The following is a 72,089-nucleotide window of genomic DNA, read 5'->3' as shown; positions in this document are numbered from 1 at the left end:
TGTGCTTCTGATACAGTGATAGGTAGACTAAGTGCTTGCTTAGTAAATGTTCTACCGTAAGGCTTTTCTTTTTTGGAAAAAAACAACAGAAAAGGAATTAAAATAAGCTATGGAATACATAAATGTGTATAGATTGTTTCAAACGTATACAAAAAACAGAGAATAAAATAATGACCTTTCTTTTTTTTTTTTTTGAGTTGGAGTCTCACTGTCGCCCAGACTGGAGTGCAGTGGCCCCTCCCGGCCACCGCAGCCTCGACCTCCTGGACCCTGGTGATTCTTCCGCCTCAGCCTTCCGAGTAGCTGGAGCTACAGGCGTGCGCTACCACGCCCGGCTGATTTTTTAAAATTTATTTTAGAGATGAGGTCTCACCTGCCCAGGCGGGTCTTGAACCCGCGAACTCAGGCAATCCACCCACCTCAGCTTCCCAAAGGCATGGGATTACAGGCTGAGCCACCGAGTCCGGCAATAATGACCTTTCTTGTACCCATCACCCAACTTCAGCAATGAATGACTCATGGCCCATCCTGCTTCATGATTACCTCCTTCTAACTTGCAAATCCCAGACACAATTTCATCTTTCAATCTTTTAGGAAGTTAAACCTCCCCCCAGAAAAATGCACAGTCAAAAATCTGTGTACCATTTTTCAAAGGTTTGTAGCTTCCCTAAATCTCAGTTTAAGAATCAGTGATCAGCTGGACTCGGTGACTCAGCCTGTAATCCCAGCACTTTGGGAGGCTGAGGCAAGTGGATTGCCTGAGCCTGCGGGTTTGAGACCCGCCCTGGCAACTTGGCGAGACTTTGTCTCTACAATAAATCAAAAATTAACCGGGTGTGATAGCGTGCGCCTGTAGTTCCGGCTACTTGAAAAGCTGAGGCAGAAGGATCACCGGAGCCCAGCAGGGTGAGGCTGTGGTGGCTGGGAGTGTGCCACTGCACTCCAGCCTGGGCACCGGAGTGAGACTCCAACTCAAAAAAAAAAAAAAAAAAGGATCAGTAATGGAACCAGTTCATCTGGACATGGAAGAGAGGAAAGATGTCACAAAGCCTTCTGTGTGAGATGCCTGCCCGCAAGTGTCCCCTGCTCCAAGATTCTTGTTTCTTCCCTTTTGCTCTTACCCTCACTATCCATCTGTAATATTTGATTTACATAAAGAAAAAAATATAAAGGAATGCCTAAAAGGCTATATTCCCTCTTCTCTTTACCCTCTCCTCCTCTTCTTCTAGGTGGCTATACATATATATATAAATTGATGAGCTATGTAATTTAATATTGATTGACTTAAACATGAAAGCAAAAATTCCAAGATTAATAATAATAGAGAGAATATTATTTGTTTATTGAGCATTTGCTATGTGCCAAGTACTTTCTGTAGATTTTCTTACTTATATGTATCAAGGCTCTAGAAACTATTAGGTAGGTAATATGTATGAATCCATTTTGCAAATAGAAAACTGAAGGTGAAAGCTTTGAAGCAACTTGCTCAGGATTGGAACACAAATCTACTGACAATTCCAGCCAGCTATTTAACGATACTAAATTGCCTTTCTCTGTTTCACTCTGATTGTAGTCCATATTCTTAGCTGTGTGTCCCAAGCAAGTATGTGTGGGATATTTTATAGCTGTATGCATTATTTATAATAACTTCTTTATGGTGGTGTGAGACATTTCAGAGCATTATTTAAGTAAATCCTGTAATGTATGTGCTGTTTTGAAATTAGGCTTCATGCAAGCACAGAAGAAACCAGAGGCTTTAAAAAAATATCCATTTCGATCATATCACTTCTGTATTAAAACCTCTGAATGGCTTCTTACAAGTGGCGAGAAGGAAAATCAAATTTCGTTCAAAGGCCTGCAAAGCCCCACCTACTTCTCTCAGGATACTCACTGAACTCGTCACCACTTTGTGCTGGAGTGGTTCTTGTTGGTCTTGTTCTTGTTCCTCCTATGTGCTAAGCTGCTTCCTACCTCAACAAAATGCTGCTGAACTGCTGCTGTAATTGGCGGGGCTAATTCCAATCTGGAATTCCATCATCACATAATCTATAAAGCAAGCCTTAGGAATTGCCCAAAACAATACAGTCCTTAAAAACCAGCAGGACCCCTCAGTCTCATGATACAAACCCTGAAGTCTGTTATTATGAGGCAGCTGCTTTTTGCCAGTTTTTAGCTCGTGTGGACTTGACCTTCAAACCAGCAGGATTCAGCTCTCATCTCTGACTGGGGGCTTTCTGACTGACCTTTTGCTTAGGCCCAAGGCAATGTTTTCATCTCTGACAAACTTGACCACTGCCAGTTTCTTAAGAGTAGCGGTCCTCGGTCCTCATGAGAAGGAGTTGTTCTGCCTGCGCCGTAATCATCTCTAATACCCGATAAACTGCAAACAATGGTGGCATTTGAGGGGGGAAATGCTAAAACAAAAAGACGTCTGCGACTCTGAGGCAGGGCTAAACTGGGGCACGTGGAAAAGTTCTAGCATGTGGAATGCTGCACTTGCAGCTCCCATGAGAAGGAGGGAACTGGACGGGCCTTACAATGGGCTATTATAAGGGCGCTGTTGAACCACGTAATCGTGGCCCTTTACAAAACCATAAAAATGTGGCCTATATTGTACAAACGCAAACTGTCCAGGCTTGACTGTTAGACTAAAAATTACATAAATAACAGAGTCCCTGTAATCTGCTCAAATATTTCAAGAAAAAAGAAAAAGAAAGCCAAGTTCATCATTGTATAACCACTTCATGGGTTTACTTGTTTGCAAAATTTTCAATGGAGGAATTCTGTCTGAATATAATTTTATTTATCTGGCTCTGTAGGCTTTTATTTTCATGAAATTTATAGGTTGTTTTTAAATTACAAAATTAGTGCCATGTGCATGATACAAAATATAGGAAAGAACAAACAAAATAGCAATCACTGATAATTGTATCATTCAGGGATAGTGATTGTTAAGACTTTGCTGAATGGTTTGTCATTAGTGATTTTTTTGCTTATGCATATGTTTAAAAAACATTTTAAAATCAATTGAGGGCTGGGTGCAGTGGCTCATGCCTGTAATCCCAGCACTTTTTTGCGGGGGGGGGGGGGGAGGACGAGGCGGTAGGATTATTTGAGCCCAGGAGTTTGAGACCAGCTGGGGAACATAGTGAGACCTTGCCTCTACAAAAAAAATTTGAAAATTAGTTGGGCATGGTGGTGTGCACCTGTAGTCTCAGCTACTGGGGAGGCTGGGGCTGAAGGATCGCCTGAGCCAAGAAGGTTGAGGCTGCAGTGAGCCATGATCGTGTCACTGCACTCCAGTCTAGACAGCAGAGTGAGACTCTGACTCAATAATTAAATAATTAAATAAATATAAATAAATAAAACCAACTTAGAATAGCAGCATGTGTAATGTTTTAAACCTGCTTTGTGTTTCCTCTTATTAAATATTATGAATGTTCCCTTTCATTAATATTGTTAAATGTAAGCCAGGTTTGGTGGCTCATGCCTATAATCCCAGCACTTTGGAAGGCAGAGGTGAGAGGATTACCTGAGTCTAAGGTTCGAGACCAGCCTGGGCAACTTGACCTAGTCTCTACAATAAATAAAAAAAAATTAGTTGAGTGTGGTGGCGCTCACCTGTAATTATAGCTACTTGGAAGGCTAAGGTGGAAGGATCGCTTGAGCCCAGCGGGCTGAGGCTACAGTGGCTGTGAGCGTGCCACTCCACTCCAGCCTGGGCGACAGGGTGAGACACCTACTCCAAAAGAAAAAAAATTGTTAAATGTAATATGGATTTTAATGACTGCACAGTATCCATCTGCATGTGGCAGTTCTCAACTAAGTGCAGTCCTCCCCCCTTCCCACAGGGGGCATTTAGCAATGTCTAGAGCTATTTTTGATCGTTTCAGCTGGGGTTGAGGGCTGCTGTGCTCCTGGCATCTAATGGGTAGAGGCTAGAGATGCTGCCAGACGTCATACACAAATCATCCCCCATAACAAAGAATTAACTGGCTTCAGTGTCAATAGTGCTGCAGTTGAGAAGCCTGAACTATAAGGGTATCTCATAATTAATTTAATCCATGGCCTCTTATTAGATATTTGTTTCCAATTTTTTGTGATTTGAAATTAATGACTGATAAACTTCTTTTGTTAAGGGGCATATAGTAAATATTTTAGGTTTGGGGGGCCATGAGGTCTATTATTCAACTATGCTTTTAAGTTGTCTTGAAAGCAGTTACAGACTATACATAAATGAATGGGCGTGACTGTGTTCCAATAAAACTTTATTGACAAAAAAAGGTGGCATGTCCTGGGGTAGTAGTCTGCCTACCCCTGTTATAGATTAATGCTCTGATAGGTGTCCTTGTATCTAAATCTTTGCCCTATATCTGTGATCTCCTTAGAAAAGTTTTTTTAAAGTGCTATTGCTAGATGGACATGTATGTACCTTTTAAAAGTTTAGGACAATTTCTTTTATTTTATATGTTACAGTTCTGCCAGTTTATTTATTTTTTATGAGACTGTTCATTTAATGTGGTTTTTTGAACACATTTATGCCACCACTGTTCCATCAGATTTAGAACCATGGCCAGGGACGTGGAGTGTGAAAGGGTAAGGCAGGGTTTACTAACATAAATGTCATCTGGAATCAGATAGGTAAATGAGTGAAACAGGCCAGTTGTCAGTGTCAGAATAATGAATAGAGGAAATGTGGCAGAATGGAGAGTAAGTGCTCATCAAAAAGGAGACGCTGCTCCTCAACCATGTTCTGTTGCTTGCTCACTGGGAGTGTATTTCAGTGTTTCCAGATTTATCAGCCAGAAAAGAGAAATCCAAACTCTGGTATGAAGATCCAGAAATCCAAATTTTGGGTTGAACTCCCAATTTTTAATCATTGGTGACAAATTAATAGGACATTAAACACTAGGTTGGCCAATAATCTATGTCTGTGGACTGTGTCTATGAACTACTAGCTTGGGGACCTTGGGATAACTGTGACTTATCCTAGGGGTCTACACATGAAAACAAATCTCCAGGCTCCTGGCTAAATACTTGAGAACCTCAAGGCCCTACTGGCTCCTAGCATTCCTAGATGAGAGCTAAAGAATTGGCAATGTTTGGGCAGACCCTGATAGAAAGGGAAGTGCTATCTCTTGGAGTAGGGTGGGTAGGTTGTGAATCTACTGCCTGGCCTGGAGTCTTAGCTCTTCCAGAGTTTTCTGACTTAGGAAGAGTGAGGGATGGTCACATCTCCATGACTTCCAAACATTTCCAGAGGCTGTTAGAATCCTAGCTACATCCCCTACATGGGTCTACATTGTCTGGTGCCTCGTTCTTAGCTTCTGTTCTCCCTCTTGTCCATGAACGCCAACCACACTGGCTCCATTTGTTTACTGATTCATCAAATATTTTCTAAGCACCCCCTATGTGCCAGTTCATGTTCTGGACAATGTGGAGCTGGGTAGGGAAGATCAGGAGGTTAGCAGTGTGTGATCTAGGAACTTGTGCACATTCTTAGAATAGTTATGGAAAACAAGGTTAAAGAGATCATGATCTCAGGGTGGGGTGGGGACAGTAAGTGCAGTGGGCAGGGATTCTCAAACTTTGGTGTCCATAAGAACCCACCTGAAGAACTCACAAGAGTGGATTTCTTTACTCCATCCCCAGAGATTCTGATTCACTAGGCCTTGGGTGGGGCCCCAGAATGTGCTTATCTCTCAAGCACTGTGAGTAGCATTGGAATAGAGACTTGTAGGCCATTGTAGTGCTTTGTTTTTTCTCAGAAATAAGGAGGGAACCTTTACAGGGGATTTTGTGTGTTTTTGCAGAGGAGTGACATGGTCTTACAGTATTGCAAAAATATCTTTATTCATTATATTGAAAACACACTGTAAGGGAGCCAAGATGGAAGCAGGTAAAAGAGTCAGGAGACTTTCAATCATCCAAGTGAGAAAAGTTGATAGCTTGGATCAGGTGGTAACAGTAGAGGGTGAAAATCAGTCAAATTCTAGAAAATCAGAAGACAGAATCAGTACTTCTTGTTGGATTGGATATGGGATATGAAAGAAAGAAAGAAGTCAAAGATGACCAAGGTTTTTGGAATGGGCAACTAGGTTGAACCGTAGGAGGACCATTTTTTGACCTACAAAAAGTGGCAATTTCATGTTTCAAACTAATAGGAAAAAATTGAATTGCCAATAATGAAGATGGAGAAGACTGTGGGAAGAACTGATTTGGAGGAGATGATGAACATGTTAAGTTTGAGAGTCTGCAATCCTTCAAATGGTGTTACCATGTAGGCTTGTGGACATGAGTCTGGGTTTCAGAGAACTCTGGACTGGGGTGTCTAAATCATTGAGACTGAGTTTGATCACAAGAGCTATGGGTATAGATGTATATAATCAAACTCTGAGCCTTGAGGCACTCTGACATTTAAGAGGGGGGAAAAGAGGAGAAAACTAAGGAGAGCGAGAAGAAATGAAGGAGGTGACAAGAACACCAGGCAAGTGTGGTTAATTGGAAGCCAAGTAAAAAATGCCTCTTAAGAGCCTGCTTGCTGTTCCTTGAACACGCAAGACTTGTTTACACCTGAGGGCTTGTGTGCTTCACTGGGACACGGTTCTTGCCAATCTGCCTGACTCTTCTCACCAACTGCAGGTGAGAACATATTAAATAACGCCTTGCAACTCAGGGTATGTGCGATGTGTTCCCTGGACCAGCTGGGTCAGCACTTCCTAGGAACTTGTTAGAAAGGCCAGGTCTTGGGCTCCAGCCCTGGCCTATGGAATCACACTCTGCACTTAACAAGATCCCCAAGTGATTTGTATATACGTTAAGATTTGCACCCAGCGCTGTATTTAATGTTCTATGAATGGCAAGAGGACAATTACTCTCTCAAAATAAGAAGTTAAAACTATCAAAATCAAATCTCTTTAATACTTGTTTCTGTATTCAATCTTCTGGTTGAAGTTTAAAAACAAACAAAACTGTGTGTAGAGATTTTCAAGAATATTTTAGTGGTTATCCAAGTGACTTCTTTCTTTTTTTTTTTGAATTGACCAAAGCTAGGATTAAATATAAAATGTATAGTGGCTGGTATGTGGGAGACAAGTTTGAGAGAATGAATATTAATTGTTTTCTATATTTTAAAAATTATTGCTGTGCAATATGCTATATCCATGCATAATGACTGATAGGATTCTCAGAAAAATGGCTTAAGAGAAATGCTTTTCTTTTAAAGTGAGTGATGGGATATGTTTATTGGGTCTTGTTGCTTCTTCTCCCATAGGAACTTGATTCTTAAAGTGATGTTTTTATTCTCAGATTATAAATACTCTGCAGGCAGACGGCTACCACTCCTAAATCTCTCCTGCTTCTATTTGGCTGAGATAAAAACTCGGTGTTCTTTTTCTTCTCATGATCTTTGGCTTATTTTAGTATGAAAGAGAAAACATAATGTATGTATTAAAAGTTTTCTTTTGATAATACCTTTTCTTCTGAGGCCATGAAATACTTTGTCCTAAAACCAAAGCATGCTCTTCTTGTGGTTTATAATAAGCACACCATTTTATAGGTCATTAGCTAAGGATAAAAGGCCTGCAAGGGAATTTTTAGTAGGGCTGGTCTAGTTTATTTCATTCTAACATCAGAATTTCAGAAAAATAGATTTGTTACCCTTTCCTTTTATACACATTTGTAACCCATTTCTCTAAATTCAAAAGCCACTGAATAATAAGACAGGAAGTGGTGTGAATGCTGTATACATTCGCACCAAACATATATATATGAAATTACATTTCATATACACTTATTTGTGCACACCTAGGGTACATGAGTACATCTTTGGATTTATAGTTTTATCTTTCCCTATGTGTTCAGCTAAAGCTCTAGGTAAGAATTTATCAATAGCAAAGGATGTTTCAGTAGTTTGCCACTATGTACAGAATAATGGAGGCCTGGCTATGGTTTCTAACCCTGGCAAGACTTTTAACTTTCTTCTCAGAATTTCTCTTTCTTTATCTTTAACATGGGGATAATCTGACATGAATGCTTGTCCAGTGAAGGTGATATTTGAAAAAACAACTGCAGAATTATATATACATGTGCAATTTTTCTTTATAAAAATCACCTCATTCTTTCCTTCAAACTTTGCTAGAATGTCTAATTAATAGGAAATGGTTTAGGCTTTTTAATAAGAGATGACTAAATTCTAGTCTGGTAAAACTCTCCTTGGGAGCAGGGGTCAGCATTTTCTAGAAAAAGCTGCAGAGTAGATATTTTAGACTTCGGAGGCCATACGGACTCTGTTGCTAATCTTCAACTCTGCAGTTGTAGCAAGCAAACAGCCAGGGACAACATGCTAGCTAATGGAAGTGGCTGTGTTCCAATAAAACTTCTTTATCAACATTGAAATTTGAATTTCATATAAATTACATATGTCATTTCCCCCCCTAATACTTAAAAATGTAAAATTTATTCTTAGTTAGGCCATACAGGTAGCAGGCCAGGTTGGGCTGATGGGCAGACCACAGCCATGGAAAAAAAGCCTTGGGTTTGTCAACTTTAGTCATCTCAACGTTTCCTTTATTTAGTTGCTGTTTAGTTTACTTTTTGTTTGCATCTGACTTTGCTTCTTCTCCCTCAGGTCAGGATTCATGTCCTCGTTGTTCTTATATTTTGTTAGGATACCTTTGTAAAAACTGTACGGGAAACAAATTATGTGTCCAAAGAACATATGTTCTGGGCTTGTGTTTTCTTTTGTAGTAACATTATAACTGTGGGACTGAAAAGAATATTAACACATCAGATGTGACCCTATACAAAACTTTACCCAAGTCTCTGTTTTACCTTTTTTTTGAGGGATTATGACTGTATAACTGACCTTCTCTCTAGATTAGCATTAACAAAAAAAAAAAACAATATGAGAAGAATAGTGTTATGGTGGTGGATAGCAATTGATTAAATGATCATCCCTTTACTTTTATTTAAATGTATTGAACAAAAGAACAAATTCTCTCCCTAAACATAAGTGATAAATCTGAACACTTTGTTGACTTGTGAAAAAATAAAATAAAAATCAGTCAGGCATGCTCTTGTAGCCCCAGCTGCCCGGGAGGCTGAAGCTGGAGGATTGCTTGAACCAAGGAGTTTGAGGCTGTAGTGTGCAATGGTCATACCTATGAATAGCCACTGCACTCAAGACTGGGTGATATAGTGAGATTCCATCTCTAAAAAATATATTATACGTACATGCACATACTACATACATACATACATAAAATAGAATTAAGAGGCTCTTCAATCAATTTGATTCAAATTCTGCTTTAGATGGAATGGAAGAACAGTAGACATCCAGATAGGGATTTTTTTTTTAACCCCAGTGAATTCTGTTGTCTGCCAAGTTGGTAGTATCTATAGCCACCATCTTTCACTAACATGTGATGTGCTCCAGGGTCTCTTTAGAAGGAAACTGGTAGAAAATAACCTGTCAGTGTCACCCAGGAAGTGACGAAGCTAAAGTGTGACAGTTAGGAGGTGATCCATTCCAATTTTCTTGCTGTCAATTCAGGATCTGAATGAAGAAAGGAAAATGGGCAAAAAGATTAGAGCAGTAACAAGGAAGAAAAGTTGCAGAGCCTTTGGATTTTTGTACTTTGAGATAATTGATAAATTATATCAGCAAATCCTGCTTTATGATAATGCATCTCAGCTTCATTTTGTGGTAGCAGTACTCAGTTTTTGCTATCTGAACTTCTGAATGTGAAGGTCAAACCGTGCAAAATTATCAGGAAATCATGACGCTGTTTCTGTCTTCTTTAATGCTTCGTATGTGTTCTCATTTGCATGCTTGTTTGATTGGCTGTTTAAAAATTAATGAAAGCAAAGTCATTAACTAAAAAGCTATGAATTAGGATGGTTGAAGACAGAAAATTATATTTATATGGCTTTTTAAATTGTCAAAGGACTGTAGCACCTTATAAAAATGCTATGAGGGAGTTCGGGCAGGGCTATCATCTTTCTCCAACATCTTCTGGGTGAGGGAAGTGGGACTTACAGGGGCTCTGTCACATATCACCTGTCCACAGTGGGTGATGTCACTGGGTCAGTGATGATGCCAGAGTGCTGACCATGTACTTGATCAGGGGTTCTCAAAGTATGATCAGAGGACCCTGTTGGTCTCCAAGACCCCTTCAAATGTTCTGGGTTAAAAGCATTTAATACTAAGATATTATTTTCCTTTTTTACTCTCCTCTCACAAGTATACAGTAGAGTTTTCCAAAGGCTGCATGATATGTTAAGATGTCATTGTTCTGACATCTAAGAGGATATTTGCTGGTATATAATCTTCTGTTTTCAAATTTCTCAGTTTTAATTCTTAAAACAGTAAATATTGATAGATACAATCCATATCAACACAATAAATTAGAAAAATGTAAAAGGGTTCCAAGACAAAGCATTTGCAAACTGGTGTTATAAATATTTTGCTAAGCCAAGGTTAGAAGCATGATCTCATTTAATGCTGAAAACGACCCGTAGGAGGCAGGCTTTGTTACCAGTCCCCTTGAATATCCCAAGAGATGGAGACCTGGAAAAGTTTATGACCTGCAGAAGGTCACATGAGTAGTAAGCTGCAAAGATGGAAATCAAACCCAGGTTTCGAGTTCTTAACTACTCTTCTCTGCTGACTGTGTGGTTAGGCACATTGTCTCTCAAAGATGCACCAGGAAATACCTAGACTTGTACACTAACTTCTCAGAAGAGGACTTTCTCCTCACAAGCTAGGCCATCCTCCAGGTAATGTAAACATAAAGACTGTCCTCATAGACTGTGTAAAAACCGTATCTAATGGTTTGGGGGCTGAAGTCTATACAATGTGAAACACAAAACAGTTGGGTTTCAAAATTTTAAACTTAGAGGATTTGTCTTAGAAAAGAAAGAAGTTCAGATTGCCAACTAGGCTTGAAAATTTGGAAGATCAAGCTAGATTGGACAAGTCACAATCAGCTGTAGTTTATATCTGCTGTTCCTTTTAGATAAGACACATATCCTCTAGTTTGCCACAGACCACACTACTCCTTAGTACCTTACCTCACAGTTCTCTTCCTATTTGAGGTATTTGGATTGGAAACAGCTGAAGATGTTCTGTCTACTGCATAATATTTGTAGCCTCATCAGCTTTCAACTACATGAAAACTAAAGACCTACTTATAGTAAAAGAGCCAAGTGTATCCCATTCTGCTTACCCAAACCTGAATATAGTAAAGACCTCCCGGACCGTACCAAATAGAGAGAAAGCTGCTTCTTTCTTTACCAAAGCATAATGCTGTGATTCATTAAAGAATTAGGATCTGACAGTGAATTAACATTTGTTTTTAAATGTGCAGCTTTCTTTTTAAGTGTAATAGTGAAATAAGCACATTACACCCATTGCCCTCCTTTTTTGATTATTTTGGTAATGCCTGTTGTCCTTATCATTATCATGTCTGGACCCTTTCTAAAACTTAAAATGTCTCTGTGAACCTGTGTGTACATGTTACATCAGTCATTTGAAACAATTTGAAATTGTCAACCTAAAGGACCTTATTAGCCCGGGTATTTAGACAAAATCATTGAATTTCAAATTTTTAATGCTTAAAATATTATCTCTCCATTTCAGAAGTGACTATTAAGCATTATGGTAATTGTTAGATGTATATTTATTTGCCTCTTTCCTTCTTTTGCCTCACCCAGACTAGAAGTTTATAAAGCTGACACTGTTCACAATGTATATTCTATGATTTGTTTAGTGTTTAGCACAAAATAACAGTAAATAGTGAATGATTATAAATGAATAAATATACAAATTCATCAATTGTGTATATGATTACTCATTCTTCTTAGATCCAAGAATTATATCAAAAGATTCTTGGTAAAAATGTTCATGCTTCCTCATCAGAGAGTTAAATTAAAGAGACATATATTTCTTATTTTTTGCATCGATATGCATTTAGTTCTGTGTGTGTGTGTGTGTGTGTGTGTGTGTGTGTGTGTGTGTGTGTGTGTGTGTATCTCATGTTCTATTTAGGACAGTTCCCCTTCTTCCTTATGTGAGATAAATAGGTAAGTTGTACATCTACCCAGCTAAGAATAAGGTTCATATTCAGACCAGGGTGCAAGAAGAAGCTGTTGATCTTGGATTTTCAGCATAGAGTCTTTTCCTACTAAAAGATGGTCATTCTGCAATCGGAAGTGGCAGGGTTATTCGTCCATTAGAAAAGTCTTGTGTAACAGTAGCTTTTGGGCAGTGTCTCCTCCAAAGGGGGCATCCAGCTATTAACCTATTGCTGAAAGAGAAATACCATTGTCTATTAATACTACTGGAACTAAAGCTGAATAGTGAATTGGCCTTGATCTGACAGTGAGTTTGACTTTGATAGCTCATCACTTAAAAAGGTTCTTTTATATTTATGAAAAAAAGCATGACGTCAAGCCAGGGGGAAAAATTGATATCAATATTTAAGACCAAACTCATAGGGCTTTCCACAAAAAAAAAAAAAAAGCCCCTTGTGTGAATGGTTTTTTTTTACATGCATAACTAATTAGCTTAGGTTATTATAAGCAGGGCTTCTGTGATAAAGTTTCCGGTGGTGTCTCGGGATACCTTGTTTATAGTGCCTTCTCTATGCCAGTCAGTCTTCAAACTGGAATTACAGAAAATAGAGTGAGGAAAGTCTACCGTTTCTCGTTGGATTGGGGCCACCTAAAACGTTGTTATGCTGGAAATGTTAGAATATAATCACTATCAGGTGAGATTTACTCTTATTCATATTCAGCCTTTGAAATATAATGCAGAAGTTGACTAATTCACCTTTTTATGTTATTGTAATAAACACACTGTTTTCAATAAGTACAAATCTACTATTTGAATGCTGTTTATTGTTTGATGCCATAAGCCGTAATTCAATGTAGTTTTGAGCAAAGTAAATATTAGTAGAACTTTTCTTCCCTTCTGTGTAACTGGACTGGCTTCATCAGCTTCTCTTCATAGCTCATACGATTAAATTGTGTTTATCAAGAAAAGGTGACGTTAAATTGATTATTATTATCTGGGGAGAAAGCATTTCTAATTCTGTATTAATGTTTATAGGAAAGGAGAAAACATATCCGGATGACCTGTTAATAATCATGGCTTTAAAAACACATACATTTAAGTGTTATACATTTGAAAGAAACTGCTTAAAGGAAATTGCTTTTTATTTTGGGTTCTTTCTTAATTAAAATGTTGAAAAATCATGTCCAAATGAAAGCAGGAGGAATTAATCCACAACTAGTTAATTTAATCATTAGAATGTTTCTATTTATTTTCTACAACCATTTTACAGGTGGTTCTTAAGGAGTTTTTCTTTTTTTTCTTAAACAATAGCTATCCTATTTGCCAAGAAAAGAGAAATAAACTGAGCTGTGCTCCTTCTTCTAGGTTGTTTTGATCTTAATAAATCCTTTCAAGTGTGTTGGGGAAATTTTTGCCCTACAGATAGTTTCAAACTTTTCATTATTAGATATGAGAAGAAGGGCTCAAGGTTTGAAAGAGATGCATAGTTAATTAGCAGGGAACTAAAATAGGGCAAAGTATTATCCCAAATCCTACAAGTCAGACTTTAAACTTCAGTAATATGAAAATCCGTTAGCACAGTGCCTGGTACATATCAGGGGCTTAATGATCTATTCTGTTGGTGGACTGGTCAGTTTCGTGTTTGTGCCTGGAAGAAGAGCTGTCGGACACTCAAAAATAACAACGCTGTCTTCTTTTCCCTCCATGGCTATGTTCAGGTGCAGACCCACCTCGAAAACCCCACCAAGTACCACATACAGCAAGCCCAAAGGCAGCAGGTAAAGCAGTACCTTTCTACCACTTTAGCAAATAAACATGCCAACCAAGTCCTGAGCTTGCCATGTCCAAACCAGCCTGGCGATCATGTCATGCCACCGGTGCCGGGGAGCAGCGCACCCAACAGCCCCATGGCTATGCTTACGCTTAACTCCAACTGTGAAAAAGAGGTAATTCATGTCTCCTCTCCTCTCCTGTTTTCTTACATTAAGTAACTTACCTGTTGGATATTATTCCTGCACTTAACTATGGACTCTAATTTGTCCGTGTGGCCACATTCACCAGCTTTTGTCTCTGATTCACCAGCGTGGCCGTGTCATTCCAGCCCTTTGTCCCCTTCCCTGGGTGATTGGGTTTACGGGACATGACAGGAGACCTGGCCTGCTCTGAGGGGAACTTGGAGGCGAGGACACTTTCTCCCGCCACTGGCTTCTACTTCATTAGCTGAGTGCTGTCTTCTCTTCCAGGCCTTTCAATTTATGAAGCAGTGAAAATGCAGAGAGAGGAGAAGGGGAGGTGGAGAAGGAAAAGCAAAAATAGAAAAGGTGTGGGACAGGCGGTTTAGAAGTTCCGCTTGTTGTGAATGTCTGGAATATTATTTTTATTTCTCCCTGGGTTAAAAAAAAAAAAGTACTGAATGTGCATGGATGAATTTGGATAATATATCACAAGAGAATTTAACAAAAATGCACAGGTTTTATTGCTGGATACATTCTTTTCATAACAAAATTGCCGCTGCCCATTAAATCTGCTTTTATAAAGGCTGGATTGGAGACAAGACTCAAACATACCTTGAAGCTCATTGTTGCATCAAAATTTGGAGCATCAAAGTACCTGAGAGGAGAGCTGTGATTTAATGCCTGTTAATTCCAAATTATGAGGTGACAAGCTTCATTTTAATGGAGTTTTACTGTACTCTGAAATGTCATGAGTTCAGAGGTGACTTTTCTAAAGTTGGATTGATTTTAACTTCTAGAGGGACTGCGTCTTTTCCCTTATGCCCAAACCATCTGCCTTATTTTTCTGTCCATATTTGTCATCTAGCAAAATGATTTGACACAAGTTCTTACCTCATTATTTCCTCTCTTGGTTAGATTCCATTTTGTTTGAAAGCTTAGTTCATCTTGTTGCTTACCATCAGTCTCGTGTGAACATGTCATTGAAAAGTCATTTGCACATCAAGTCACGGGTTGTTCTTGCTTGTGTTTTTGCAGGGATTTTATAAGTTTGAAGAGCAAAACAGGGCGGAGAACGAGTGCCCAGGCATGAACACGCATTCACGAGCGTCCTGTATGCAGGTACTGAATGACTCGGCAGCCCGAGGATGTAACACTTTGTAATGAGAATCTATATTTGTGGCTGACACACCTTCCTGAGGACTTAAGGGGTTTTTTCACCCCATTATATTTTAATATAAGGAAAGCTATGAATGGGGCCATTTTCTTTATAGTATCTCATGATTAAATAATGACTAGGGAAATTAAACTTAAAATATGCATTTCCCCTAATTTGCTTTAAAGCATTAAAATATAATTAAAGTACATACATTTTAATAAATAAAATATTCAGTTGACATGCCTATATCATTGTAGGTTATATCAGTTTGTAGAGTAGCAATTTTTATAGGATATTAATAAAACAAAGAAGTGTGTGTTTCTTATATATTGTTTTATAAATGGAAACTCATGAAGCCTATATTTTGAAACTTTAATAGTTTGATAATATTTAATAGACATTTTCCCAAGTAATTGAGGGTTTTTCTATAGCATCTTACTTAATAGATACATACATTATGTTGTATCTATTTATATATTTATGCACATATACAGACAGCATTTCATCAACTTGTATTACTTTTGTCATAAGAGAAAAAGGTTATTTTTAAAATGCTGTCATATCAAGTTCACTAATTTTATTTCTCTAAAAATAATAATGACAAAGAAAGATTATTCATAAGTTCCCTGGCCTATTTGCCAACTCAATTAGAAAATCACTTCTTAAAGACAGTAAGTGATGTAGCTAGAGATAGAAGCTAACAAACAGTGTACTAGCAGTAACTCAAAACTGGTCACCAATTATTTCTCTCAGGGGTCACTTTAATAAGCCTAATATTTTGAGTGTTTACTATATTCCTGGCACTGTGACTGCTTTATATGATTTGTCCTGAAGTCTTGTAAGGATCCAATAAGGCAGTGAATACCCCCCATTTTATAGATTGGCAAACTGAGGATCTTACAGATTGGATGCTTTACTCCTAATCTAGAAAGTGGGAGAACTAGGATTCCTATCCTAGCCCCATGATGTTGGAGCCCCCTCCTCTTTACTGGAAGTAGCAAAAGAAGGCAGAGAAGCACCCCTGCAAGTTCTGAGATTTTACATTGTACCTATGAAGCACGATTAAGACCCGAGCAGCTGGGCTCGGTGGCTCAGTCTGTAATCCTGCGCCTTTGGGAGGCTGAGGTGAGTGGATTGCCTAAGCCCGTGGGTTCGAGACCCGCCTGGGCAGCAAGACCTCATCTCTACAATAAATCAAAAAATTAGCCGGGTGTGGTAGTGCGCACCTGTAATTCCAGCTACTCAGAAGGCTGAGGCAGAAGGATTGCCGGAGCCCAGCAGGTCGAGGCTGCGGTAGCCGGGAGCTGCCTCTGCGCTCCAGTCTGGGCGACAGAGTGAGACTCCAATTCAAAAAAAAAGAAAAAAAAAAAGAAAAAGACCCGAGCACAGACAAACCAACAAGCTCAAATACCAAAGGTGTTTATGAAGAAATGTTTTCACAGACTTGTCTTTGCAACTGCTGCAATGCACATGTAATCACTGTTGTTTATTTTCGTGACTGATGTTTTGGTACTTCAGGAATAGAATTGATCTAGTGGGAATGTCAGCTCCACAACTCTAATGATAACCTCTTCTTGGTGTACTCCTTGGGGAGTTCCAAGCATACTGGCAGCAGTATAAGGAGAAACTTATTTTACAAGTCACTGTAAGATCAGTGCAGGGGCTAGGCAGTGACCTGGGCGCCACAGTGTCCATAGGTCCCTATGGCACCAGAGGGCTGAATCACTATCTGTTTCCTTCTTTAAGAGGAGAGTGGATGAGGAGTATAGGGCATAGTCTTCAGGGAAAAAAGGAAGTGGTGGCTATCAAAACTTCGAGATATCATTTTCTGGCTCATCTGTCCTGTTTAGGGAAGGCAGTTTAGCATATTTGTTGAGAGCATGGGTTAAATTGTGGCTCCATCTTTTCTTTGTTGTGTGACTTTGGGCAAACTGCTTCTCATTTGCTTCATCTGGAGAATTGCTATAATAGCCATACCTATCCTGATAGGGTTGCTGTCAAAGTAAATAACTTAGCCTATGAAAATCCTGAACCTAGTGCTTGGCATGTAGTAATCATTCATTAAATGCTGGCTCAAGTATCATTCTCATAATGGTCTTCGATAATATTTTATTTTAGTAGACAGTGAATAGTTTCTTCTTAGAATCTAACTAAAGAAACTTGTTGCTTTGAGTAAAAAAGGACTATGGATTTTTGGGGAGGTTACATTGCATAGTTTTGTTTATTTCTGTCTCTCTTCTGTTGCTCTCTTTCCTACAGATGGATGATGTAATCGATGACATTATTAGTCTAGAATCAAGTTATAATGAAGAAATCCTGGGCTTGATGGATCCTGCCCTGCAAATGGCAAATACGGTATTGATGATCTTTTTTTTTTTTTTTTTTGGTAGTAGAAAATTTTGATATATTTCCAATGTTATCTCCTTTTTTCTTGAACTTTTCGTTTTTCTTTGCAACTGATACATTGAGAAATTTATTAGTAGTAAAATGGCTAATTATCTCAGGATCACAAATGAGTAATTTTGACATCAGAAATGAAGAATTTTTGATGAGTTTATGAGTAACCCTGTGTTAACATTCTATATCCCCTGGAGTTGAAGATCACTCTCAGTAGGACATTAGGCCTTCCAATTCCCCTGACATCTAATTCCCAACTTAGTACACTGCAACCAGGGGAAGCACTGTGGATTATACTATTGACAATGGCATTCAAGTTGGCCTAAAAAAGTTAATACGGTTTTTAAAGAAGGACTTTTACTACTCACAGATGATAGAGGGACATTGGGACTACCCTTCTCCAATAACAAAGTTTATTCCAACTTTAGTTCATAAGCCAGTGATTATATTTGTTCTTGTATGTTACTTGTTTTTCTCCATAATTTGGAGTCTTGCCTAGTTGTTTATTTTCCTTAACTCTTTACATTTTTGTCTTATGTCATTGGTTACTAAAGTCTTATTGCAGCTATTACTTTGTCCTTGCAATAATTCTGTGAGTCGAGCTGGGATGGTGTCATTGCCTTCAGTTCTGGATTATAACTAGGTTAGACAGTCTTGTATAAGATTACATAGATTGGACATGTCAGAGCCAAACCTGCTTGGTAGGTCTTTGAATGCCTACACTAGTCCTTTTCTGTTCTCTCAATACTATGAGGCTGTCAGACTTTTAATAGCTAGTGTTATAAAGACTAATGTCTATTGAGGAGAAGGGAATGAGGAAAGTTGAATCTTAATGGATACCGAGTTTCATTTTGCAAGGTGGAAAATTCTGGAGCTCTGTTTCACAACAATGAATATACATAATATAGTTAACTGTACACTTAAAATAATTAAAATGGTGAATTTTATGATTTTTTTACCACAATAAAAAATTGTTTTAAAATGACCAATTTCCAAAAGTTAAGTCCCTTGGTTAGAGAACAAGGCAGCCCTTAGTTATCTACTCCAAAATCCTCAGTAAATTTGGTCTTATAGTTAGCAAATTCTTTTCTTTTCCATCTTTGTCCAGCTCCTCAAGTTCACTTACTGGAACTCTTGCAGGGTAAGAGCGCCCCTTGAAACTTTAAAGTTTCTTCTAGAATTGTTAGAGTCTGTCTACTTTTTACCCATTTAAACTCACCCCCTGATTTTGGAAGAACCAAAGTTTCCATGCCAGATTCTCACCACCCTTTTTGAATCCTTGGTTGGTTTCCATGAGACCCTTCCGATTTGGTACATCCCATGAGGCTGACTACACATGTCAGCAATCAGAATCTTAGGATGAACACGAGCAAAGCACTTGGGGGAGCTTGCACCAGGGAATGTAAAATATACCCAAAGACATGGGTCTGTTTACAATGTTTCACTGCTCCAGCAACATTACTTAGCAATGGCCTAGTCATCTCAAAAGAACTTGGCTGTGAGGGTGGTCATTTTGCTAGTGATGTCATATGGATACCTGGGCATATTCAGGTGACCTATAGAATTAACATGAGTTTGTAAACCACTTATTTATTTATTTTTGTGGAAATGACAAGGAACTTTGAAGTCATCTGATCTAACATAGTACTCAATACATTAACCTCTTCTTTTTTTTTCAAATTGAGATGGGGGTCTCACTATGCTGCCTAGGCTGGGTCTCCAACTCTTGGGCTCAAGTGATCCCCTTGCCTAAGCTTCGAGTAGTTGGGATGACAGGCACGTGCCACTGAGCTGGGCCTAACCTCCTCTTGTGTATCCTTCACACAAAAATCAGGCATCTGGCTTCTTGGGAGCTTCAAAGAAGGATTTTTACTAGCTCACTAGGGAAGCAGTAAAACACAATGGTTAGGATTTGGAGATTTGTCACCAGACCTGAGTTTAAATCCTAAGGCTACCATCTACTCTGTGACCTTGCATGTCAGTTAGTTTCTTGAAGTCCTACATTTCTCCATCTGTAAGATGGGGCTGTTGAATATTCTTACATCACCCAGTCATCTCGCCTGATAAAATATATATAGCATTTGGCATTAGAAACATAAGTTGTACTCAATAATATTGTCTAAATTGCGAAGTATAATTTATTAATTATAGTATCAGATCATTTTGGTAGTTTGTTTATTCAGCTGATATTCATTGAGTACCTATAATGCATCAAGCTGTATGTTAGAATAATATCATACTTAATAATCAAGATATTCTTCACAGTGAGTTGCTCTATAAATTCCAGCATGGGTCCCAGTTTGCTTCATGGAGAACTTTTCCACACGATAACCTTTCTGAAGACAGTTGTCATGACCCAATATGCTTTTCTCCTTTGAATGAATACCCATGTCTTCTTAGTCTGTCTGCATTAGTGTTGAGGCCTAATTCATTACCTGATTGCTCCTGGACAATATTAAAGGTTGATTTAGCTTTTGTTAAAATTCCTAATAGATGACCAACAGATGACCAACACATGACCAACACCAGGCTAGGTATTATGGGTGCAAAGGTAAGGTACGCTTCCTGTTCTCATGGGCCTTACCAGTTAAGGGGGGGCGGTCCTTTAGTCCTTGAGTGGAAAAAGGTAATTTAGGAGCAGAGAACTCTCTCAAGGGAATTCCCAGATAGGAACAATCCCCTGGGCAGAGTTGAATTAATTCCCAGCTAGGAGAGGAATACCCTGCAGTCACCCTCAGAAGTCACTGACTTTATCCTGTCATCTATTCTCTTCCATATTCCCATGCTGGAAAAGGCTCGGTGTATTCTTACACCAAAACTATATTAGCATTTTGCTATTAGGAGAAAGACAATATGACTTTGAAGTTAGGAACACAAACTCTGAACCAGACATCTGAATGCATCTTCCTGAGTGAGTTATTTGACCTCTCTGCCTCAGTTTTCTTGTCTGTAAAAATGGAATCACAATAGCATCTTCTGCCATACAAGTAATGTGAGAATTATAAGAGGTAATCCACAAAAAGCAGTCAGATTAGTTCAGCCCTGCTAAACTCTCACTAAAGGTTTGTTACTAGCTCTTATTCCTGATAAACTTGGGTCTTCATTGTCAAAGTTAAATAACAAAGTTACCACAACCTGTTCACATTTTAATTTTTTCCCACAGTAAGGTTTATATTTAATGTGTTCTTCATGTTAGGCATTTTTTATTCTTTGAAATGCTTTATTTCAAGTTAACTCCTTTAAAAAAATAAAGTGGAAGGAACACTTAGAGAGGAAACTATCCTAAGGGAATTGAAGTCTAGAAATAACTATTCTGAGTACACAAGGGCCCTCTTGTACCATCACAAACAAAGAATAAAAGTCGCAGTTTACTTGTGTTAACAGTGCTCAATTGATATTCAGAGAAGGGGACCATCCAGAGAGGAAAAAAATAACATTTTATTATTATCTTTTACTTGGAAAAATATTCATTCTGGTGGAGCACAACATTGAAGAACTCAATTCAGATCACGACTGGGGCATAGACACAATCGAGCACAGGCTCTTCTACCTTCTCTTCATTTGCCCTGATTGGATTATGGCTTTCATCTCTCTACTGTGTGGCTTGTGCTGTGGAAGTGAAATCTTGTTGGTCAAGTTACTGTGCTAGATAAAAACCCAGCAAAGATGCAGAGCATCCACATACCCAGAAGATGTCTCTTCCTTTTTCTTAGCCCCAAAGGTGTTATTTTGACCTAATTATAATGTTAACTGTATGCGTGGGGGAATTTTCCTAACATCGGAGAAGAACCACAGAATCCTCTCTTAAAAATGCGTGGCTAGGAGACTAGTTTTTAATTAAAAAGACATTGTTTTAACCACACTTCCTTTTAGTGGCTTCAACAAATAACACCCATCAATTCAAAGAACATACAATACTCTTCAGGGCTCAGTTTCTCAACTTTGGCACTGTTGACATTTGGGTCTTTGTTGTGGGAGGCTGTCCTGTGCATTGCGGGACGTTTAGCCGCATCCCTGACTTCTACCCACTCACTACCCAGCAGCACCCCCTCCCCAGATGTGACAACCAAAAATGTCTTTAGACATTGACCCAGGGTGGGAGGGGGATCAGCACTAATGGAAAAGCCCTGCTTTAGGACAATCAGTGGTCACCTCCACCCTGCAGATTCCCTGATTCCTGTGCTCAGATTTGCATTGCAGTCTGGTAAAATAGATCTAGTGGTCAACAAAATAGTAATTAACATGGCAGGTAATTTTTTTGATTAAAGTGAAAATTTGCTTGACTGTCCAAACTGTAGAGTGGGAATCTAGCACTTTCTAGAAAATTATAGCATTGTATTATTATTATTATTATTATTTGCGTTGAAGTCTCACTCTGTCACCCAGACTGGAGTGCAGTGGCCGCTCCCGGTCACTGCAACCTCGACCTGCTGGGCTCCAGCCATCCTTCCACTCAGCCTTCCAAGAGCTGGAACTACAGGTGCACGCTACCATGCCCAGCTAATTTTTTGATTTGTAGAGATGAGGTCTCGCCAAGTTGCCCAGGTGGGTCTCGAATTCGCGGGCTCAGGCAATCCACTCACCTCAGCCTCCCAAAGCACGGGATTACAAGCTGAGCCACCGAGCCTGGCCGCATTGTATTATTAATCATAGTAGCTGTCACCGCTTGTTGATCACTGAACTAGCAAGCGCTGTGTTTCACCTATGTTATCTCAATTAAATCTTATAAAACCCTGTGAGATGAGTGACTGTCACTTCCAAACAGGAACCCTAAGCCTCAGAAAGGTTAGGAAACTTGCTTAATATCACACAGCAAGTTAATAACTGAGGCAGGATTTTAATTTGAGTCTCTGACTTCTACACAAATCTCTGCCCTATTAATTTGTAGATTGGAGTATCCACATTTGCCTAGAAAGCAACTGGATTTTTATTTCCTCAGGTCCAGTTGCAGATGAATTGCAGTTTCTAATTGGTTAATATCAGCATGTTGATTACCTTCCAGTACTGCTATGAACATGGGACTGAGCATCCTTCCAAAAACTTCTGTTCTGCCACGGCAAGAACCTTGACTTTTCTCTCTATAAAAATCAGTAAGGTAACATACAGAAAGTACCATTCTGATTTGTGCCTGGCCCAAAGTAGGCACCCCCAAAATTAGATGATCGCCAGCAAAATATTCTGGTATATTCTGTGCTGCCCACTCCTGATCAGCAAGTTTTGGAAAAGCAACCAAAGCAGGAATCTTTTAGAGAAGTAGATAGAGAGCTACAAGCTGCTCTTTTGGCTGGATGTAATAATGTCTGACCTCAGTAGATCACCTGATGAAGCATCTTATAGAGATTTTAATTCATCTTCTTTATTGGTGGGCACTGTGTCAATCCATGCTAATCACAGCATCCGTTCTCTATTTTTGCATACCTCCCAATTCATTTCTCTCTGGATGCCCCTCTTCTTGCTCTCTGTCTTCCCTACCGTATCTGTCTGTGGCTGTCTGTGGCAGTCTGTGGCAGAGAGAATGCCCTGTCCCTCTTTCCTCTCTCTCTCTCTCTCTCTCTCTCTCTCTCTCTCTCTCTCTCTCACTCCCTACCCCACCTCCTGCTCTCCATCTCTCCCTGCCTCTCTTTCCCCCCTCCCTCTCCCTCCCCTTGAATATATTAATATATCATTTTCCTTTAGAATATAGTTAAAAAATATGCTTGTTCCAGAGAAGCTTCGAATTAGATGCCTGTTCAATGTAGATCCATTGATGACTTAGAGATATGTCTCACTCGCTATTATTTACCAATAACAAATCATCATCATAACATATTAGCATGTTTTATGTGCAGTTTGCATATGAAAACACAATATATTTGACTTGCATTTCTAAAGTTAGGGGAGGTCTTTTTTTAACTTATTGTTTCGTATTTTCTAGTCACATTCTTGGTTTACTACAACCCAGAAGTTCCTCCCAAATTGAAATTCCAGAAAGCGAGGGGAATAAAGCTTTGGAATCTAAGTAGTTGCCTCGTGTCACAGCAGTTTTACAAGTTTTGTCTTTCTGGTCCTTTAGAGTACTGTGTTGAAACATGTGAATGCCTTTCATTTTGTGTTAAATTGGGCAAGAATAGAACCAAACACACACAGAAAGCAAGGCTGAGCCTGAGAAGGTCACCTGTTTCAAATAAAACCACTTAGTGAAATGACAGCTGATAATCAAAGTCACTTCTTATCAGTTCCTTAGTTAGAAGACCTTGAAACATGATTCAGGGGCATTTTAAATGTCCACAATGTCTATTTTTTTTTTTGCATGTTTAGGGGGGTATGTGTATTAGGTTTTATGCACATGCAGTGCTATAAATGCTGCCTTCAGAAAGGCGCAAAAGAGGAGGGCTGCCGGTATGTCTGTCCTCCCTGCCCTACCCCCAATGCAGTCAGAGCCAGTGTAAGATTAGCCCTTGGAAAAGTATCTTATTCCAAGATTACCATCCCCACCCCGATCTCTTTAGCTAGGGGTTCAAGTTATAAAGTGTATATTTAGAAACCACCAGAGAGATAGATGCAATGGTTACCAATGAGGGGAAACACTTTTAATTCTATTTTTATTTTAAGGTATAGTTTTATCTCTGTGTTAATGGTCATTTGAAAGAATGAAAGGTACAGTCTTGACTAGATACCTCTTGGTCACTAAACACTTTCATCACACTTAAATGCTTTCTTAATTTACTTTTCTCAGATGTAGAATAAAATTCAAAGAGTGTAATCAAGGAAGGGAAAGTCTAAGTGGCATGAAGTCTTACCCAGTAAACATGGTTATAGCAATTGTTTGGATCAATCTGGAAGTGGTAAATGTCTTCACTGGAAGGAGGGAGGGAGGTCACTTAACTCCTTCTCCATAGTTAATATTTAGAACTTTATTTCAGAGCGTGGGAAGAGGGCCCATCTCATACCTCTTTGGCAAATTGGGCATAAAAACTACTGCTGCTAACTGGTTAAAAGGAAATGGGCCAGGCATAGTGGCTCATGCCTGTAATCCCAGCACTTTGGGAGGCTGAGGCGGGAGAACTGCTTGAGGCCAGGAGTTCGAGACCAACCTGGACAACATAGTGAGACCTCATCTCTACAAAAAAAAATAACAAAAATTAGCCAGGCTTGGTGGTGTGCAGCTGTAGTCCCAGTTACTCGAGGTGGTGGTAAAAGGATCTCTTGAGACAACGAAGTCGCCGCTGCAGTGAGCTGTGATCATGCCACTGTACTCTAGCCTGGGCAACAGAATGAGACCCCTACTAAAAAAAAAAAAACAATGTTTGCACAACCAACAAAAGTCAGTGTCTGGAAAAAATGAATTCACTACTTTAAAACATTCAGTTTCGAACTAGAGGAAAAACTCAAGCTAGCTTGAAAAGACTAAATATTTCTTTTATTTATTTATTTATTTATTCATTTTTGGAGTATAAATTTTTGTTCTAAAGTCTGTGGGCTCCCTCTTGTGGCTTTGTGAAAAATTTCAATTTCAAGAATACTAGCCATTTCTTTTTAGTAATAAGGAAATACCGTATCTTCCTTTTTCAACAAGAAAACATTTTAAATTGAGTTTTCTTATAAACGGAAGAGAGAAAAAGAGTGAAGAAGAGAGGGAAGGAAGAAAACCGACTTTGTTGAAAAACCTGATTTCATGAAATAAGGTCATCCCATACAGAATCTTATTTTACAATAATTGCCAACATTTACTGAACATCCACTATGTGCTACTAGTTGTACTAGATAATGCACTCACATCATTATCCATTGTCTCCATGCTTAAAACAAACCCATCAGCTGGGTAATAGAACCACTTTATGGGTTGGAGACTGTCTTTTCCTCCTTCAAAGAGAACTAGCTAAGGAGACCATGTACCTCTGTTTCAATATCTGTGAGTGAATGAAAAGGTAAATATTTCATGTTTTCCTACTTTTAAAAAGTAACTTTTTGTCTCGAACCACTTTTCTTAAATAAATCTTGGAATAGGATGTGAGTCTTATCTGAAAAACTTAGAATTTGTTCAACAATTCATTTCTGTTATTTTTTCTCTCTTACTCTAGTTACCTGTGTCAGGAAACTTGATCGACCTTTACGGAAACCAAGGCCTGCCACCCCCTGGCCTTACCATCAGCAACTCCTGTCCAGCCAACCTTCCCAACATAAAAAGGGAGCTCACAGGTAAATACTTAGCAAATGTAGAAATTGTAGATTTCCGTCCACTTTCTGATAAGACACAGTGATCAGTGCAGTGGTGTCTAGACTATGTAATTCACAAACAAACTTTTTTAGTCTCTGCATTGATTAAAACATCATGCAGTATTTTAAGCTGAAGGATTTATACTTGAAAACTGCTGGTTTCCAGTGACTCCTGAGATACTGCATATCACCAATCACTGTGTCTGACTAATGTCCCCTTTGGGCTGGGGAGTGGCAGGCAACATAACCTGTAAATGTCTCCCCACCTTATTTTTATGTTTCTTGTCAAGCCTCTAGAGGCTTTTGAGTTAGAGAACCATTCCTGAGACACACAACTTGGATAGGGTAAGAAAAGTTTTTTTTCTTTTTTGAGTTGGAATCTCACTCCATCGCCCAGGCTGGAGTGCAGTAGCACGCTCATGGTCACCCTAGCGTCGACCTGCTGGGCTCCAACGATCCTTCCACCTCAGCCTTCCAAGTAGCCGGAACTACAGGCGTGCACTACCATGCCCAGCTAATTTTTGATTTATTGTAGAGACAAGGTCTCCCCAAGTTGTCAGGGCTGGTCTCAAACCCTCGGGCTCAGGCAATCCACTCGCCTCGGCCTCCCAAAGTGCTGGGATTACAGGCTGAGCCAATGAGCCCAGCCAAGAAAATATTTCTTACATTTTTAGATGCCTCCTGTTATTTTTGCTATATCGTGTACAAAGGATTTATTACACAGAGGAAAAAAGTGAATTATAAAATAGAGCAAGGGGTATTGTTTGTTCTTAAGGCAAGTGTGAAATTATCTATTTCTCTACTTTGCTTTAGAGAAGGCATTTGGTCATTAACACATAATGGCAACTATGTGAGAACTGGCATTCTACCATGGTGAATTTTATGGCCCTTACCCCAACCCCATTTTATTATTTGGTCCTTGCATCCTACAGGATTGTAGGCACAGACTGAGAATAGAAATATGAATTCGGTACCAAAAATTCCTATTCTATTCAAAGGTGTCTTTTTTTAAAGAGTATTTAGAAAATGTGTAGCAGGAGAAAGACATTTTTTTAAAAACCATTGATTTGGGTTTTAAAAAGTAATTAACAAATATAAATCATTCAAAACCAAAAACTAGTAGCTATCCTACCAGAAAATTACCATAAGACAACAACAAAAACTTGAGAATCATTTGAATGTTGGGTGTGTAAGTCAAAGGTGCCTGTCATGCTTCTATGTGAGAAAAAAAAATTGGAAATGATTTGGATTGACCATCAAAAATGAAAGCATTCAGCTTCTGAATTTTATATGTGTGTATATATATATGCATATATATGCATATATACATGTATGTATGCATATATATATGCATATATGCATATATAACACTCATATAATAAATATATATGTGTATATATATGCTTCAGTGGCTATAAGTTATGCTAAAAAGATTTCTATTTTGAGATAAAATTTTAAATTATGATAGTGTAACGCCTCAGATATCACTTCTGAAAAGAAAATAACAGAGCTTTCTGAATCCCAGGATTGGTCAAACAACAGTTTTTTCAAAAATTTGTTTTGTTTTGCTCTTTGTAAGGCAAAAAGTAATCTCTTATCACAGAGAGCTGAGAAGAGTCGCTATGCAAACAGAACTTTCCAAATGGAGTTGCTACCAAATGCCTCTCTACATGATTCCCATTTTTATTTTTATAAACTCAAACTAGTAAATAGTTGCTCCTAAGACTCATTAAATGATTTCATTCCAGCAGGTTCTACAGAATCTGGCACTAACTTCTGAACAAATGAGTTCATTTTTATGAACCAGTCAGAGGATATAGAGATCCAATTTGGGAGCTTTTCTTCTCAGTTTGCATGTCAGTGTGTTACAAAGGCATTAAAAAAAAAAAAAAAAAAGACTGAAAAGCTCTATGGTCGAAAGAGAAAATCTGACTCCAAATAATAGAGTCTCAGCAGCAAATGTCCGTAGTTGTCTAGATATCGAATATCTTCTTGACAGTACCTCTGTGTGTCCACAGAGTGTCATGGATTCCTGTTACTGGTCCTTTACCTTTTTGTGGAAGCTGAGTTTTAGCAGATTGTATCTTTGATATATATTGCGTTCAAAAAAGAGCAAGATTTGTAAAAGTCATCAATTTAAAAAGCATATTTTTACCTCGCGTCAAGTCAGATAAGCTTCCATATGCTTAGGAAATGAAATGTTTCATAGTTTACATTGTGTGCCCCTTGAACAGTTCCAGTTTCTAATGACTTCATTCACGTGCACAGCGTGTATTTTTCCCACAGAGTCTGAAGCAAGAGCTTTGGCTAAAGAGAGGCAAAAAAAGGACAATCACAACTTGAGTAAGTTGACTTTATTTATGCTCATGACATTTGATATTGGAGTTAATGTTCCTCCATCTGCCAAGAATGTTTTTAGAAATCTTGTGGAGGAAAATTGATTTCTAGAACTGTAAAAGATACCTTTTATGGAAGAAAATTATATTTCAGGGAAACCAAGGTATATATTTCCCCCCTTTTTTATATCAGATCAAATTGAATTTTGTGTATATGCTTGTTTTCAGTTTCTGAAGAGTTTTTATTTTTCTTGTTTATAATAGTGGGGGTTTTTTGGTTGGTTTTTTTTGCGTGTAAGAGGGAGACTTGATCCCCAACTACCCAATTATAAGTGTTGCTCACACTGGAACTTATTAACAAAAGGGGATTATGGGATCACCTTCTCCAGTGAGATTTGAAAGAGAAAAAAAAATGATCTGAGGGGAAGTCAGTGGATACGGTAGCCTCCTAAACTTCTGATTTTATCTTTGACTTTTCAAAAAAGTCCTATAACGTTTTAAAAAATTTTATGTGTTTAATTTATTTTTCATCAGATCTTTAAGCAAGTAAGGCTGCTTTTTCTTAAAAAGAAAAAAATTAACCTTGGAGGTAGGAAATTGTTGTAAATTTCTTATCTCAGTCTCATGTCCTCTTTTTCCTAAATTGATTTTTAAGACTACAAGTCATGTGTAAACACTTTCTTTTTATAAAAATGATATAATAAGGCCAGAGTTCTCCTTTAATCCCCAGATAGACACATGTTTGTTTCAGTTTGGGGTTGTGCTTCCCGACCTTTTTCTGTGTATTCAAGTATACACACATATACTCAGGCCCATAGAAAATAAATAGCATGGTTTTACATGTGCTTTAACACAAACTGTCATATTGTCCATATCCTATCGCTGCTTTTTTTTTCACTGAGCAGTATGTTTTGAAGACCATTTGCTGTTAGAAATCTAGATCTGTCTACTATTTAAAAACGATTGCCACCGTATTTCACAGTGTGACTGTGATGTTTAGTAATTCCCCTACTGTTGTGTGTTTATGTTGTTTCTAGATTTTTTTTTCTGTTATGGGCCATACCACATTAAACATTTTTATACATGCCTCTTTGTGTACAGTAGAGTTTGTTTCTCTAGGTGAGGTACTGAGAAATGGAACTGCTGGGTCCTGGAGGGTGTTGGTTTTTACTTTTATTAGCCACTGCTCTTTCCAGTTTTCATGTCAAGTATGAGAGGCTTTTTCATTTTTTAACCAAAAGATGTGGACTAGTATCTCCAAGGCCTCCTCCAGCTTACAAGTAATTTTACTCTTAGATATTTCTTCTTAATTAGGTATTATCTAAAACTTCACTTTACTAAGATGTGGAAAACTAATTTGGATCTTGTAAAAATAATATACCTTTAATTAGGCATGTGAACTCTCAAGTTCAGGGTTATCAATAAAGTGCAAACATGATTAGTGCAAACTCTGAGAGCTATAAAACAATCTTAAAGTCTCATCTAACCTTTGGAAATTAATACTCAAAGTTAGATTGCCCCTTGGCCTAGTTCTTCCTCTTCTAGGAATTTATTTTGTAAGAATACTTGCCATAGTATACAAAAGGATAAGTTCATTCATTTGTTCATTCATTTAGCCATTACTATTTGTAGTCCTCATTTTGTGTAAGACACTTTTCTACAAACATGAACCAGGCAAATGGGTTTCCCACTGTTGGGAGCTTACTTTTGGGTCAGGGTTGTCTACCATATATTAATAAGTGAGACAAACAAGTGGCAGAATGTTATGTATACTATCCTACTATACAAAAAGAAGACACCAGAGAAGGATGTGTCTGTGAGTGTGTGTTTATATGTGTATGTGCATGCAAGAAAATCTAGGTATCATCCTTATCAGTGATAATTTCCTCAGGCATATAGATGTTGGATGGCATACAGATGGCTTTTTCTTTTTCTTTTGTACACCTTTGTATTTTTTGAAATTGTTTACCATCTCATACCACCTTTATTTATTAATTGAGGAGGGAAAATCACTGAACTAAGAATAAAATGTAGTACATCTAAATGTTGACAGTGAAATATGTCAATAATATGCTGTTGAGTGAATTAAAGATATATACAGGATCTTTTTTTTCATGTAATTTCACTTTAAATGTATCATTGTAATTTTAACATATATTTTTTGAGTGCCTCTTATATGCCAGGCACACATGGTTGCTTGGAATGTAACAGTGAATAGTTGTAATAAATAAATAAAGTATGTGAATATTAGATGATATAAAGAGCTATGAGAAGTCAAGGGCAGGCAAGGGTATATAGTGTCTGCATGGGCATGGGAGGTGGTGGATCCATTTCAAACAGGGTGACCAGTGAAGTGTTATAGGTACATTTGATTTACTACTTCAGGGAGGCGAAGGCTGAGCCATTCAGATATCTGGAGGCAGCATGTTCCAGGCAAAGGGATCAGCTTTGTGAAGTTCTCAGATAGAGAATGTGTCTGTCTTGGTTGAGGAATAGCAAGGATCCAGAAGGGCTAGAAGGCAAGAGCACAGGTGAATCATGATAGGAGGTATGATCAGAGTCGGAGAGGAGTAGAAAATGAGGTCAGGGGGTGAAAGCCCACCAGACTCTTGCAGGATGCCTCAAGTACTTGGCTTTTCTCTAGGTAAAGTGGGAAGAGATCGGAGGGTTTTGAGCAAAGGGCTGATTTGCCTTGCTTTTGTTTATCAGGATCCTTCTAGATGCTGTGTGCTAGATAGATCAAAGGTGATAGAGAGCATTGGGTATGGGTGAAGCAGAGATACACGTTAGGAGGATTAAAATGATCTATTGGGTAGCAGTGGAGGTTGGGAACGGACAGGTTGTGGAAATATTTTTAAGGTAGAGTCAACAGATTTGATGGTGGATCCTATGTGGGATATGAGAAGGATTAAGGTACAGTATTGATTCCAGGGTTCTGGTCCAAGCAATTGGAAGGATACGGTTACCATTAAATTAACTGAGTTACCATTAATCCTGTAGATGGAGCAGATATGAACTGTACAGATCAGAAGCTTTTGTTTGGACAGTTTGGGCTATCCATTAGACCTCCATGTGGAGACATCTAATAGTCAGTCATATGTATGAGTCTGGAGATTCAGGGAAATGTCTGGTCTAGAAATACAAGTATAGAAGCCGTCAGTGTATTCGTGGTATTCAACACCACGAGGCTGAATGAGATCACCAGGAAGAAGTGAACGTAGATCAGAAGAGTTTTCAGGCTGCGTCCTGGGTGTGTACCTGCACTACATGTGTGTTTATTTTTAGATCATAAAAATAATTACAAGGAATATGTAAGAAACTTAATGGTAGATCATAAGGTACTTTTATTTCACTTTATATATTCCAGTAGTATTTGAATGTTTGTGATTATTGTATGCTTGGAAAAAAATAAGAAAATGTCATGCTTTAGCGTTTTGGAGGAGGTTAACTAGTGGATCAAGGATCCCAAAATTCCTTCTTCAGAATGATCGGCCATCACTTAGGGTTCAGTTTCATAGAAATCTAATGATAAGACTTAGTATTATAGGAAACCAATTTACTCACTCAACCAAGGCAAATGGTGACTTTTGTTGAAAAAGCAGTGAATAACATTATCAAGTATATAGACTATTAGTAGGTCAAATATAAGCATACATATATATTGTGTATTAGGGTATTCATTTTAATCCAATTTATTAGACCTTAAATTATTTAGAGATTATTTGATAGATTACATACATTAGAAACCTTTATTATTTCATATGTTTTACTACGTCATCCTTCCCTAATAAGATGATAATTTACTTAAACTTGCAGCTGGATTTATAAAACAGGAATGCTGGGAAGATGTATGGTTGTAGACTTAAGTTCTGGGGCCGTACTATCCACTATGATAGCCACTCACCACTCATGTCAGTTGGGCCCTTGAAATATGACTAGTCCAAATTGTGCTGTAAAATTGTAAGTGTAAAATGTGCCCTGGATTTCAAAAATCTTAGTATGGAGAAAAGAATAAATGTGTAATTTATAAATTTGTCTGTTGATTACCTGTTGAAATAGCAATATTTTGGATATAATGAGTTTAATAAAATGTTACTCTTACCTCTTTCCTTTTATTTTTTTAATATGACTACTAGAAAATGTAAACCTATATATGTAACTTTATATCTATTGGGCAGTGCTGAGCTAGAGTGGGAGTTTTTTGTGGCCTATGAGCTAAAAATGTTTTCTGTATTTTTAAATGGTTAAAAAAATCAAAAGGAAAATATTTTGTGATATGAAAGTTATATAAAATGCAAATTTCAACATCACAAGTAAATTCTAATCACCTTTCCCTTTTTATTTTATTTATTTATTTTTTTAAGAGACAGAGTCTAGTTCTGTTGCCCAGGCTGGAGTATAGTGGCACAATCATAGCTCACCACAGCCTTGAACTCTAGGGCTCAAGCAATCCTCCCACATCAGTCTTCCAAGTATCTGGGACTATAGGCATGCACTATCATACCTAGCTAATATTTTAATTTTTCGTAGAGATAGGGGTCTTGCTATGCTGCCCAGGCTAGTCTTGAACTCTTGGCCTCAAGTGATCCTCCTACCTCAGATTCTCAAACTACTGGGACCCTAATGCTTTCCATGAGTAGACTTGCCTTGCAAAAAATTGTACTCAGTTATTATTATATTGTGAGTTTTGTCAGTAAAAAATTCGTGGAAATTTGTTTTCTCTTTGGTTATGTAAACACCTACATAATATTCTCAATTTTGCTTCCGGGCCCACAAAGCCAGAAGCACTTACTAACTGGTCCTTTGCAGAAAATCTGTCAACTCCTCTGCCATAGGGTTAGGTTTGAGTTTGGGCGATTCACCACTTATTGCTGGGTGTCCTTGCCAAGTTTCTAGTACCTATATCTCCAAGGCAATTTCATCATTTGTAACTATCCTCAGATTTCGTGGTTATTATAGGAGCAAATGAGAAACTGTACATTTAAGGGCTTTGTAAATGATAAAGTTCTGAACAAAGATATCTCATTTTTCAGTGCTTAATGTCAGTACCAAAAGCATGGTAAAAACAGGGAAAAGGTAAGTTCAGATTTCCATTGTGCTGACCTGATAAAGTTAATATGCACATACCTTTAATGATATCTGCATACATGGCACTGTTACTAATAGCTCTTTCCTGTGCTCTTTTCTTGAAGTTGAACGAAGGAGAAGATTTAACATAAATGATCGCATTAAAGAACTAGGTACTTTGATTCCCAAGTCAAATGATCCGTGAGTACAATTGCATGTTAATCAGCATCATATATTTTTCATACCTTAATGTTTTTTCATATGTTGCAAAAAATGCAGTTATAAAAAAACAGAGTAAAGAAGTACCCCCCTCTCCCTTTGTTTCTAAATACTTCTTACACCTGACTTTTGGTTGGTCTCATCAAACTAAAATTTCAAGAGAGACTCACTGAATTGTACAAAAGGATTGTTGGATATGAGATGGCTATCTTTGGGTGTGAGAAAATGACTTTATGACATCTGATAATTTGTGGCAAACAAATACTAAGCTACAAAAAAAATTATTTTAACAGTTCATGCAGCACAGAGATTTCAATGGCTGTTAAAGCAAAATTTGTTTACTATTTGCTCTTTGACTTGTATGGCATCTCTAAATAGGCACCAGTGAGCAGATCCTGGAGGCTTTCAAGTTTAATGATACTCAACAGACAAAAGGGTCAATTTTTTAAAAATGAAAACCTGTGTACTCTGTATGTTTTACCAATCTAGGGGTAGAAAAGCAATGTTTAATCCTCTTCTTAAGTACAGGTCAGCTCATTTGGATTTCAGCTTTTGGTCGCCCTCCATACCCTCCTCCTTCTGGAAATAACAGTTGTAAAGATAATTTTCTCAAGTTTTTCCTGCCAGCTTTGTAGTTACCTGTAATTTCAGCAAATAGGACAACAAATACACACTTTTTATCCATTAGAAATTGGCCCATTTGAAGTAAGGGGCTAGAGAATGTATACATTTTAATGGCCCCCACAGGCATTCTATGAAATTAGCCTTTGAATATGATCTTTTAGCTACCTAATAAATTGTAAAGATGAAATCAAGCATGATTCACGCAAGGCTTATTAAATTTGCTATTCACATCATTGTTAAAAAATTTGTAACAAAATAAAACCATTGCCTATTGTGAGGTGTTTTTGATGAATATACAAGCACAATTCCATCTTCAACATTTTGCTTTCCCAGGTTTCAAGAAAAATCATTTTCAAACTCGAAACATTCAAATTCTCAGTTCTGCAGCACAAATTTATCCTACTAAAGGGCTGTGACCTTCATTTCCTATAGTCAGTCTTGCATGATAGTTGAAATTGAATTCCCATTTTCCTGTTCTTTATCAGCTTTCACTTTTTAGCATATTCTTTTAAACTGTAGCATGTGAATCTCTTTAGTAACATATTATGAAATTATGGGGCTGCAGTGAAAGCTTCTATTTGCATATCTTCTTTCTCCATTGTACTAGAATACTTATGTGTTTATAATCTGAACTGATAATGATCTTTAATTGTAGGCATTGTTTTAAGATAACACAGACTATGAGCTATATGGTGGTTTTCTCACACCAGATTTCTAGAATGTGCCTTGGGGCTGCTACAGAGACAGTCTTACTGATTAGGGTCTCAGTCCCCTGCCTTTGCTTCCCCCAGAGCAAGTCTGCTTTTGTTGATTATTGGAGTTCTAGGTACACTTCTATATGTAAAAAGGATCCCTCTCATTATCAAAAAAAAAAAAAAAAAAGTTTGGAAATCCTTCTTTAAACCCAGCAGTATAATTGATTGGATCTCAAAAGAAAGCAAATCCCAAGGTAATTGTTTGAAATAATAACTTCTTTAAAACTGAGTGTCTGCTTGAATATTCCAGTACTGGTTTCTCATCTTGCTGGCCTAGGTAAAGAATCCCTCATTATAATTACAGTTCTCTCTGGCTGCTGAAGTTACTGTTACTTTGACTTTAGCTCTGAACATTGAGTCTTTGTGTTCACTCTGGGTATCTCAGGACACTTCCCTGGGTTAACATCTTTGGTGCTCAGACCCCAGGGATCAACCCCGGGAATTCTCTGGAGGCTGTCCATCTCATGGGAGAACTTCTGTTTTGTTCTTCATCTAACCCATATGAGGATCAATTACTTGGCGTCTTGTTTAATGGGCCTTCATTCACAGGTTCTACCTGATACTTCCTATCTGCTTTCAGCATCTGTAGATTATGGGTTAGATGGTTCTCCATATATCAAATAGTTTTTGTTTTCATTAATATATTATCAATGTAGTGAATATTATTTATAAAAGGGTTCAAATTGATTTAAAGCAGTATAGAAGCATTACTTATGTAATTATAGCTCACTTTTTATTATTTTCCTGGAGCGCTCTATATTTTTAAAAAATACTTTCACTTACATTTTAATGGTGTCCTGAACCAGGCGTCTGACCTTGGGGAAGATACTTTCATTCTTGTGCCTCATTTTCCCCAACTATTAAAATAGAGAGCTTCAGTATCTTCCTACCAAGTCTAGTTGTTTTGAGGACTCAATTGCATAACAGGAAGTATAGTTCAGTTGTTTAGAGCAGGGAGTCTAAACCCAGATTCTCTAGGCTTCCTGGCTGTGCCATGTTCTAACTCTGTGACCTTGTGCAAATTGTTTAACCTCACTGTGCCTCAGTTTCCAATCAGTAAAATGGGAGTCATATTAGTACCTGCCTGTTGAGGTTGTTATGGGTTGTAAAATACTTAAAAAATTACCTGGGCTGGGCATGGTGGCTCACATCTATCATCCCAGCACTTCAGGAGGTTGAGGAGGTGAGAGGATTGCTGAGTCCAGGAGTTCAAGACCAGCCTAGGTAACATCGTGAGACCTCATCTCTGCCCGCCTTCTCCCCCGCCATCCCCCTGCAAAAAAAAGTACCTGGCATATAGTAAATGCTATGGAAAAATAGCTATTATAATTACTGTACTGAACCTTTAAACACAGTGCCTGTTCCATTATTTGCATTGTGTTCTAAACTTTTCACAGCACATTTGTATAAAGTATCTCTTTTGATTCTAATAACATGCCCATGAGACTGTTTGTACAAGTGTGGTGTCATCATTTTATACATGAAGAAGCAGATACAGAGAGAGGTTAAATAACCTGCCTGTGATAATTCATGATTTAAAAAAAAAATCTAAGTATGCCACAAACAATCAAGTAGTAAGATCTCACAGAATTTTTTTTTACCATAACTTGTTTTGTCTGAGTGAGTAAATTTTTATTGCCTTAGAAACCTGTAGCTATTTCATACAGTGTTTAAGAATACCAACTTTGTAATTGAAAGATTTTATACATTTAAAACCCTGACTCCACCGTTTAGTAGTTCTGTAATCTAGGAAAAGTTTAATTGTCTCTGATTCAAAGTATGCACAAAGTCTCTACCTTCCAAGGTCCTTGTCTTGATTAAGTAAGATAATGTGTACAATATGGTGGACAGTGTTTGGCTCGTGGCAAGCCCTCAATAAATGATAGCTATTGTGAATGTGTAATTATTATTACACCTTCAGAAATGGAATGCTTTGGATATTGAACTTTCATTGAACCTCAAATCCTAAAAATGTATGTTTCCCTCCATTTTCATAACAGAGACATGCGCTGGAACAAAGGAACCATTTTAAAAGCATCTGTGGACTATATCCGAAAGTTGCAACGAGAACAGCAACGCGCCAAAGAACTTGAAAACCGACAGAAGAAACTGGAGCATGCCAACCGGCATTTGTTACTCAGAATACAGGTACATGGCATGTGCTGCAAAAAGTTTCCTACCTGTTACTGACTTCAGGTGGGGAGAAAAAGGATTATAATGAGCCATGAGGGAGTTGATTTACATGATCCTAATGCAGTCAATCCTTATTATTTATAGATTCTGTATTTGTGAATTTGCCTATGTGTTATCACAAAATCAATATTTGTGGCACTTTCACAGTCATCCTCAGGCATGTGCTAAGTGGCAAATGTGAGTTGCCCAATTTGCTCATTTCCAGTTAGGATCAAAACTCCCTACCCAAGGTTGACCCTCTGCCCTCTTGTTTCTGCTCTCAAGCTGTAAACAAGTGTTTCTTTTCTGTTTCATGGTTTGTTAACTGTCATGTTTTCTACTTTTTTGTGTGGTGATTTTGCTGTTTAAAATGATCTCCAAGCATAGTGCTAAAGTGCTGTCTGGTGTTCCTAAGGGCAAGAAGGCTCTGATATGTGCCTTACAGAGAAAAATACAGATGTTTGATAAACTTTGTCAGGCAAGAGTTATAGTGCTGTTGGCTGTGAGTTCAACATTAATGAATCAACAATATGTATTAAATAAGGTGACTTTATACAGAAATATATATAAAGCAAGGTTAAGTGTTGGAACCCGAGGTCCTCAGGAACTTAACCCTGTATTTCCTCTAGGAACAAATGCTGTAGTATTCACTGATTCAGTGTTCATGGTGACTTTTTAGAACTTTACATAACCAGCACTGACAACACATGTTAAATAATGATGACTTAGTATTTGCAGAATGGGGGAAACAGTCAATGGCCATGTCAATAGGGAACTTGGGGATACCCAGAGGATCTTATATTAAGGGTATAATTCTTGGAAAATAGTTATAGATAGCAGAATTGTACATGTATCTTTAATTTATACTATGTACCCCTCAAAGAAGACATTAATTTTACTGATATGTGCAATTTGTTCATCATCCTGTTCTGTGAGTATATGTATCAGTGTAAGCAGGAGACGGGGGATCCCTCTTCGGCATCAGCTCCTGGTAACACTCCTCTCAGGCATTTAGCCTCTCATTCTGAGGGTAAGGACACACATTTCTCTGGAACGAACCTTAAAAAGGACTCTGTTATTGATCAAAGGGATTTGCAAGGGTGATTTTAACTTACTTGCTGACTTTCAACACAACTTATCTATCTGTAAGAGTCAATGACACTGTATCACCTTCTTGAGTAGCAGGACCCACCTTTTGCTAGATTTTGCCATAGAGCAAGTGGTGTCTTCCATTTTTCCAGTAGAACTATGCATGGAGTGATGTTTAAGGAACAGCAGTGCAAGTATGACACCTTAGTGCTGAAGTGCTGTCTGGTATTTCATCATTTTTCACCTTGTGTTTATCTTGGATGTTGAACTTATTGAACACAGCAATTCATTTATAGTAATGGTCTCCAGTCTTCTGAATGCTGCACAGCACTTACACTTGGAGATGCCACAACTCTTATTGAGCACAGCGATCCTCAGGTATGAGGCAGTGAGGCTGAAGAGCTCCTCCCTAGGGGTGCATTTTAGAACCAGGGTAGTGAAGAAGAAGTTATATGTAATTTGAAAATTCCCCTTTCACCTTCTCCTCTCATTTGGCTTTTGTTATTTGTTTTATGTTCCATTTCTAAAATAAGTAGCCATAGGTATTTAATCTCTTGAACATAGTATATCCATTTATAAAAGCAGCTTGTACTAATGTGTCATTTCCTTATACAAATATTAAAATGTAATAACTATTTTGAAAGAGAAGCTAGGTTTTGTTTTATTTTAAGGTTCCAACAAACATGTATATTCATGTGAAATACGAATATTGTGAAATATATGCATTGGAAATTCCATGGTGACGATGTCTTGGTTTTCTTCCAGTGACGGTGTGAGGCAGTCTTTAGAACTTTTGCATATCATAGAAAACATTATTAATTAGGAAAGCTCTGTGATGCAAAGAAGCCAGAGTTCTCTAGATGAGATTTATCATCTTAGTTAGAAATCTAAGTAGCACTTTAATCAGCTGATAAATGTTTTGATTAAACAACAAAGGATTAGAGTAAGATGTTTGACTCTCTTAATCCAACTTTACTATTATTATTTTTTGAAAAGACAAACTACATGTGTAGAGGTGGTGTTCTTATTAGCATGTTGCTGTAGATTTACAAGAGTTCGTGTTTTCAGAATGGGCCTAAGGCCTTCCTTTCATTTTCACTCTAAGTGATACTTGGAGAAATTTTTACAGAAGAAGGAACGTGAATCCTTGATATCAGTGAAACTATCATTTTATTAAACAGTCTAGGGCTTTAAAATGATTCCTGAAGAAACTTGTGTTTCTGGAGATTGTGTAAAGGAACTTGCAGGTGCTTGTGTGACATGTCAAACTCCCAAGCTCCTCCTTGCCTTTCATCCAGAGAAGGATCTTGCAGGTCTAACAGCCTTGAGCATAGCCTGGATGTGACTTTTCAGACACAGGTATTTCTAGGCTTGTGGGCAAGGGTTAAGAGGCCATGTCACTCGCAGAGGATTTTCCCTCTCTGATATAGCAAGGTGACTTGCTTCCAATTTACATTCTATTATTATATTTTATTGCATCACAAACATAGAAAGGACAGCATTGGAATCTAGAAGCAGAATGCTTATCAGGGATTTGTTGGGGTCTCTGGTTTATCTCAGGAATATCAAGGGATGCTTGGAAAGGAAAAAGGGAAAGAGCTTGCTTGGAAAACATTTTGAAATGATGCACTGGGAGAGTCACTAACATTTAGGAAGTATATTAGTCAATGCTATAACAAAGAACCACCGACTGGGTGGTATAAACAACAAAAAATTATTTTCTTACACTTCTGGCAGACAGCAGTCCATGATCAAGGTGGCAGCAGGGTTAGTTCCTTCTGAGGGCTCTCTCCTTGACTTGGAAATGGCCATCTTCTCCTTATATCTTTACATGGTCTTCCCTGTCTGTGTGTCTGTATCATAATCTCCTCCTCATATAAGGATGCCAGTCCTATTGGGTTTAGGCCCATGCGTATGACCTCATTTTAACTTAATCACCTTTTTAAAGGTCCTATCTCCAAATACGGTCACATTCCAAGGCACTGCACTAGGATTTCAACAAAGGAGTTTTGCAGGGACACAATTCAGCCCATAATAGGAAGGTATGTAAAGAAAGTAAAGGAAAAAGATTAGTCTTATAGATGAGAACTTGTTGAAAAAATTCCCTTTATCATGCTGAGATGGGTTAAATCATGCTTCTCAAACTTTAGTTACTTGTGTGTAACCTTCACAGCTTTTGCCATCACTACCCAAGCTTTCTTAGTTCACGGCACTCTTAGTTTTTTAGCAACCTTACCAGTACCCCCTTAGATCAAAATAAATACTTACCTTTTTCCTTAGGTCCAAAAAACTGATTAAATATTTAGGTTCTAACAACTTAGAAGCCATTTGAAAAAATAAAACATCTCCGTTAAGAGAAAAATAGCGTTTAAGTTTTATTTTTCTATAACCACATTACTGACTGACAGAATATGTATGCCTGTTGGACACTACACAACTTCTAAGTTCGAGAGTCTTGAGATCAAATTGGACCCACCATTCTCATTTCCCATTCCATGTTGTTATGCGGCACTTGCTTTTTTTGTCTTTGTTTTGGTTTTTCAATTGCAACAACCTCCAACAGCCCATCTTTGCAATGATATGTTGTGATTGAAAAGTATGTAGCACAATCTAATACTGAAATAAGAACTGTCTTGAGCTTAGTAGTTCTCAAGGTAGGATTACCATTTCCTTGAAATTTTAAAGTGTTCCCGGTGCCCTGTGTGTTCGTTGTAGCATCCCTGGGTATAGGAGTGCATAGTTTAGGCACCATCCAACTATATCTCTGTTTATGTAATATTTTCCTTTAATCAGCTCACATTTTTATTTTCATATTTTAAAACTTATCCTCATTGTGCATATTAATACCTATGAGAGACTGCCTTACTCTACTTTTATTTTGTAATAAGGTCTGTGAAACATCTAAAAATGTATTTCTTATACACCAGTGATATCTCTATTGTACCTTAGGCAATACTGGATTTATTAAAAGAGCAAAAAGCTTTTATGTTGAGAATGTATTGTTTTCTCTGTATCTGGTTTTTTTAAAAATAGATTTTATGTTTTAGAAAAGTTTTCGGTTCATAGTGAAACTAAGAGGAGGCTACAGCTGCTTCCCGTATACCTCTGACACCACACATGCACAGCCTCCCTGAATACTGAGATTCACCACCAGAGCAGGACATGTGTTAGAATCCATGAGCCTCCATTGACATTCATATGACTCCCAAGTCCACAGTTTACATTCACTTTTGATGTTGTACATTTTATGGATTTGGACAAAGGTGTAATGACATGTATCCCCACCCCATCATACAGAGTAGTTTCATTGCCCTAGAAATCCTCTATACTCCACTGATTTCAATGTCTGATTTTTACTTTTATTGTAGGAACTTGAAATGCAGGCTCGAGCTCATGGACTTTCCCTTATTCCATCCACGGGTCTCTGCTCCCCAGATCTGGTGAATCGGATCATCAAGCAAGAACCTGTTCTCGAGAACTGCAACCAAGACCTCCTTCAGCATCACACAGACCTAACTTGTACAACAACTCTTGATCTTACGGATGGCACCATCACCTTCAACAACAACCTCGGAACTGGCAGTGAGGCCAGCCAAGCCTACAGTGTCCCCGCGAAGATGGGGTCCAAACTGGAAGACATCCTGATGGACGATACTCTCTCTCCTGTTGGCGTAACTGATCCACTCCTTTCGTCAGTGTCCCCTGGAGCTTCCAAAACCAGCAGCCGGAGGAGCAGTATGAGCATGGAAGAGACCGAGCATGCTTGTTAGCAAATCCTCCCTGCCTGCGTTCTCACAGACTGCTTCCTTTCTTGATGAGTAGATGTAATAATTTACCTGAAGGGGTTTTCTTGGTAATTTTCCTTTAATATGAATTTTTTTTTCACGCTTTATCAATAGCCCAGGATATATTTTATTTTTAGAATTTTGTGAAACAGACTTGTATATTCTATTTTACAACTACAAATGCCTCTAAAGTATTGTACAATAAGTGTGCAGTATCTGTGAACTGAATTCATCGCAGACTAGTTTTCTGAGCAAGAAGATTTTGTGTCAGAGAAATGTCTGTCCATTTTTATTCAGGGGAAACTTGAGCTGAGATTTGTATGCCTGTGACTTCCTTGGAAATTAAATGTAAAGCTTAATTGAAAGAATGTAAAGCATCCAAAAAAACAAAAAACAAAAAAAAGGAGAGAGGGAGAAAGAAAGAAAAAGAAATCCATATTAACCCTTTTCCATTTTATAAATGTATGATTCATTGGTACTGCCTTAAAGATACAGTACCTTTCTAGCATTGTTTAGTCTTTATACTGCAAACTATTTAAAGAAATATTATATTCTGTAAAAGACAAAAAAAAAAAAAATGCAGCTTTTTCGTGAGGGTTGTCTGGTTAGAAAACTTAACTGATACCAACCGAAATTGAAGGGAGTTAAACTAAGGCTCTGAAATAGAGTTTAATCTTGCTCTCGTTGTTGACTCTGTGCTGTTACAGTTTTCTTCATCAATGAGTGTGATTCTGTTTTTCATAAGATATATTTTATTTTGAAATGGAAAGGAATGTCCTCTCAGAGTAAAATATTGAGGAGCACTGAAAGTTTGTTTTACCTTTTTTTTTTCATTTTTTCTTTTGATAAGAAAACCAAACTGGGCATATTTCTAATTGGCTTTACTATTTTTATTTTTTAAATTATGTTTTACTATTCATTTGATGTGTACAGATTCTTTATTATCATCGTTCTTTTCAATGTTTGTATTCATTTGTAAGAATATGCATCTTAAAATGGCAAGTTTTCAATATTTTTACAACTCACTGGTGGTTTTCCGTATCCTTTGTACACTCACAAAAGAAAACTTTTATGCAAGGTCTTGTGTTTAAAGAGAGCTTTGCGAATATTTTGTATATTGCAGTCTCACTCGGAGCTGTTTTTCGACACACTTAAGGTGTAGTATTAATAGGTTAAACCAGGCTTTCTAGAAAGAAACTTACATATTTATTTTTAGGATATAAAAATAGCAATATTCTTGGAGACTGATAACCATAGCATTAATACGCCCATTATGGTCATTTAAATTGGGATTTGTTTCAGCAAACTTGCTGAATTTTTTTTTTAAAGAAAGAAATACTGTATTGGCAAATTACTGTTACTTGCTAACAATGTTTTAACAAGCAGCAATGTTGTAAAGTTAGTTTCAGTGCATTATCTACTTGTGTAGTCCTATGCAATAACAGTAGTGTTACATGTATCAAGCCTAGATGTTTTATACAGATGCCATATAGTGTTATGAGCCAGGCTGTTGAATGGAATTTCTCAGTAGCAGCCTACAATTGAATAGCAAGTGGCATAAAGCATATCCATTCAGAATGAAGTGCCTTAAATATAGCAGTAGTCTTTTTTGGACTAGCACTGACTGAACTATAATGTAGGAGAACGTTTCAAGATGGTATCTATAGTCAAGAGGAACTTGTAGCATGGTGCCTATGTAGACAATATAAGAGCTTCCAATTTTCCTTCAGATATTTTTAATATGAAATATATTTTAGTGACAGAGTGCCAACTTCTTTCATCAGGAAACCTTTTTCAGGAGGGTTTTTTTAAAAAAAGTGTTTAAATGTCAAATGTGAATTGGTGATGGGTGATGGAGGATTCAGAGAGCAGTAATTGTCAGATGTGTGAATGGATGGTTTAGGTGAAAATAATCAACTGCATAGTTCCCATGCACGTTGGGCAATGAGAATCCTTGGAAACATTGATGATGCTATCAGTTTTATAGCTTTATTACTTAAGGGGGTAGGGGAAATTCATTCCCATTCTTTCAACCCCCTGGACTGTATAGCTCTTTTCCTAGAATAGTGATGCAAATCTGCATGAACAGCTAATTGTACCATAGTGTTCATTGATACAATCATAGCATTGTCTATTCTTCTCTTCATATTTATATGGGGGAGAGGGGGCTGGATGTGAAAGCTGAAGATCACGATGCTATGATGCTAGTTTTCCTTAGCTGATTTTGAAAGTTTTAAAAAATAAAGCAAGGTTGGCTAGCCTACGGCCAAGGGAAGATGGCCACGGTTAAGCAACCTCATAGGAAGCTTTGTTGAGAGAAAGTATGGCATCTTGTACCACTGCCCTGACCGTTGCCATTCCTGACCTTGCCGTTGCCTGCTTCCCCGTCCCCTTCTTTTTAAGAGGCGCTTTCTGAAAGTGGCAGGTAAGCACCCCCAGGAGAATGCTACAACGTTGGCTGTGGCTTTATTTATTTCTTTTTTGCCAAATAGAGTGTGGACTCGTTTTAGGGACTGGTTAAGCCAAGAGGCAGTGGTTTGGGCTCGTCGTTGGTAACAAGAAAATGGTCCACACCACTCCCCCCATCCCTGGGTGTAGAATTGTGACCCTGGGGTTGGGCCTCCAATATGGAGTGGCCAAAATGCCAAAATTGTCCATCTACCTGTGGGTAGGGCAATGGAAATACCAAACCTTCTGACTTTGCCAAAAAACATGCAAGCAACCTGGTCATACGTAGGATGACAAAGTTCTTTCTGGTTGTTTTTAAACAATAAAGCAATAAGAACAAATAAAATACATAGGAAATTAAAAGACATAAAATAAAGCACAAAAGAATGCACTTATTAATATTTTTGAAAAATGCACTGGGAAAAAGTTGATGTTGATAGCAGTATAAAAACCCTATTTCTTGATAAAATGACAAATGACTGTCTCTTGCGGACGCTTGGTACTGTAATGTTAATAATAGTCACCTGCTGTTGGATGCAGCAATAATTTCTGTATGGTCCATAGCACTGTATATTATGGATCGATATTAATGTATCCAATGAAATAATTGAACTGTTGTTCTTGATAGCCTCATTAAAGCATTTGGTTTTTCACATAGTGGTGGCCAATTGTGTTTAGTTAATGCCAATTTTGAATGTTATTTGCCTTATCAAAAAACTAGTAGTGCACATTTTCTTCTGATTTAATGAATAACAAATTGCAGGAAAATTTTAAAAATGCCAGTAAGTGCTTTTTTGTTTTAAATGCCACTAGAAGATGTTACTTTTTGGTTTTCAACATTTTTGATTACTTTATGACTTGCACTCAGATGAACTATAATTATGCAGCGTTTTTCCCCTCTGAATTTGGGGAGATTTTAAACTTCCAAATGCCAAGACTTCATTTTAGATATAGGAGTTTTATTTAAATGTTGCAGTAAGAGGTAGCTTTACAAAAAGGGAAATTTTCCGAGAAAACTTTGCATATTTACAGAAAAGATACTGGGTTTTAAAAATACAAATTTACAATAATGAAAGCTTAACATACCCAGGCTGCCAGATCCTGGCTTTTTTTTTTTTTAATACAGTACTTAAGAATCATTTCATAAATGTTGGATTTGAATTGAGAAGTGTCAGACAAAACATGTCTTTATTCCCTAGCTAGACCTTCAACTTCTGCCCTTTCAAAAAAAAAAAAAATGCTCTGGTTTAACCTCTGGGGAAAACAAGGAAGAAACTTCCTGTAAGACTTCTGATCACCTGTCAGCTTTTTTTCATAAGTTTAATTTTTTTCTTAAATTGTAATATATAATAATTGAGGCCTTTCTTTTTCAGAGTTATTTGAATTATTTATATTTCTCCTAGAGATATGACTGTGTGATATCTTTACAATGTGTAAAAGCAGGAAGATTCCTTTTAGAACAAAATACTTTTCTGGGAGAAATCAAAATCAGGTAAGTTGAAAATCGGAACTTTTCCTCTCCAGAGGGGTCTGCAGCGGTACCTTCACCCAAGTTTCTGTCCTGGTATTTGCTTAGTAACTAACACTTCACAACCCAGGAGGATCCTTTGTATAGAGTCCCCTGTCCATACATACACACATATGCACACACACTTGTGTTATGTGTTACAGCAGTGTTACCTGAACATCAGACATTCATCTTCAACTTGAATGAATTTATTAAGCCAATTCTCTTTCAAAAAAAAAATTCAATCTATACAATGACAAAGCTTGGTCTCTAAGTTAAACTTTCTAGTCTGAATCTTAGCTATACCAATTTCCAGCTGTGTGATTTTGAGCAAGTTACTTAGCTGCCCTGTGTCTCAAAAGTGGCTACCACATAGTAGTCCTGTGAAGACCACGCAAGTTAATATACGAGAGCTTTTACTTGGCAGCACATAGTAAATGCTCAGTAAATGGTGGCTAGTTTTATATAAGCATCATAATCACCTTCATTATTAAAATATAAAATACCTTCTAGGCCATCTAAAAATTATTATATGTCTCAGCAGTGATATGCACTTCTCATTTGGCAAAACATTACATTATAACAGAGGTCTAAGATTTGTGTGAACTGGACAGGTGACAGCAGCTACAGGCTGCACTGGAGAAAGAGGTCTTGCTCTCTGTAAGTGTATTTTAGAAGGCCAGGCCCGGTAGCACATCTGTAATGCCAGTACTTTAGGAGGCAATGTAAGAGGTTTAGTTGAGCCCAGGAGTTCAAGACCAGCCTAGGCCACATAACAAGACCTTGTCTCTACAAAAAGTGAAAAAAAATTTTCAAGTGTGATGACATGTGCCTATAGTCCCAGATACTTGGTAGGCTGAGGTGGAAGGATTGCCTGAGCCCAGGAGGTTGAGGCTGTGGTAAACCATGGTCGTGCTACTACACTCCAGCTAAGCCACAGAGTGAGACCCTGTCTCCAAAAAAAAAAAGAAAATTAATAATAAACACGATTTATCACATTTAAAAATACCATAAGCACAAGTTACTTAAACTTTAAATTGTTTTAAACCTGTGCATTCTGCTTGTGTGCTTCTGCCATGAGGATAATTATATTATTTTCACAAACTATGACTTGCTGAACCTAAGATCTCTTTTATATTCCCTAGAAAATTAAACTTTTTAATCCTTTGTGATATACACTGATGTTATGTAGCTAAGAGTGATGTCTTGACTGTATTCTGTCTTCAGTTTCCTATCAATATTGAAATGTTTTTCAGGGTTTTATTTTCAATTGTACTTATATTTGATGACTTCTTTGGAACACCATCTGAGAAGTTAATCTTCGTAATCCAGCCAGCATAAATGAATCGTTAGAATTACCCTGTTTTTATTTTTTTGTGTATGCCAAGATTTAATGCATAGCCAAGTAGCATGAGGAAACCTCGTTTAAGAAGAGTGTTGTAAGTTAGATTTTCATTATATTTAGAGAGAAGTGGTGATGATCTCTTAATTCTTTTCTGCCACATCTAAGGCTCAATAGCGATGGCTTCATGTCTTCTCCCATAATTTACATGAATCCATAATATATATCTTATAGAGTGTGAAGAAGCTTCCATTATCCCAGTTTTCCCAAAAGGCATGTATCCCCCCAAAAAATGTACAGAGTAAATCTGCCATATTAAAATTGTCAAGGCCCTGTATATACATATAATTTAGACATGTTTAATTGTATTTGTGTTCAATATTCATAGATATTTTGAGCCTATTACCTCTACCAGATATACTGGAAAGTAATATAAGTACTGTATACATAAAACCAAATAAATCTCAGTGACACATCGAAATGGTAAAGACAGTTTGCTTTTGAAAAATTTGCATTTTAAATTTCTAATTATAGAATCAGTTGAAGATATATCCAAATGGGTGCAATTGTCACTCAAAATTCCTTACACATTATTCAGAGAGCAAAATCTGTATAGAGGGAAACCACAAAATTAGTGTTTCCCAAACTTTGCTTTATAGAACTATTTCCACAAGCTCTGGCTAAAGGGTTGCTTTGAGGAATGGGGATTTGGAGGTAGGGCTGGGGTGGAGGAATGCTATAGTGTAATTAATTTTGAAAAAGTTAGCTTTGGGAAATGCTGGGCTAAACAATTTTGAACAGGTATCTCTACCACCACAAGTCTTCTCACAATTTTAATTATGTTAATGTGCCTTGAGAGTTTTCAGGACTAGGAATCATATGTAGTGTTTTCCAGTCTTGTTTGGCTACAGAATTGTGTATGTGTATTAATGGTTCCAAAGAACATAGTTTGGGAAACACTGGAGATTTTACAGAAATTATTTAAAGCTGAGGAGAATTGCTTTTGTTCTCCTAAATAAGTATGCTTACATTCATTTATGATCCTTCAAGTAGAAGTCATTGCCATTAAAAAATCATTACTTCTGAAAAAACAAGTTATCTTCTGTTTTCATCTCCAACGAAAATAGAAAATTCTGGTTAAGAAAGCAATTGCCATTAAAAATTATTATTCTTGAATGGAAAAAGTAATATCTTCTCATTTTCAATGAAAAGATAAATTCTGGTTATGCACACGTTCAATGTAACTTTTCCATGAAAGGTAAAATAAAAGGTCTTTTATAGCGAATGTCTCCCACTCCTTTAAGTATGGATAACCTATTGTTTAGGAAATATTTGGTTCATAATTTTAGGTACTGCTCACCGGTTTATGGTAGAAGAGCACTGGGAAGAAAGGCATTCAGAATTTGTGTACATTTGTCAACGACTTCTTTTTTAATGCAGGCAAGTCCTAACAGATGGACGTGGTTATATCTCACAAGTTCAGCTGTTAATTGATTGTAGGCCAACCCATAAAAGCTACATGAATCACTATATACCTGCAGTATATTATTGTACTGGCTAAAATTGTTCTAGAATTTAAACACCCTGTATTACGAAACTCAAGGGAAAAACATCTTTTCTACTCCTCACAGATAAGATCAAAGATTTTTCTTTTATTCAATGTCTTTTAAAATATATATATATTTAAAAAAAAAAAAAAATATGTATATATATATATATATATATATATATATATACATTTTTAGTCCCCACTCTTTGCCTGAGAATAGTGAACAAAATAATTTTACTTTAGTGGAACGGAGGAATTTACTGGTTCATATTACCATAAAGATCAAATGGAACTTCGTGTATGTCTGGGCTTAAGGGTTCAAACAAGGCATTTGATCTGCCTGATCTCTAATTTTCTTGGCTCTGCCCTCCTTTGTGCAGGTAGATCTTCTCCATGAGGGCCCTTCTGGCAGTTTGGAAGTCCAGAAAGTCAGCACCTCTTTCCCAGATAATATGGCAAAGTTCCTGTATTCGTTCTGATCAGATCTACCTGGGTATGATCACCATGGCCCAGAGATGGAAAACACCAATTGGTCAGGTCTGGGTCGTATGTTCACTTGGTAGATTCACTCAGCAGCAGCTAAACCTTAAGGACCAAGGGAAAAGGAGGCGGGATTCACCTAGGCTTCACATGCAGTCCCACTCCTCAAAGGGGGAGAAGAGGATTCTGGGTAGGCAAAACAACAGATACTCATTGGTGTAGATTTCAAGAGTACTGGACAAACTACCTTTACAAATCCCTTGCCCTGTCCAGATCTCTCCTCTACCCTTAATCCTCGAGTGATGGAAAGGGAGGTATGAAGCTGTTAAATCCCTATAGGCGTATCTCCCTCCTTCTCATTATTCTTGGCTAGTTTTTCACAAACAGCTCTCTAGCTCTCAGTCCCTACTTAATCCTCTACCAGAGGGATTGCAAAGACCTGCATTTGCAATGAAATCCAGTCAACTGTCACATAGTGACATTTCAGTCAACAACAGACAGCATATATGACAGTGGTCCCGTAAGACTCTAATGAAGAGGAAAAATTCCTATCTCCTAGTGACATCATAGCTGTCCTAACGTGGTGCAATCATTACTCACATGTTGGTGGTGATGCTGATGAAAATAAATCCGCAGCACTGCCATTTGTATACAAGTATACTACATACAATTGTGCATGGCACATGATTCTTGATAATAACCAACTACATTATGTACAGAGGGTGGCAAAAATGTATACACATTTTAAGAAATGAAAAAAACTATTAAAATTATATATGATGATAACAAAAGATTAATACAAGATATGTTTGACTTTTGCAACTTCAAGAGGTGCTCAAAGTAGTTACTATCAGCGTCCAAACACTTCTGATACATAGATATCATCTCTTAAAATGTGTATACATTTTTTGGCACTCCTGGTATTTATTACACTATACTATTTTATCATTATTTAGAGTGTACTCCTACTTACTGAAAAAATGTTAACTGTAAAACAGTCTTAGGCAGGTTTTTCAAGAGGTATTCCAGAAGAAGGCATTGTTATCATAGAAGATGACAGCTCCCTGCATGTTCTTACCCCTGAAGACATTCAGGTGGGACAAGATGTGGAGGTGGAAGACAGTGGCATTAATGATCCTGACCTCTGTCTTAGTATTTACCAAAAAAGTTTAAAAAGTTGAAAAAAAATAGAAAAAAGCTTATAGAACAAGAATATGAAGAAAGAAAATATTTTTGAACAGCATTTTATGCTAAGGGTTGTAACCAGAGTCAAAAAGTTAAAAAACAAAGACTATAAAGTAGAAAAATTATATATTTTAAGTAAGGTTAATTTGTTATTGAAGAACACTTTTTAAAATTTGGTATAGACTATGTATGAAGTGTACGGTGTTTATCAAGTCTCCAGTAGTGTACAGTCATGTCCTTGGTCTTCACATTTGCTTACCACTCACTCACTGACTCACCCAGAGTGACATTCAGTCCTGCAAGCTCCAGTCATGGTAAGTGCTCTAAACAGGTGTACCCTTTCTAATCTTTTACACTGTGTTTTTACTGTACCTTGTCTATATTTAGAATAGTTCAGATACACAAATACTTAACATTGTGTTGCAGTTGCCTACAATATTCAGTATAGTAACATACTGTACAGGTGTAGCCTAGGAGCAATAAGCTTTCAGCTTTCAGCTTTCGTGTGTAGTATGCTAGACCATCTAGGTTTGTGTAAGTGCACCCTGTGATGTTCACGCAACAGCAAAATTGCCCAACACATTTCTCAACAGATTTTCATCAAGTGTTGCATGACTGTATTCAGAGGGCTCACTGAGCACGTGTTCCTTTAAATACCAGTGAATTCTTCCTTCTGTCATGCCCAAAGTCCACTTTTTTTTCAGTCAGGGTATTTGCAGTTGCCCATGGCAGAAACCAAACTTTATTCAGCTTAAGCCAAAAAAGGGAATTTATTGGTTTACATAGCAAAACTCCAAGAATGAAACACAGTATGGCGATCTCAGACACTTGAATGACAAGTTCATGCATCCCTTGCTCTCTCCTACTGCCCTTGGTGCTGACTTCAGTTTCAGGTAGACTCTCCCTATGAGGTGGCAAAATGGCTGATGATCCCAAACACACCCTTGTAGTTTCTCCACCAGCCTGGAAAGAGCACTTGTCTCCTCCCAGAGCCTTGTAGGTCCAAATAGGCCAGTATGTTTAATCCTGGACCAATCAGTATTGCCAGAGGGATGGAATACACTGACAGGTTATGCCTAGTCATATTTCCACCTGTTGAGCTAGGGTGGACTTGGCCTCTTTAGTGAGAAAAAAGACGGCCCTGAAAACTGCAAAGCCCTTGTTCAACTTGTCCTTTCTGCCCATGAGTGTCTACTTGCTTTTCCAACAGTTATCTCCTTATTGTTCAAGTTTCAAACTAAATGTCACCTTCTCAGAGAAGAAGGCACTGACCAAAATAAAAGGGAGACTCTACTTGCATTTTTTTTAACATACCATCTTGTTTATTTCCTTTATAGCTTTGTTTGCTTCCTTCTTTTTTCCTTAAACCTATTTGAGCTGGTTTCCCGTGCTTTGCATATAAAATATTCATATTCATGAACAGTAGACAAGGGCTGGCAAGTTTTGCCACCATAAGAATACAGTCTTTTTTTTTTTTCTTTTTAAGCATAGATGAAAGTACTAGGTTAAGAGAATCTGTTTGCTAGGCCTGTGGAAATATTTGTTTCCAAGCAACACATCATCACATATCGTTTACATGAGCCCTTGGGAGAATAAAACTTTCATATGAATTAACTTACAAATAGCTGAACTTATCTCTTTAAATGGCCAAAATTTTATCCTGTTTTTGATGATAGGCTTCCTCAAGTGTATCATTCTCTCCTCTTGAAATAGAATATAATGAATATAATTTTACCTGTGCTTGATGGTACAGGGTCATCTTTAACATCATTATTACATTGAGCTGTAACACAGTGGTGTCCTTGGGGGCTTCCGAGATGTAATGAAGGTTTTGGTCCCTGCATTAAGAGGCCCTAGAGAGCAGCACTTTTATTCTGTCTCCTTTCCTCCTAAACCCGTTCCAATTTACCATTACAGCTCTGGTGTGGGCTTGGGAGAACTGCTAATCCTGTCAGGTCATTAACAGTTAACAGAATTGTGTCTTGTATGAGGGAAGTACGCCTCATGTAAATGTCTGAACATCTTCCTGTATGCACAATGCATACACTTTAGTGATTTGATTTTGGCTATGCAGAAACTTTTTTCTGGCCTAGTTTCCTGTTTTTCCACTAATAGAAGGTTAATAGAAGTTGCTGGATATGTGACCTAGTTAAAGAAGTTTTACTGTATTTAGAAACACAGGTCAGACTCCTTAGGGTCATGAGATTCTGTTTTGTTAAGCCACTTAACCATTTTTTCTACACTTTGTAGAAATTCTACTAGGTTAGTCCAACTCAGACTACAGGATCAAAAAGTAAATGCTTTACGCTTTTAGAACTGAGAAGCAAAGTTAAAGATATTATATTGGTGCTGCCTGGGTGTGGTGGCTCATGCCTGTAACCCCAGAGGTTTGGGAAGCTGAGGCAGAAGGATTACTTGAGGTTTGGAGTTGGAGAGCAGCCCATGCAGCATAGCGAGACCAATCTCTACAAAAAATAAAAAATTAGCTGGATATGGTGACACATGCCTGTAGTCCCAGCTACCCAGGCTTATATGTGGTTATATAACAAAAGAGAAAACAAATTTCCATACATTTTTTCACTGATGAAATTTAAAGTACAATAATGACAGTTGAGTATAGTTTTTGTAATACAAATCTACTATTTTTTTTAAAAAACCTACCAATAAGAAGAATAGAATTCTTTGGGGCTGGGAAATAACATTTTGATTAATTGGAATTCAAAGTTGGTGTTCCCTAGCCTCAAACTCATTGTAAATGCTCATCTGTAAAAGTCACTCTTAGCTCACAGACTATTCAAAAACAGGTAGCAGACCAGATTTGGCTTGCAAATCAGAGTTTTCCAACTCCTGGACTGTGACAGAGGTCAATGGCCCTGCCCCTGATGTCTGTTTTCTCTTCATTCTAGCAAGAGAGTATGCCCCGAATTTAGCTCAGTGCATAGCCACCTTGCTGGGTTCCGTATTTTCCAGTCTCTCTTGCCGCTAGTTGTAACCATGTCATTAAATGCTTCATAATGAGATGTGAGCCGTCCTCCACTTCTTTCTTTGTTTTTTTTTCTTTTGAGTTGAGGTCTCACTTTGTTGCCCAAGCTGGAGTGCAGAGGCACAATCACAGCTCATGACAACCTCAGCTTCCTGGGCTCAGACAATCCTTCTGCCTCAGCCCCCTGAATAACTGGGTCACGCCACCTTGCCTGGCTTAGGTATGTATTTATGTATTTATTTTTTGTAGAGATAGCATCTTGCTATGTTGCCTAGGCTGGTCTTGAACTCCTGGGCTCAAGCAATCCTCTTGCCTCAGCCTCCCAAAGTGCTGGGATTCCAAGCATGAGCCACTGCACCCAGCAATGTCCATTTCTTACTTCCTTCTGTGTAGGAGAGAATGAGAGCTAAAGCAGCCTCCTTGGTTCCATACATAGATGTCCTGTGTTGAATACGGCAGAGCTGTTCCATCTCGCATCTCTTTTGAGTGAAAAAGAAAATGGCTACTCAATTAAGACCACATTTTGAAACTTTTGTTATAATAGCTTAGCTATGCCAACAAATATATTATACTCATTTCAATTATAAGTAAGAAATGTTTTCTCCTTCCCTTTCTTCTCCTTTTCCTGCTCCTCCTTTTTGTCCTTTTCTTCAGTGATACTAATTCAGAATTTTTGCTATTTCCTACTAGCCTTCCAACTCAGATCATCTAAATTAATGAGGTTTTCTCTGCTTAGGCAAAAACAAATTAAGTTCCCCTTTGTAGCTTGGATAAGAATAGTTGAATTTGAATTTAAAAGCTATCTAAGGATATTGTAAGTTTCCTAAACAAAGCTAATGAGATGTAGTTGTTCTTTTGTAATATGGGAAGCAAGAAAAAAAAAAAAACATGGCAAGAATATCTCACTTTCCAGTGAAACCTGCAGGCAGATTTCATCTGTTTATTAAGATTATTATAATAGGCTGGATAATAGTATTTCATATTTCTTTCTTTTGTTGTCAGATGAACTTTTTCTTTAATCATATCTAGTTTGAGATGAGGAACCGCTGACTATGGAGTGTTATCCATATATACATTGTATAAAATTGAAAACTATACAAGAAACAACAAAACCACACATATGCTGTTGTCTGTGCTGTGATTCACGGTAGAAAAAGATAGTTTTAACTGTTTTATTCAGCTATGGGATATGTGATAACTTGCTAAGATCAGATCCTTCCTACTCCCACCGAAGGTTGACATCGTCCCAGAATTATAATGTGTAAGAAGCATCCTGCTCTAGTAAGTGTCTAACAGCACCATAGGTATCCACTTTTTTTCTCTCATACCCAATTTCTATTAGTGTTTCTGAGTAGTAAATGACATGAACAATCATTCTCTGATATTGAGCCTCTAGCTCAAGGGTGGTAAAAATCATGGTTCCCCCATCACCACTTCCTGACACTACTTCCTTGACTGGCATTACTAGTCAGGGCCATAGTATCTCTCTCTGAGTCTGGACATGGCTTCCCAATTCTTGGTGGCTATAGCTGCTTGATCACAGTTGTTTCTGAAAGCAAAACCTGTTTTCCAGCTCCAATCTACTTGGTGAAAAAGGCATGCATTTGGGAGGATGCATCTGGTTCACAAACTTGCTTACCAAGTAAGATGCTAGTAAGGCCCAGTTTCAAGATCATAGGTAGGTAGCTTCTACCCTTATGCCCCACCCCCCAGAAATGTGTGCCACATTTTAAAACTTCATCTATCCTGAGTAGCATTCCTACATTAAAACTATAAATACAGGAGGGCAGAGGTTGCTTTTTAAATCTGGATCCAGAATATGTTGATACTAGTTATTCATATACTTTTCATATTTATATCCCTAGTATTTAACCAAGAACCTGACACATAATAGCATCTCAATAAATATTTGAATGAATGAGTGATTGCCCATGTGTAATGACTCACGTAATAGTTCTTGACAAGACAGGGTGCACAGATTTTTTTTTTTTAAGTGTGGTAAATAGCATGACATTTTTTTAGCTGAAAAAAGCAAAAATAACTGTTCAATAATGTTTCTTGTTATTGGGGAAGTGTCGGGGACCACTTCTTAAATGTAAAGACTCATATGCATAGGAGGAGAATCAAGGCATATGATTCTTCTATTCATAAAAGTGGGATATGTGTTATAAAATGTTAAGAAATGCTCATCATTGTACAGATAAAGAAATGGACCCAGAGAGGTTAACTGACATCTCTAAGGTCACACATCTGCTCTGTTGCCGAGCTTGGGCTAGTACCTTGTTTCCCGACTTTGTGTTGAGTGAGGCCAGCAGGAAAGATAGTAACAGAGTGTAATACAATAGAGTGTATTAGATGTTTTGAGATAGGGTAAGACCAACAGATCAGGAGACAATTGCCATTGGAAAGATAATTTATTACAATCTCAAGTGGTGGGGGCACTTCATGTCATGGGAGCCATGTGGGGAAACACAGGGGTCAGTTACAAGAGAGAGCAGAGCAGGGAATTTTGGGCAAGAGTCTTTATTGTGATTTATACAGGAAGGAATGGGAGAGGCAGGGAAAGCAGGTTTAGAACTGATCAGTTCGGATCATTTCAGTGGGCTCTGGAGCATTCAGGCTCTCCCTACTTGTCTAGTCCTGGCCTTTGGGTGGTTGGGACAGGTGGACAAGCGAGGTGATTGGAGGTGTAGAGTCTAGATTGGTTGGAGGTAGAGAGTCTGGATTGGTTTGAATTTGAAAGTGCAACCAAAAGCCGGGCTCGGTGGCTCAGCCTGTAATCCCGCGCCTTTGGGAGGCTGAGGTGAGTGGATTGCCTGAGCCCGCGGGTTCGAGACCTGCCTGGGCAGCGAGACCTCATCTCTACAATAAATAAAAAAATCAGCCAGGCATGGTAGCACATGCCTGTAATTCTGGCTACTTGGAAGGCTGAGGCGGAAGGATCGCCGGAGCCCAGCAGGTCGAGGCTGCGGTGACCGGGAGCGGCCACTGCACTCCAGTCTGGGCAACAGGGTGAGACTCCAACAGAAAGAAAGAGAGAGAGAGAGAGAGAGAGAGAGAGAGAAAGGGCAACCATGGGAGAAGGATTCCTCCCAAAGAGCATGGATTGGTGAGAAGGGAGGCAGGGGGAGCCAAGGAAGAGTGATTCAGGCAAAGTATTAGGTCGTCCAGGACAAAGTATGTCCAACATATGCATGTAGGACAGATGTTTAAACATCAAGTTTACAGAAGCTAGAAACGGGGTTAATACACCAGGATGCAGAGTTCAGAGAGCTGTTAGTTGAGGCGAGAAGACAGGGAGAAGCACTGGGGGAAGGGAAAATGGGAAGTACCTGCTTAATGGATACAGGTTTCTTTTGAGTACAGAAGAGAATGTTCTGGAATTAGATAGTGGCTATTGTTGCACTATAGTGGCTATAGTTATTAGAGAGAAGATTATTCCACAAACTTCTAGCTGGAAAGGGATACAGCAGGGTGCAGTCCAAATAGAAAACTGGGTTAAAAACAAATGCTGGAAAGGAAGAAGGTGAAGCAGAAGGGAAATCAGGCCTTGAGTAGAGACTGTGGGGATTAAGCTTGTTCCTGAGTTATGGCTGTGAGGGCTGGGCATGAAACAAAGCTTAAGTTAGGAAGCAGAAGGGAAGGACATTTTCAACTTTATCAAACTTGTAATGTCACCAGAATCAGGGATAAATGATGTTTTCATTCATGTTTCCTCAAGAACAACTCTTGGATAATGCAGGCTGTTTCTTCATTTGTCAAAATCCAAGTAAACTTTGAGGATGAAATACATTATGATACTATAATGTTATTCTATTTCATACACACTGATTGTGTTAGTGTTTGTTGGGGGTTTCTTTGTCATGAGATCATACTAAAATTTGATCACTATATGTTGGTTTCATTGAATGTTTAGGCCCTTGCATTTAACTTAAAAAGTTAGGCTAAACTTGTTTAGTTATTTTGTTAGATGGTGGTCAGTGATGGCTTGTCATGAGCCACCCGTCAAAATATAAAGTAGCCAGCAATATTGATATATTTTTTCTGTTCGGGCAACACACTGACGTGCCCATGCATGCACAAGTATTCGTGTGTGCACGTACACACATACACACACACATGCGCTTGCATGTGTGCACATGCACCAAAATCAAACAAAAAACATTTGTTGAGCTGGGCTTAGTGGCTTAGCCTGTAATCCCACACCTTGGGAGGCTGAGGTGAGTGGATTGCCTGAGCCTGCGGGTTCGAGACCCGCCCGGACAACTTGACAAGACCTCATCTCTACAGTAAATCAAAAAATTAGCCGGGCGTGGTAGTGCGCGCCTGTAGTTCCAGCTGCTTGGAAGGCTGAGGCGGAAGGATCACCGGAGCCCAGCAGGTCGAGGCTGCGGTGACTGGGAGCGTGCCACTGCCCTCCAGTCTGGACGACAGAGTGAGACTCCAACTCAAAAAAAGAAAACATTTGTTGAAGTCAACAAAAACATTGATTCGCAAGTAGCATTCCAAACAAAATAATACTTGTCCAGAGCATGACATTCACAGATGGGTATTTATGGTAAAGCAAGAAAAACCAGGAAAATTGTTTGAGTTTTCCATAAACCTAAATGTACTTTGTTTAAATAACTACCCTTTATTCTGAAACAATATACTTTTATCATTTTTCTTAAAATGATCTTTGTTTTATGCATTTAAATAATGGGACCCCAGTATTGTTGTTCAAATTTTGTGGAAAGATTATTGCCTTATGAAATTTTCAAATTTCAAACCCTTATAACTACTTTGTAATTTCAGATAGAGCCCATGGGTTATCCTGTAGGGAAAAACCAACAAAAAAAAAACACACAAAGCCATGTGAGAAGAACTTTGGGATTTTATATTGGTAGTTTGCTTGCTTTTTTGGTTTAAGACATCAAACATAGAACACAGGGTTTTGAGTTAGAAGTGTCTGTCTCTTACCAAGTAACCTTAGAGAAATAATTTAAACTTTCTGAGTCTCAGTTTCCCTATCTAGAAAAGAGAAGTAAAAATACCCATATCAGAAGGTTGGTGTGACGATTAATGAGAAAATATAGAAAACCCTTATTTCCACACTTGGCAACACATGGTGACAATTGTTCTTTTCAGTTGTGTTTATACCGTGGTGTTTTCTTTCAAACAATAGTTGTCTTTTGTCTGTTAATAAAAACTCTACTATTATCCAAATATCTCAGTTGTTAGAAATTGTAAAGCCCAAACAGCATTTGGTCATAGTGTTTAAAAGGTATAAAATGTTAAACTTCATTTTTCAATGATAAAATGATAAAACTTTCAAATAGAGCTTCAAAATGAGAAAACTAATTGTTGTTTTTCTTTCGTCAAATATGCTAATAAAAAATTCTCTAAGCCTGCAGATTTTTTGTCAGGACCCATGCAAGTTCTGGACCACACCAAGTTGTAGAATGTTGTGGTAAAAAATGTGGATGCTGAAGGGAGATTAGGTTTGAATTCTGTGCTCCCACTCACTACCTTATAACCTTGATCAAGATATCTACCTTTTCTTCCCCTCTTTTTTCCTAATCTGTAAAATGGCACTAAATAATATCCCTTGTCTCAGTGTGAGGCACTAATACATATCAAAGGACCCATGTCTCTCACAGACTAACATTCAATAAATGTTACCTCTTACTGTGTCACAGAGACTGATTTTCGGGGGGGGGTTGGACTGGTCTTCTACCCAGCAATGTGTAACTCTAGCCCACTAGTTTTCCAGTGTTTTTCTTGTTTGTTTCCTGACTGTTCCACTTATCAATTGCTGTATAACAAACCATCTCAACATGGTGGCACAAAACAGAAGACATTTTATTATGCCCCCAGATTCTGTAGGTCAAGAAGTGAACAGGGCACAGAGGGATGACTTTCCTCATCTCTGTTCCATGCTATCTGGGGCCTCAGCTGAGAAGACTCCAACAGCGGGTGTGGTGACTCAACGGATGAGGGCTAGAATCATCTGGAGGCTCCTTCACTCACAAGTCTGGCGCCTGGGCTGGAATGACTCAAAGTCTTGGCTCAGCTGGAACAGTTGACCAAATTGCCTACACGTGGGCTTTCCATGTGGCTTGGGTTTCTCTCAGCATGGTGGCTGGTTGCAAAGAGGGAGCGACCCCAGAATGAGTGTTCCAAAAACCCAGACAGAAGCTGCATGGCCTTTTATGCCCTGACCTTTTATGACCTGATCTCAGAGATCACGAAGCATTCCACCATACTCTGCTGATGCAAGCCATCACAAGCCTTCTCTGATTCAAGAAGAGGGAAGTAAACTCCACACTGGATGGGGAACATGTCAAAGATTTCAGGTCTTTTTTCATTCTTTTTAAAAACTTTCTTCTTATATTGTTGTCTCCCTTTCATCTCTAGCACTTGTTACCCTAGCACATGTTACCCTAGTTACCCTAGGTTACTGGTTCCTGGTCTTTCTTGATTGCTGTGTAACTTGGACAGATCCTGCCTCCTAGGACCTAGACCCTAGATCATTCCTCTGTTAACTTTTGTTGCTCTTTCCCTGCCACGGCCCACGCGGCTGACTTAAGTGTCCCGAGAGAAAGCAATGAGAGATCAAGAAAGACACAGACACAAAGGCATAAAGAAAAGCTGGGGCCAGGTGGGACACTTTCCTCTAATGGAGGAGAAGTGACCCCGAACTAGCTCAGCATGTTTATTTTATAATTAAGCACAAAGACATTTGGAAGGGATTCAAGGTCTGTGAGGGAGCCATAACGGAATCTGTTGCCACCGAAAGGCGAGTTGTTTCGCAGATATCTTGTTGTGGTTAAGGTTTTATTTATGCTATGTACACCTGGATGTGTGGGCATCTGAGACACCATTTCGGGTAGAAGGCTACATCCCTTACAGCCTTTCTTTGGCTAGGTGCAGAGCTTCCAAGAGAGAACTTGCCTACGAGTTTGGGACCATTAAGCGAGACCTTGCCTTTGCTTAGGCCTTTACTCAAGACCTGCTACAGTGACAGTGCTCGTCTGCTCCCCACATTACATCCACTCCCGACATCTCCCCAGCCCAGACAGCGTTTCCTGTCCACTCCCCAGTCTCTGCCTCACACCTCTTAAGTAGAATAATATTTTGTAATATAACCCAACATTTCCTCAGTATTATAACTTCCTCCTTGGTCTGTCTAAAACTTTTTGACACTCAAATTATTCTGTGCTTATGAACTTAGAGGGGCTGTACTTTCAGAATGTGGAGGCAGCTTTTCCTAGGAAAATAGAACAAATCTCAAATACTTGAAAGCAAAGTTTCCCTTAACAGAGTCCAAAAAAAAAGTCTCCAGTTGGGGGGAAGAAAGGTTAGAGAGAGAATAAGGAGAACAAAGATATTGGTGAGTACCAGAGTGATGGACTCTGTGCACTATTAGACCAAAGCTTAGGGAAATGCAAAAATCCAAATAATGTTATGGGATCTGAGAGCAGAGAGGACCTGATACTGTTCCCAGATAAGTTCCTGGAGAGGCAGTAATATGTCAGAGAGAGAGAAAAAAAAATGACTGTATTTAAGGAGGTTAGAGTCTTAGATAGTCTAACCACCCACTTAGACGTGGAATTAAAGAAGAAAACAACCAATTAAAAAGGACCTTGCAGAGAGAGATGATTTCTGTGGTAACCCTCTCCCGTGGGTTGGTCAACAGACTAAAGAGAAAGCTTTTAAACACAGACATGTATCCATGCACACCATCTCTGGATTCTGTAGTGAGGTATGTTGCCATTGCATGATATGTTTAGACAAAAAGCACTTACTTTATAGTGATTTTTGTTCACATTAAATCTTCAGAAATAAATAGTATTACCGATTTCTTCTTTTGCTTGATGTCAATGTAGACTATTCATTTGGAAAATGCACTGGATAGAACGTCACCTTAATTATGGTATGGGAAGGTTTAGTGAAGGCAAATTTCTCTTTAGAGCTTGAGACTTTAATGCCACTAGGCTGTTCTGTTTATTCCAATGAATTACATTCTGGCACCCACAAAAATCACGTAACAAATGCATAACTAATGTGACATTCACACAAAACATCACATTAGTTCCATACGATCGGCTCTATTCCAGTGAACACCAAACCAAATCACGTTATTGTAATGTGAGTTGTGATTTAATATCCTAATTTGTAAGTAGTTTTGTCTGAATCTGGCATGTTATTTACACCACTCATGGTAGTTTCAAAGACATACTACATGCACACTTTATCTGTCTTGGTTACTTACCTCTCTCTACCTTCACCTAAATAATATATCATAGATACATCCCTAAGAAATATATAAAATAGTATTTTAATACTCAATATATTCTCGACCATCTTCCAACCAGGTTCAAAATTATAAGATGACAACAGTTGATTTCTTTCATAACTCAAAAATTCCCATAATGTAATATGCTTTGAGGGTTGGAGAACTAAAAATTAGGAAGAAAACATTATCACCCCAGCCCAGAAAAACTCAATTGTTGCATAATATTATAAAGTAGGTCAAAATCATTCTGTGAGCAGAAGTCCAATCTATTTTGAAGTAAGACATTCTTTCTGCCTAGAGCTGTCTTCTCACAGTTCACATGGCAAGCTCACTGGCATCCTTTGGGCCCTAGCCTTAGCTGCAACTTCCTGAGAAGGCCTCTGACTACCCTACTTAAAGCAGCCCCCTCTGTATCAGTTACTCTATCACATCACCCTGTGCAGCAATGTCAACTACCTCCCTTATTTTTAAGTAATAGAATTACTGCCTAATATGACCACTCAGGATGAAGAATGAGGAAGCTTCCTGTTCCAACTTCCCCTGCAGCCATGGACTACATTTTGATTATTGGGAAAACACTTAATTATCCTTAAGAGGAGAAAGTATAGCCCACTTCTCACCTTCGTTTTCCATGCATCTATAATGGCTGGAGCCCAAGCAACCATCTTGGTCTATGAGGTGGAAATCATATGTTGAGAATGATGAACAAATCTGGACCCTTGGTAAATTTGTGAAGTTGCCTTATGCATTCTGAAGACCCCACCTCTGACCTTCTTTAGTGTTAAAGAAAGAGAGAAATATACTTTTAAAGCCATAATCAATATTAAACATAAATAGCAACTGGTCCAGCATATAAACCTGATCCAACCAAATAAAATAGGGCCCTGATCAATCAGAGTAGATGCCAGAGTTAAAAATTTGTTATAGCAACCCTGTTACATACTGGCTAAATCACAGGTGTGGTTAAAGCCCAATGACTTAGAATCTTGTGCTACTTGCAGTTAAGCCTAATCCTCCTAGCATGCTCTGTTTCTTTTATGACCCTTGTTATAGTTTGTGATTATCTTTTCATTGTCTGGCCTGGTTATTAGCTTTCCCTCCCCTTAAAATCTAATCTGTATGAGGGCAGAGAACTCCTCTGGGGTTTGCTACTGGAACATTGCTCTGTTGAATGTTAAAAGAATGAATGAACTATTTCTTTAATTTTTTATTGCGAGATATAATATTTTGGGAATTGCAGATCTGGAGGAGTGAAAAGAATTCTATTTGGAGAACTAGGGTTGGCAGTAGAATTGACAAAAGTTTTTTTTTTTTTTTTTCCCCAGACTTAAAAAAAAAGCCCTGATGAAATTAGTGGTAGATAAAAATTCATTTCTAGCTTCTCACAAGGAATCACAAACAATGGAGGACATATAAATAGAGTAGCAGCTTTATTAATAATACTTTCCTACTCCATCCGTGATCTTTTGATGACAACCCTACCGGAGGCACTCTTTATCAGGCACTAAAGCAATTTAAATGCTGTCACATGCCTTTCTTGATATATACGTATTAGACATAAAGCAGTTTTCTGTTCTTTAGCTTATTTTAGTATATAATTAAAACTCTGACTGTCTGCTACTAAGCAACGGAGCATGGCAGAGGTTGATCACATCCTATCACAAAGATAGTAAGAGGAAAAATAATAAAAATAATCATACACATTCCTGTAATCAGCCTTCAGATCTTAATTATGTTTTAACTCCTTTGTTATGCCAAAGGCAATGCCTATTGGCATTTAAAGGACACTCTCACTTTTTCTGCCTAAATTCAATCTAGTTCTTTAATTTGGATCCTAGTGTATTTATGGAATTCTTCAGGGGGCATTTAAGGTTACAAGGGCGCGATAGAAAGCCAAGAGAGGAGTTAGGAGGTTTAGGATCCATTCAGCCCTCGAACTGGCTAGGTACATCCAGGGATACAGCCAAATTTTAAACTCTGGGGAACAGAGGCTGTGGTGGAGGTTCATGCAAGTCTGGAGGAGGATGGGGGAAGATGGTGCAGGGTCTGCACCATCAGTACATCAAAAGGCTTTTGCCATCTTTCTACCTGTCTCAAAGTCTGACCCCTGAAGTTTCAATCGTGTATTTCACTCTGCCTCCAAAGATGGCTTTTCATCAGAGTGGTAACTTTCACTTCAATGGTATTTCTTTAAAATTGTTGAAAATAAGCTGGGCTCGGTGGCTCAGCCTGTAATCCCGCACCTTTGGGAGGCTGAGGTGAGTGGATTGCCTGAGCCCGCGGGTTCGAGACCCGCCTGGGCAGCGAGACCTCATCTCTACAATAAATCAAAAAATCAGCCGGGCGTGGTAGCGCATGCCTGTAATTCCGGATACTTGGAAGACTGAGGCGGAAGGATCGCCAGAGCCCAGCAGGTCGAGGCTGCGGTGGCCGGGAGTGGCCACTGCACTCCAGTCTAGGTGACAGAGTGAGACTCCAACTCAAAAAAAAAAATTGTTGAAAATGCACTAGTTTGGGGCAGTATGCTCGGGGGAATAGCTAATGCTTCTGTTCTGGCTCCCTCATCCCTCAGTTACCCAAAATTTTCTAAATATGAGCCTCATTCATTCATTCATTTCCTCAACGAATAATTCTGAGCCCCTATTTTGTACCAGGCAGTATTCTGAGTTCTAGGCTCTCATGGTGGCAAATCTATCCCTCTGCCTCATGGAGCTTCCATTCTGTAGTGCAAGACAGATAACATTTAAGAAGGGATCTTTACAAATAGAAATGAATGTTTACTATGTATTGAACTCTCACTGTGCTAGAGTTAGGATCTTTTCACAATGCTATTTACTCTTCTCAGCAACCAATAAGCAGAGGATGTATGACTATAGTGCATGAATATGAGAGACATTGCCTGGGCTTGAATCCCACCCCTGCCACTTACTAGATGTCTGATCTTAAGCAAGTTATGTAATCTTTACTCGCTTCAGTTTCTTTAAAATGGGAGTCCTGGCCATTGTTTTGCTAAACTTTGGTCTGGCCACGTGGTTCTTTGAGCTATGGTCACCATGTTACCTAGCTTTGGTTCCCTCCCCTACTTTGCAGAGATGAATCTCCTTTCTGTTCTCTCTCTCTCTCTCTCTCTCTCTAATTTACTTTCTAAATAAACTATATTTTCCAATCTATAAATAAATAAATAAAATGGAGGTCCTACCTTACATAGGGTTGTAGAGAGAAAATGACAATGTATTTGTAGCTTTTACAGCAGCTCAGCACTTGGTTCAATTTTACAAATGAATAAATTAAGCACAGACAAATTCAACAATGTGTCCCAGTCCACTCAGCTAGTAAAAGGTGGGAACCAAAATTCCAACCTATGTCTCTGTCTTTACAGTGTGTGCCCTTACCCACAATTCTGCTTTGTTCTTCCAGCTAAGTCTCTTCACCTCTTGGGGGATCAGTTCCTTTATCTGCAATCTGGGTATGATAATACCAAACTGCCTCCTCTCAGTCTTTTGTGAGAATTAACCATTACAAGGTATTTAAAGGTACTTTGAAAACTGAAAAGCACCATGGAAAAATATAAGTTGCCACTATGGTTGATTTGTGTCTTTATAATCACCACTTTAATTTCCCTGTGGACTCATGTTTGCGTATTTGTCAGATAAGGCTTTCTGTTTAATCTGTCATGCTTCTTATAGGACTTGCTTACCTCTAGTCCTTTATTGGTCAATCCACTCTTGGAATATGACCCTCTGACAGTTTCCTTCTAAGTGGAAGAGGAAATACATAAGATAGAAACTTGAAGCCATCCACAGTTTTGGGATGCTTACTGGATATTCTGTGAAAGTTTTAACCATTTGGGCAGATGGTTAAAAATACTCAGAAAGTCTGCAAACAGAAGTCAACATGAGAGGCTAAGTGAAAGGTAGTTCATTGAAATGATAGAGGGGCCTCTCATCAAATCTGAACAGCCAAGCGTAAGCATGCCTTAATGAAACCAAGTTATGGCCCCAGAACCCTTTCTCCTTGCTAACAGGGGTGACCTCTTGTGAGTTTCAGATAACCTGAAAGTGGCCCATCCTGTCATGTAACTTGGGGATATATTTCATCTTGGAGAAGTCATGTGACTCCACCCAAGGAAAAATTGTGACTTCTCTAACTCAATTTAAGAGATTCTATTTTGACTCAGATTTACATGGATCAACACAAGTCCTCATCAGTGCACAGCATGAAGGGAAGTATCTGATGTCCTTCTTTCTTCAGAGTCACCCATTCTCTGACATTTGTACTACTCAAAGATTTCTGACCATGATAGATTTTTGAGAGCCCAAACCCATATAACTTTCGTTAGGGGGATCTATTGGAGGGATGGTGATTGGTCCCTATTAATGTTATACAAGGAAATAGAAAAGATCTGGAATTAGGGAGGACAGGAAAGCTGTCCTAAAACAACTAGCTACTTTAGAAAAAGCCCCAAAATACATTTATCTGCATATGTCTCTGCATTTAAACTTCATGTGTGTGTATGGAGGGTGACCCCCAAATCAGAGTTTGTTTATAAAAAATTGCGTATTTATTCTTACATGTTTAAACTTCACTCACCTTCAAAGTACTCTTCACTTGATGCAATACACCTATCGAGATGCTTTTTTCACTGCACAAAACAGTTTTTGAACTCATCAATTTTGATGCCTTTTAGTGCTTCTGCCGTTTTTTATTTCACCTCTTCCACATTGGCAAGATATTTCCCTTTGAGAACTTTTTTCATCTGGGGAAACAACAACAAAAAAGTCCCTTAGGATGAAGCCGAATAAATAGGGAGGGTAAGGCACAGGGGTCATGCTGTTCTGGGTCAAAAACTGCTGAACATTCAGCACGGTGTGGGCAGGTGCGTTGTCATGGTGGAAGAACCATTCACCTGTTTGCCGCAATTTGGGACGTTTCTTCCGCAAATCATGATGCAACTTTCTCAAAACTTCCGAATAAAAACTGGTGGGTTTCCAGAACACTTACCTAGCGAGGGAAGCTTGTACACAAGAGGCCCATCCTCCAAAAGATAACTCCAGTTTCTCTTGGGTTCCCCCCGCCATATAGTTTCTTTTTAAGGTATTTATTAGTCTTTTTGTGAGTGGAATGGCCCAGAATCTTACACACCCAAAAGTTTTCTCTTATCTGCAGTCAGTCATGAGCAAACTGAGGCTAACATTTGAAAAGCAGGTTTAGGTTGGCCTCAGTGGCTCAGCCTGTAATCCCAGCACCTTGGGAGGCCGAGGCGAGTGAATTGCCTGAGCCCGCGGGTTCAAGAGCAGCCCAGGCAACTTGGCGAGACTTGTTTTTACAATAAATCAAAAATTAGCCTGGCGTGGTAGTGCACTCCTATAGTTCCAGCTACTTGGAAGGCTGAGGCCAAAGGATGGCTGGAGCCCAGCAGGTTGAGACTGTGGTGGCCGGGAGCGTGCCACTGCACTCCAGTCTGGGCAACAAAGTGAGACTCCAACTCAAAAAAAAAAAAAGAAAGAAGAACAGATTTACATCTGGATCAGTGTTTTATACTTCTAGTCAACTACCAAACCCGTAGGCCCACTATACTTAAGGTACTGTAAGGAAAAAACATAATCTATGCTCTTAGCGAGTTTGAATCTAGAGTGGATCATGACATATACAAGATTTTTACATTTTCTCCAAATCCTGCTATTAAATGAATAACTAAACTGGCTTCTTGAGACAAACAAAAAAAAAAAAAGAAAAAAGAAAAAGAAAAAATTCCTTTAAGAACATCTTCTACTACCATTGCCTGTGAAAGTTTTAACTACTCTTCCTAACTTTCTTTTCTGGCGAGGTTGTGTCTTAGCCTCTACCACTTAGGAAAGCATTATAATTGTAGCCAAAAGGCCGTGTTTTTGCTTTAGGGTAAACTTGTTAAAATTGGGAACTCAGCCAGGGTCATCCATCTAAGAACATTGTGAAAGCATTTTAGGGTTGTTCATCTGGCTACGGTCTAATTAATTTTCAAATGGACAAAGTAGTTTCTTGGGCCATATAACAAGCATTTTCATTCATTTAAGCGAAGCTGGATTTGGCTCAGAGCAGAGTCACGAGAAATTCTAATGGCTCCTTCTCTTCTTTGTGTGTCCTCAGGAGAGCTTGCGTTGATGTCAACAAAGCGAGATTTGTGCTCTGGGCAATTGGAGTGGAATCAGTTTCCAGAGAGCCAAGTTCTTTGACTTCCCCTAGAAGGAAGGGGTATGGAACCGAGCATATGGGAAGGCTCTCTAGGCCCTTTTACATTATTGGATTTAGCTACGCTCACATAATGAAATTGTTGAGATTGTTTAAACCTTCTGCAGGGACTTCTGTTAGCAGAAAAGAAACTTGTACTAAAGCCATAAGAAGATTGTATTATAGATATAATGGAATCTTTTTTATCTTTTGCCTGGTTTTCTGCAAAGGATTGACATTTTTTTCTGGGCATGAAGCCAAAGGTCTATTTAATTTCTACTTAAAATTTCCCATGGTCACTAATACTGTCCCCCCAGATGGCAGTTTCATAAATTAATAAATAAATACAAAGCCAATAGAAAAGTTACAAATCCTTGAAAGCTTTTTTTTTTTTAAGGTGGCTATTTTGCACAGTAAATATAATCACACCTATAAAAAGCATGCTCCTGTATCTTCAGGACAATGTCTCACTGATATCACTTAAACCTCAGTAAAACATTGAAGTTATCTTTCTCTTGAGACTGAGACTCTGTCTGTAATTAAATAGGGTTTGAACATAAAAATGTGCACATTTACTTACATCAGATGAACTGTCATGAACAGGTGAGATTAAGTCACTTATTTTTATTGCATTTAGGATTTGGGGGGCGTAGTAAATTGTTAATTAACAAATTTATTTTATTTGCTTATTTTTTCTATGGGGCTTTTGATAATTCAAACACAGATTTTGAGAGAGAGAGAGAGGGAAACGGAGGGGTTAAAAACTAGCCATCAGGGCAGTCAGCTTCTCATAAAGAACCATCATGACAGTTTGACTGTAAAAAATGCACCCCACTGAACACTACGTGTTCCAGGAAATGGCTGGCCACAGAAAAGCCTCTGCCCTTAGCATTCATTTCAAGAATGCGCCCAAACTGCTTGCTTGCCCTCTTGCTGCCGACAAAGGACAGTCAAATATGCCTAAAGACTAATGAGAAAGTCATTCTGGCTTCCAGAAATCCCACCTTAATAGAACCCTTGCCCGTCAGAAGCTGTCTCAGGCTTTCTTGATTCATTTTATAAAATTCACTTTCCTTTCTAGCACCCATGAACCCTGCTGAAACAAAAGTGACAGCAGATGGGTTCCCTTGCCACAAATTGTTGAATAAACAGCCTTTGTTCATTTTGTCTCAGACTTAGTTTTGTCTTTGACAGATGTATCTACAACTTAGAACAGCACGTTGCCCATAGAAGCATTGAGTGTTTACTCATTTGACAAATATCTGCTGATTACCTACTATGTGCCGGGCACTCTGCCCAGCAGTGAGATATAAAGTATGGAATTTGCCCTATGTGATTCACCTCCTGGTAAATCAACAAGTTCTATAAATAGTAGTAATTTATCATTAGCACTGTTACAGAGATATAAACCTACTTTTTATAGTTTACAGAGAAGTGGCTCCTCTTTTATAAGTGTAACTGGAACCAAATAGTTCAATATGATATCATAGGCTACTTGTGTTAGAGATACAGTTATTATTGTTGGTGTGGTTGCTATCGTATCACCACAGTATTTGTGATTAGAGAGGCATTCGCTTTTCAAAGAGAAGCATAAATTACAGAAGAGTTTTCTCTGGCTGGTGAAATTGACTTTTTTTTAACTTCCGGAACTATAGCATAATTGTACAGTAATATATATTAACAATATTCCTCCTTCACCCACTTTTTATATTTGTGTTCAAGATTAAATGAAAAAGAATATTTTCAAAAAGCTAGCAAAAATAAAAGCAAGACTATGCCAAATATAAACATATTTCTGTTTAGCAAATAGCAGGAGTGTATAAAACATTCCATTTCTCTTTTCACATAACAGAATGTTCTATGCTTACTGTATTAGTTAACAAATTCAAGTCTGTTTATTTTGTTTGAAATTCCACTTCATCCATAAATTACAGCATTACACAATAACACCAGAAGGACAATATCACCATTGTTTGCTTTTACAATCATCTCAGCCCACAAAATTCTGTTTCTTTGTCAGTTTGCTGTCATCAAACCATTGTTGTTTTCCTCTTTCCAGGGTCTCCCTACTAATATCATTCAAATTATTTAGACACTCAACAATGTTTTTGCTATCAGTGCAAACTTCTGAAGAACTAGAGCCCCAGTGCAATGACCGAATAACCCTTGACTATTTATCTTTCCACAAGTCATTATTTCCAGAGGCTCTGGAGAAACTGAGTTGCGATGTGTGCATTGCAGGGAGGGGGAGCATCTCCTTCTGGAACTGGTTTGTTCTATTTGACAATGAAGGCTTTTCTACTTGGCTTTCTCTATGGGCATGCACACAATCAGATGGTTTAGGGGAGGGGAAACAAGGCAGATCATTTATGACAATGATCCCCAAACTTCTTAGAGTAAGGAATTTTTGAGCCTCACCAAAATATTTGTTGTAGTTATTAAATTTTTTTTACCCCTTTTCTACTTGCCAAAAAAACCAGGCAATTGTAAAAAAATAAAATATGAGAAGTGTCTCTCTCTCTCTCTCTCCCCCCCTTAGTTTCCCTGCTCTCCTTTGTAGAATTACATTCTGTTATGCACTCTGCCACTATTTATTATGTGCCGCCTTTGTGTAAGACACTGAAAATACACATTTTCAACACATTGTCATACATGATAATACATCGTGTTAGCTATTGGAAATACAGAAATGAATGGGACAGATACATTTCTTGCTCTCATGGAACTGAGGGCCTAATGGGAGATACAGATGTTAGGATTTTTCTAATGTTTTAATTTTTTAGGAATATGATCTATATGTATATGTATAATATATATTCTCTCATTAAAAAAACACACACATGGTGATTTACTATGCATGTGATTTTCTGTTCTATTTGTAACAGTTTATAGAGGGTTTTTTGTTTGTTTGTTTGCTTTTCCTGAATAGCATTCTTTTTTCCTTCCAAATAGCACTCTGATTTTGTTTTGGGGAATCACCTTTTTCTCATTTTGCATACTCCTTGTGAAATTTATATCAAGCCCCCTGTCCCCAGGTAGCCAAAAGTTAGGCATGCCACCCAAGTTCTTTCTCCTTAGTGTAAACTTCAACCTGAGTGACACAGGGATGAAGAGTGGTGCCAACATCCAAACAAAATGATGGAGTGGTGCCTGTCGCTAAGTGGTCTGGAGGTGTTTTTTCCTGTTCTACTTCCCAGGCCCCTGTTCATTCTGTGGACCAACTCGTATTGCTTCTATTCATTTTGTTTTGTTTTGTTTTGCTTGTGTAAGCCAGAATTAATATCTATTTTTTGTAACCAAAGACTTAACCAGAGACACACAGTATATCAGCATGTATAGATCTACTTCATTCTTTGTGAATGCCTGCATGATTTTCCTTTTTATGGTTTTACCTCAGTTTATTTAACCAGTCCCTTATAAGTGGACATGTAAGTCTAGTGTTTATTGACAAATATTTCAGAATATATATCTATATACAATACATATTCTTTTTTTTTTTTTTTTGGAGATGGAGTCTCACTCCGTCGCCCAGACTGGAGTGCAGTGGCTCGCTCCCGGCCACCACAGCCTTGACCTGCTGGACTCTGGCAATCCTTCCACCTCAGCCTTCCAAGTAGCTGGAACTACAGGTGCGTGCTACCACACCCGGCTATACAATACATATTCTTGTATATGCATATATATATATGCAATATATACACACACCTGTGGGTAGATGTGTATATTTATTTTGGGATGATACACTTCTAGAAATGGAACTGCTGGGTCAAGGGATTTGTACATTTTTAATAACATTAAAAATGTCTAAGGTCTTTATATGAGAATAGCAACTACTGATGGAAAACATAAATAATTTTTAAAAATTTAGTGACTGTTTATTTGTAAAAACTTTGATAGTCACTGAGTGAAAAGGTAATTCTTACCAAATTTAGAAAAAGTAACTAATACTAAATTTAGAAAACTGGGAGAACACATCAAAACACAAAGAAAAGCCAACAAAATCACTTATAATTCTCTCACCCACAGTGATAGAATTATACTTATTCATTATCTTTTTTAAAATCTAGCTTTTATAGTTGTTTTTGAAGAGGATTGTTAGCAACTAGCAACTTCATCATACCTGGAAGTAGAAGCCACTAAATATGTTTCTTAAATTCCAATTACCGCATATGAATTTTCTAGTTAACTTTTTGTTTCTTATTTCTAATTTAGTTGTTAGTGGTCAGAGAACATACTCTCTATGGTCCAACCTTTTGAAATTTATTTGTATTTGCTTCAGGAAT

At 38.2% G+C, this 72,089-nt stretch overlaps 1 protein-coding gene across 3 annotated transcripts; it reads left to right on the top strand.

The window, feature by feature from the left end:
• Positions 1-12,607: 12,607 nt before the first annotated feature.
• On the top strand, positions 12,608-44,932 carry MITF (melanogenesis associated transcription factor). Of its 3 annotated transcripts, none has more exons than XM_008054103.2 (9): positions 12,608-12,770; positions 13,795-14,022; positions 15,067-15,150; positions 17,447-17,542; positions 25,645-25,762; positions 28,067-28,123; positions 33,309-33,384; positions 36,782-36,929; positions 41,411-44,932. In XM_008054103.2, exons 1-9 carry the CDS (start codon positions 12,738-12,740, stop codon positions 41,810-41,812), a joined length of 1,242 nt encoding a protein of 413 aa, XP_008052294.1. In that variant the 5' UTR covers positions 12,608-12,737; the 3' UTR covers positions 41,813-44,932. The 3 variants fall into 3 exon arrangements, with proteins under 3 accessions (XP_008052294.1, XP_008052292.1, XP_008052295.1); XM_008054101.2 differs by having other exon boundaries at positions 28,049-28,123; XM_008054104.1 differs by having other exon boundaries at positions 12,616-12,770; positions 13,795-13,854.
• The last annotated feature ends 27,157 nt before the right edge of the window (positions 44,933-72,089 follow it).

The sequence above is a fragment of the Carlito syrichta genome, unplaced genomic scaffold (assembly GCF_000164805.1).
Source record: "Carlito syrichta isolate Samal-C Ts95f unplaced genomic scaffold, Tarsius_syrichta-2.0.1 Scaffold289052, whole genome shotgun sequence".
NCBI lineage: Eukaryota > Metazoa > Chordata > Mammalia > Primates > Tarsiidae > Carlito > Carlito syrichta.
The sequence above is the reverse complement of the archived record's forward strand: the minus strand, read 5'-3'. Positions and strand labels throughout refer to the sequence as shown.

Coding starts and splice junctions, on each gene's coding strand:
- MITF (XM_008054101.2), top strand. CDS start 12,738: ATGCTGGAAATGTTAGAATATAATCACTATCAG. Junction 14,023..15,066: donor ACTCCAACTGTGAAAAAGAG/GTAATTCATGTC, acceptor GTGTTTTTGCAG/GGATTTTATAAGTTTGAAGA. Junction 36,930..41,410: donor ATTTGTTACTCAGAATACAG/GTACATGGCATG, acceptor CTTTTATTGTAG/GAACTTGAAATGCAGGCTCG.